This window comes from Mizuhopecten yessoensis, unplaced genomic scaffold, assembly GCF_002113885.1.
Source record: "Mizuhopecten yessoensis strain PY_sf001 unplaced genomic scaffold, ASM211388v2 scaffold9299, whole genome shotgun sequence".
In the NCBI taxonomy this organism is placed as follows: domain Eukaryota; kingdom Metazoa; phylum Mollusca; class Bivalvia; order Pectinida; family Pectinidae; genus Mizuhopecten; species Mizuhopecten yessoensis.
Genome location: NW_018407978.1, coordinates 918,073 through 990,161, shown reverse-complemented (window position 1 = coordinate 990,161; position 72,089 = coordinate 918,073). Strand labels below are relative to the sequence as shown.

At 36.3% G+C, this 72,089-nt stretch overlaps 3 protein-coding genes across 5 annotated transcripts; 2 read left to right on the top strand and 1 right to left on the bottom strand.

Moving 5' to 3' along the window:
- Window positions 1–16,711: 16,711 nt before the first annotated feature.
- On the top strand, window positions 16,712–24,277 carry LOC110457677 (protein unc-93 homolog A-like). The gene is made up of 3 exons (XM_021509038.1): window positions 16,712–17,602; window positions 22,293–22,572; window positions 23,035–24,277. The coding sequence occupies exons 1-3, from the start codon at window positions 16,712–16,714 to the stop codon at window positions 23,271–23,273; spliced, it is 1,410 nt and encodes a 469-aa protein (XP_021364713.1). The 3' UTR covers window positions 23,274–24,277.
- Window positions 24,278–25,804: 1,527 nt separating this feature from the next.
- Window positions 25,805–34,470, top strand: LOC110457697. Of its 3 annotated transcripts, none has more exons than XM_021509063.1 (2): window positions 25,805–25,875; window positions 32,377–34,470. In XM_021509063.1, the coding sequence occupies exon 2, from the start codon at window positions 32,403–32,405 to the stop codon at window positions 34,017–34,019; it is 1,617 nt and encodes a 538-aa protein (XP_021364738.1). In that variant the 5' UTR covers window positions 25,805–25,875; window positions 32,377–32,402; the 3' UTR covers window positions 34,020–34,470. The 3 variants fall into 3 exon arrangements, with proteins under 3 accessions (XP_021364738.1, XP_021364736.1, XP_021364737.1); XM_021509061.1 differs by having other exon boundaries at window positions 25,861–25,979; XM_021509062.1 differs by lacking the exon at window positions 25,805–25,875 and adding an exon at window positions 29,592–29,737.
- A 2,258-nt stretch (window positions 34,471–36,728) lies between these two features.
- Window positions 36,729–50,107, bottom strand: LOC110457687 (leucine-rich repeat-containing protein 47-like). The gene is made up of 5 exons (XM_021509046.1): window positions 49,119–50,107; window positions 47,916–48,032; window positions 44,220–44,338; window positions 42,798–42,900; window positions 36,729–40,750 (listed from the first exon to the last, which is right to left on the bottom strand). Exons 1-5 carry the CDS (start codon window positions 50,100–50,102, stop codon window positions 40,448–40,450), a joined length of 1,626 nt encoding a protein of 541 aa, XP_021364721.1. The 5' UTR covers window positions 50,103–50,107; the 3' UTR covers window positions 36,729–40,447.
- Between the last annotated feature and the right edge of the window lie 21,982 nt (window positions 50,108–72,089).

The window sequence follows — 72,089 nt, the reverse complement described above, 5'->3', positions numbered from 1 at the left end:
GTTTCACTGAGATAGCACTATAAATTCGGCATCAGTTCCGCGCTATATAAAGGAGACAAACACGAACATATCGCAGCCTCCAAAAACACACACTCATACACTACACGCATGCATCTTGCACACAGGGGAGGCCGTCCTTAAATGGCCATAGCCGTTGATAGGACATTAAACAATACTAAAATAAACTAACTCTTGCGAGAGATATCCTTTGAACTCAGTGAAGTGAAAAAATGTTCAGTTGATGTGGTTCTATTTTGTTGAGCGTCATATTAACAGCCAACGTCATTTGAGGATGTGCCTCAATGTAATGTTGTGGATGCGTGTATGTGTGCGAGAGGCAAAGTATGTTGGTTTACTTGCCTCCTTATGAAAACGCGGGTCTGATGGTAATTTATAGTGCAGCCGACTTTAATCTCAACCTTCGGAAGGGGCAAGATACTTAACTATCCTACAATTTCCCCGAAGGTGAGGGTAATATTCTTTGATTTCTCTTCCTGACCTGGACGAACATTCAACATGAAAGCCAAAAGCGAGGTATTGCCAATCAACGCGCTAGTAAAAAAAAGGTAATAAGTAAAACTGTATTTATCCGTAATTTTGCAATGTCAATAGCTGATTTATTTTGGTCGCTTTCGTGTCCTCAATAAAAATTCCCCTAATTTGCAGGGAGAGGGATTTGTTGTTCACACATTATGTTGGTGTATTTGCCTCCTTTTGATAGCGCGGATCTGATGCCGACTTTAAGTGCTATCCCACTTAAATACCATGCCTAAGGCAACCAGCATTCCGCTCTGTCGCATTATGCCGACAACGCAATTCCCCAATTCGGCAGTTGTTCATCCAACATTAGTCACCTCCTTCGATACATGCAGTATGGAACAGCGAGTTTACTTTTTTCTCGATTACCGACCTGGTGGGGTAGTTATTTGTTTGTTTGTTTGTTTGTTTATGTTTAACGTCCCATCGACGGCTGTGGTCATTTAAGGGCCATGGTTATTTTTTTATTTTTTTATTTTTTTAACAAACATGTGAGTAGCGAAGAAAAAATCAGATGAAATGTTCATTTTAAAAGCATTCGCATTGTATGTGTAGATAATAAAAAATTAAAAAGGGGGTAAAAATAATAAAAGAGATAACGAATAGATGATATGGAATATGTGATATACATATAACGTCAAAAAGGGTAAGGTGGGTTAAAAGACATCAGAGTCTATAAAATAGACCGATGTCTTTCAAAAAGTTAAATAATGCCTTCGAGTACACGGAACTGAAAGAGTTTTCATATCCGGGACTCGAAAGTAGTTATCACGAATGTGTTTAAAATCGGAACATTCTATTAAAAAATGTTCCACTGTAAATCGAGTGTCACATGCGTGGCATGAAGGTAGATCTTCTCGTTTTAAAAGGTACGAATTAGTAGGATATGTGTGCCCAGTACGGAGCCGAGCGAGGACAACTTCCTCTCTACGATCTTTCCGACTGGGAATAGATGTTTTAAGTTTCGGTTGTATCTTAAAAAGTTTATTGGTGGTCTCGAGAGACCAGCGTTGCTGCCATTCATTTTGAATGGCTGTATGAATAGTAGGTTTAAAATCTGTGTATGGTAGTTTGATATTTGTTTGTCCGAGATTCAATGCTTTTTTACTTCCCTGTCAGCAAAATCGTTGCCTTTAATTCCGACATGGCTCGGAATCCATAGTAAAGTTATTTTAGACTTTTTAAGACACGAGATATTCCAAGAGCAAGGTTTTGTACGAGTGTGTTTTTAGGATCTCGTAACTGTAAACTCTGTAGGACAGATAGAGAGTCAAATAATTGCCTTTTAATTCGGTGTTCATCGATATGGTCGAGGGCCAAACCAATGGCGCATGCTTCAGCAGAAAAGATGGAGGCGCCGTCTGGTAGTCGGACTGAAGTGCAAGTATTAGCAGTACAGCAGGCTGCTTCCGCTTTCTCACCTTCTTTGGAACCATCGGTGTAAAGTTGTGTATGAGAAGGGTAATTCGAAATGCATTCCCGAAAGGACGATTTGTGTTCTTCGGGCATAACACTTGATTTCCCTCGCTCATGTAATGTAAAGTTAAAATCAGGGGTTTGAATGATCCACGGAGGAACATCAGATATGTTAAATTCAGCTATGTCCGTCAACTTTATATTGAGTTCTTGCAGGAAGTTTGAAATTCGGATATCAAATGTTGGCAGAAGTTTTTGGTTTTGCGTAAATATGTTTTGGTATTTTGGGTTGAATATTTGGTCGGAAGCAGGATTTTTAGGGTTTGATTTTAATTGAGCTGCAAACTGTAATAAAAGTTTGTGATAGAGGAAACTGTACATTCGTTGTCAATAGTTAACATTTATTTTTACGTAGGGCCCCTCGTTTTCATTTTAGAACATATGAGTCGCGCCATGGAGAAAAGTCATGATGGCAAAAAGGGGAATTCCCATAATGACGTCGTAAAGATGACGTTTTTTTACGCACATTTTTTTACGCGTGGTACTGTTCATAAAACTGATGACGATTATAAACAAGGTGCTTTCTGGTTAGATGTGATCCTGTAGAAATGGATCTTTTGCAGGTTTGTTTAATTATCAACCAAGCAAAAACTTTGCATGCATACAAAAAAATGATCAGCAGTAACAGACCTTCAAAAGTACACTTGGAATAGCAGAAATTAAGCCAAAATAAGATTAATATAACGTTACTTGACTAACTATAGCATTTGTAACGTCGTCTGCTAATCTTAGAATCCTCATATGCTACGATCCTGCCATTCCATAAACCCACATGCCATTATTCATAACCTCGAAAGGTATTGTTACTGGTCTATTACAATTTTGCAACTTGCATCCGATAGATTCTACAGTAAATCTAGTACTTTAATTCCGACCCAAGATTGATAAACCTCGGTAACATCTACTATACAGTACATATATACAAGTAAGATATATGAAAATGTCCACACATATAGTTACAAGCAGTTTCAATGCAATATACACTGTTCAAAAGTAGCATACTGCCAACTCCGTGACCGAGCACAACGTACTGTTTACAGGTTACCAAGTAGCTGAAAAGGGACATCACACTGGTCGGATAATTAATGTAGATGGGGGGTACTAAATGCTGTCAATGATCAATCTTTACAACAACTACCGGATAAAACAGAATAAAAAGGAAAGAATGAAAAGAAAAACACACACATACCTTCACACCGTGATATAGACACGTGTATGTCAATTATTGTCGATATATCTTTAGTTTTACGATAACTTCACATTCTAATTTTATCTGATCTGATATGAGATATTCTTATATCCCCCAACATAACAATGTTTAAAGTAAACATGCTAATTATTGATATTTACTCGATTGATAGGAATTAGATTGTCTGAATGACGTCCATTTTGGAGGAGGATTAAAAGCAAGAGAGAAAACATAGTTTTTGCGTTTTTGATATCGAGATATCTTAAAGTTGAGAAAGTAGGGCCGAAGAGACGCTTTCATGCCGCATTCGAAATTATCAGGTAGCGTGTGGAAATAAAATCTTTAATACATACAATCCGCCAGAGCAACATCCCTCTTCTGATGAAGATGTCAGTCTGTCAGACAACATTTTGTCTTGAAAGTGTCAAAAACATTGTCTTGCAAAATACTCCAGTGCATTCATTCAAGGATACGTTTTCAAACTTTGCAAAATGTTGAGAGATAAAAAAAGAATTGATTGTAATAAGTAATTTGAAAGCAAGTGGTATAAATCCTACAACAAAAAGAGGTGAACGCAAGCGGAAACGTTATAGCTACACATTTGAGGATGCTAGTGTGTGTAGGACAGCATTTCAAATTGTATTTGATATTACAGAACGAACACTTTTAAATATTATTGCACATGTTAATCAGCACGGAATAACTCTCCGAAAACATGGAATGACCGGCAGAACACCTTCACATACACTCCAGTTTGCAGAAATTGAATATGCTGTAACTTTTATACGAAATCTCTTTGAAGAAATTGGTATTCCACAGCCTGTGTCCCTTTCTGGAAGGGATAACATATATGCTTACCAGTTTCGGAGACTAAAAGTCTCACTTCATAAGCGCTATAAACTATCGTGCGAGGAAAGGGAAATTATGGCCTCGGGTTTATCGTCCATCACAGATGTTTGGTTGTAATGTGTCCCTGAGATAAAAAAATAAGTACACTTCGTACAGAGGTATGCCTCATTTGCGAGAGAATGATGAAACAGATCACAGATGCTGTAGCAGAAAAAGAAAAGCTAGTTGCCCTCAAGAGTTTCCAGAACGCTGGGAAAGAGAGACAATTGTAGCGCAAACGTGTCCAGGCAGCAACACGGCTTTGAAGATAAGGACAACTACAAACACGAGTATGTTCATTATACTTTTGATTTCGCGCAGCAAGTGTCCATACTTCATCATTCCCGCCAAAAGGGAACCCCTTTACTTTGCATCTGCGAGGAAAATACAAGTTTTCGGCGTCCATGTAGATGGACTTGGACGGCAGTACAACTACCTGATCGATAAGGATCAAACTATAGGTAAATGATACCTAATAGGATCAAATAATGTACAGGCCCATGGGCCTTAACGGTCACCTGATATATTTATACAGAGAGTTGGTTTTGTTTTTAACATGAACAGAAATATTATTCAAAGTGACAAAAAACAATAAAACCACCTTATTCAATATCTAGCATACAGATTTAAGACTGAAAAGTATTTGAAACGAGCACCTCTGATTCTAAACAAGGAAAATGAAGAAATTTTAGCACACTGACTCCTTTGACCCCACTCTACAGCCCTTGGGGGTAGGGCTGGCTCAAAAAGTACCAAACTGTCAACTAAGGGTTATGATTCCAATCAAGTTATTAACATGTAATATTCAAAGTATCAATTGCAATTATAAACCATAATAAATGTTGCCCCTCCTTCCCCAGTAGGTACTGATACTGATAATGCTAACCCACGTTGAATTATTTCCAATGGAAATTAAACAAATGTTGGTCCAAAATGTGATTTCCCTATATAAACTATAGTAAAGTTTACCCCCTCCCCAGGGGTAAACGTGAGACCCCAGGGTCAAGAAATTCACAATTTTGGTAAAGCACCTTAAGACCCTTAAAGGAATTGTTCAAAAATAGTCACTGACTGATGTGACAGTAGTTTAAAATATTGTAAATATCTTGAGTTGTCGAGCACCTGTTTTTATACACAATGTCCATTCAAACGGTATTTACTCTTATTAACTCACCTGCTCCGGAGGACCAATGTGAGCTTATGCCGTACCGTGGCGTCCGTCGTCAGTCCGTACGTTAACAATTTCTTCTTCTTAACCACTGATTGGAATTTGACTGGAAGCATTCCTAGGTAGTGGGGATTAAAAAATGTACAAATTGTGGGGCCAAAAGGGGGCAATTTGGCTATATTGATATAAACGACTTCTTCTGTAGAACCATGCGATATATGTTTATCATATTTGATTGGAAGCATCACTAGGTAGTGGGGATTCAAAATTGTACAAATGGTGGGGCTGACCCCCCAGTGAGCTGAGGGGCTGGGCCAAAAGGGGTCAATTTGGCTATATTACTTTAAGCCACTTCTTCTCTGGAACTGAGAGATTGACATCAACCATATTTGACTGGAAGCATCCCTAGGTAGTGGGGATTCAAAATTGTACAAATGGTGGGGATGACCCCCCAGGGGGCCGAGAAGCGGGGCCAATTTGGCTATAATGCTTTAAGCGACTTCTTCTATGGAACTAAGAGATGGATATCAACCATATTTGACTGGAAGCATCCCTAGGTAGTGAGCATTCAAAATTGAACAAATAGTGAACAACATATTTTACATAGTAATGCAATGTGAAAGGCGAAATAAACACTGAGCAAAGTTGGATTTATTAGGCGAAGGGCGAAAGTTTGAAATTTTACCGGTATCCATTAAGTGATACGATAATTTGTTTTACATTTTACTTTCAATGTGGTGCCAATCTGTCCATTAGTAAAATAGTACCCATACCCTATTAGTAAATGTTGTATTTAAGGTACTAGAAATACTTTCTTACATTTATAACTAATTGAGGCACTGAGATAATTATAAAGAAATATGATCTACTAAAATGTTTACTGGACATGCCCATGACAAACAGTTGCTCTACTAGTAAATATATCTTATTTGCCCCGTTTAGATTTAGAAAAAGTTGATATTCATCTTTTAGATGAGAATAGCAGTAAAAGCTATCATGGAAGGACATGGAGTTTGAATTGATTTGTTACAATCTTAACTGTGCATTCAGCATTGTTTTTTAGTGAGGTAACACTACGAAATGACATTATGATGTGAATATGCCGTTAAAACACAAACTCCTTAATTAAGAGCATTCATTAACGATTGGTCAGCCATACAATAACATATATCTACGTATCTTAGCAAAATTATAATGAATTTATTTTCAGAGATGTAGAATATTTTTTAATAATAGAACGACGTAGACAATGGCTGGTTATTTAACTTTTCTTTTATACAAGGTTCTTTCATTATTGCCTACATCCTTCTGATGCTGGTGTGCGGACTTCCACTATACTTCCTGGAGCTTGCGCTGTCTCAGTATTCCGGCAAAGGACCATGGAGGTTTTGGGACATATGTTCTCTATTGCGGGGTGAGCTGTTTCCTTAGTCTGTGAGGTTTAATTTAAAGTATTCCATTTACAGTGGAACATTTTTAATAGAATGTTCAGATTTCAAACACATTCATGATAATTACTTTCGAGTCCCAGATATGAAAACTCTTATTTAACTATTCTTTAGACTCTGATGTCTTTTAACCCACCTTACCCTCTTCGACGTTATACATACATCACATATTCCTTATAATCTATTCCTTTTTTATCATCATTTTAACACCTTTTTATTTAAATTATTAACACATACAATGCGAATGCTTTAAAAAAATCAGTTTTATCTGATTTTTGTTGTTGTTTAAAAAATGAATAAATAAATCACCATGGCCATAAATGACCACCGTTGTCGGTGGGCCATTACACCCAATCAAACAAACAAATAATGTAATGCCTGTTTTTATTGCTATATTTACCGGAGGTTATTATATTTCACGTTGTCATTGTATGTGTAGTTGTCGGTATATCATTTTAATGGGGTTGACATACTTCTTGTTGACTTGAGGCGTAGCCGAGATCCTTACGCAGTCAAGAGCATATAAATTATAGAAACAGCTTCTGTATGACGTACAAAAACAGGCCATAGTGGCGACCGCGGTGTAACATTGGGTAGGGTGTAAGCATAACCGCCTCTCATTCAATTTTGATTGTTTTTATGACTTTTTCTTCCGTGAAATAACTTATTTTAGTAATTTTACCTCATAAGGTCAGGTTTAAAATAGCATACTCTCATTCCTCATAGCAGTATAAGATAAAGCATAGTAAATGTTTAAGTTAACTCTCGCTAATTATAAAAAAAATGATTCGCAATTTATTGTGAACGAATTAAGTAATTATTATTCTGAAGTATACAGCACATCGATGCACAAAGGTGAATTTTAAGTTTTTTCGTATTACTGCCAAAAACTAAAAACACATCGAAACTGATTTTTCCGGCATAACTATAGCTTTCAAAATCACTACTGAAAAGAAAACTATACTTTGCGGGTTTTTTATGGAAAGTATAAGATAAAAATAAACATTTCTAATCAACAAAAGTGTTTTGAATATAAAAACCAATCTGCGGGGCTAGACGGATTCGAACCCTGGATTTTAATTTGTTATACTATCGCTCTAATAGATTGAGCTAACTTGTCAACTGAATTGTTTTGGCCCAAAAGTGCTGCAGCTACATCTAAAATAAAATTGAAGGGGACATCAATACGTATTGATGACTTCAAAGACAAAATGCAAAATATTTTGAAATAAAAATTTGTCAGTGAAACTATAATACAGAAACTTTTTCAATAGGTTGTGTAACAAGTTTGGGGAGGATATTTAGGTATGTAGGGTTATTTTATATCAGCTACTGTTTATAGAAAATTACATGAATAATGTTAGTGCACTTTTCCATTAAGTGCAAATAACCTATGTAACAGCTAACAAATGTAAAATGAGAAAAACGATATTGTATTTTGCAAAGAAACGTATTAAACACACAATGGCAAAAACGATATTGTGCATGTAAATCTACATAATGACAAAAGGAATCTTAATTTTCCTTTTCGTTGAGTGAAATTTGGATGGAAACTTAAACGTGCAGCTTGCAAAGAAAACGAAGATGATGCTTGCAAAAACCAACTGAGTTAGATATACAACAGTATCATTACCGTCATATCACTTACTGTATATTGTATAGAAAGGAAAAGGCCTGGAACGGTTGAGCTTAGCGTGTGCCAAAAATTTACATCAGCTTATGTGTTACGTGCTGCTACAAATGACCAAATGTAAAATGTATTATGATGTGGCTTTGAAATGCATTTTAAATTTTGAAAACGACGCCGAAGGTAACGTAGCATTCTTGACATTCAAATAACCTTAGCCTTCAACTTTGTATATTTTGGCACAAATATACCTGCTGTTACCCACCGCATGTATCGTAGGATGCGACTAAAGAGGTAAACCCCTACAGGAGTATAAATTTGCTTAGAAGCGCCCATTATAAACCAAAGTCCTTAAAAATGTTAGTTGTTATTCCCTGCTTAACGTTCAGCATTTAGGGGGATGGTTCACCCGTTGTCAGTATAATGTGACCGGGCGGAATGCTGTGCTGGGTTCTTTCGGCATGGTAATTCAGTGCGATAGCACTTTAAAGTCGGCATCATATCCGGACTACCATAAGGAGGCAAGTACATCAACATACCATGTCTCCTGCATACATACACGCATACACTACCCACATGGAGGCACGTCCTTAAATTACCTTAGCTGTTAATAGGACGTTAAACAAAATTCAACCAAACCCAGCTTAACCCATTGCACATAATTTAAAACGTAATAGTATTAATCAATTGTTTACAGGAGTTGGTATCGCTGTAGCTGTCATCAATGGTATTAGTAGCATCAACGCAGCATCATTGAAGCCTGGGCGTTTGAGTATTTCGTGAACTCGTTTAAGACAGTCCTGCCATGGACGAACTGTGACAATGATTGGAACACCCCGGCGTGTTACAGAGATGGTTCCCAAACCGGGGATGGGAACGTATCGGTGTATAACAGTACCAGCAATTACAACATTACGGTAATAATCATACTAGGTGAACGATAACCACGGCTCTCACCATGCATGCTACATATATCCACAGATAGTTTAAATAATTTTGCAAACTTGTAATAGTTTTCTCTTCTAATCAGTTTTATACTTTGCCCTTGCAAATCCCACAGTAACTGAAAAGTTTACATATGTAAACAATAACTGGTTGTCTGGATGTTGTTATATCAACAATTATTACATCCAGACAACCAGGTATTTTTTAAATTTACATTTTTTTCTTTTTTAAGACATATTCCTACAAAAACCATTTGCCCTGCCTCAAAATACATTTCAGGCGGCCATTTTGTTTGTTTACATATTCCTACACCTGAAACAGGCAGTTGTAATTATAGTCGAGCAGTTGTTATCATAGTCTATATAATTACACTTGCCCTCTATCACTGTTGTAATGGGACGGCGCGGGGGCAAATGTAAATATATGTAAGTATTCACGTTAAGGCTCCTTCGTATTTTTGATTAATATCATCTATCACTCCGTTTTTTACCTAGTGAAAGTCCCTTGCTTATGGCGAGTATAGGATTCATCAATACAACTTTTACAGTAGAAACGTTTGTGATACATACAGAGCAATCTCAACTAGAGGGTAAAATCTTTTAGCATTAACACGAAGAAATGTCGAATGTTTATCTTCAAATCTTAAGAAATAATGATAATATTTGCTTGAATTTCCAGTACACTACTTCCTCGCCGGTTGTAATAGGACGTTAAACAAAATAAAACCAAACCAAACATTGCCGGTTGTACTTACCGAAAACAGCACTATTAACCATCCTGTAGATTCGCTTAATGAGTTTTGGTTGTAAGTGTATGTAATAAATATGTGCAGATTTCATATAATTATCATAATTAACTCTTGTCAAATAAGATGTTATAAGAATAAATCATTTGAAAAATGGACTCTTTTAAAATGTAATATTTACCATATGTACTAAACGTGTTTTGATTACGAAGAAGTGTGCATGCACAAACGCCGAGAATCACATTTCCAACCGAATTAATAGTCAATCAATAAATACAATTTGATTAAATACAACAAAGAGGTACGGAAGTCTAGTGATAGGACACTGGGCTCGTGTCCGAAGGGTTTCGGGTTCGAGTCACGTCACGGCACTGTGTTGTATCTTTAAACAAGACACTTTACTTTTGTTTGTTTCAGTCTACTCAGCTGTAAATGAGTACGTGGTTGGGCAGTGCTAGATTTGTTGAATGCTAGCTGTGAGCGCCTAAATGGTAGGTTGGTCACCGTGCTGCTGTATGCTCCCCCAGGGAGGTGAGAATGATATTGGGTGGTTGCAAAAGCCCTATAACCACGGATAATAATTTTGTGAACCGCATGCAGACGACCTACGAACTAGGTTGTGATATAGCGGTACATAAGGACCTCGAATTATTATTATTTAAAAAAAAAATCAATCCATGTAGTCCATTTTTTCGCCTTTGTATTTCATTAGATACCGGATCCTGAGAATATCAGACGGATTTGACCATCTTGGATCTATCAGTTTATTATTTGTTCTCTATCTGTTCGTGACGAGGCTGCTGGCCGCCTTCATTATAATTAAAAGTGTCAAGAGTATAGGAAAGGTATATATTCATAATTATTGAAAATAATGTGTTGTACTTTAAAAATTAATCTCCAGAAATGAACGACTGACAGACAGACACTGTGATTACTATAAAAAAGTATGATACAACACATCTTGACTTTGGTTCCAGATTTTCTGAAATTGTTAAGTCATTTGATGTCAACAAATTAAAGATAAAATGTAGGTTAATTAAAAAGTCTTTTTTCAAGATTATATTTCAGCAGTTTACGTTGAATAACACATTTGTATCAAATAAAATCAAATGAAATTTGCAAGTGTACATTTTTTTTATAAAATTTATTTATAAACGAAAACAATTACAATTACCTGCTGATTCTATGAACTACTTGTTATAGAAAAACAACTTTCTCCGCTCTATCATTATTATATTTCACATCATTTCGTCCTTTTGTATGCAGACAGTAAAAACAGAAATGAACATATCATTCACCATAATTTTGTGGTTTTTGAAGGACTATGAATATCCAATTCATTAATACATATCTGATTAAGAGATAATCATGAAGCATACCTTTCTTCATGGTATACTGCATGAGAGGTAGCACCATTAAGTTGGCATTAGATCCGCGCTTACACAAGGAGGCAAATACACCAGCATACCCTGTTTCCTGCTCATATATACACATCAACGCATACACATCACACATGAAGGCACGTCTTTAAATGACATTAGCTGTTGATAGCTAACATTATCAAACCAAATACAGCACACATTACACACATGCACGGATATACAATGCACATGGAAGCACGTCCTTAAATGAATCTGTTGATAGAATGTGAAACCCAGCGACCAAGCAACAAACTTACCAATTCTGTTGGCTGTATATTTCTATATTATTTTATCAATAAGTAAATATTTCATTTACAGATCATGTATGTAACAGCCCTTCTACCTGTGATCCTGGTCATATCGATCTGGATACGAGCACTGACAGTACCAGAGGCTACCAAAGGGATCCTATATTTCGTATCGACTGACATCACAAGATTAGCCAACTCTCAGGTACAAATACTTTTCGGGTGAAAATATCATATGATTTATCTATAGAATATTTTGAAAAGAAAATTCTCCGGATCTGATTGATCATAAAAAAACCCAAAGAATAATTGCATATGCATATAGGTTTTTTATACATCGACATGGAAGGATTTTTTTCCACACTGTATCAGTGTGGAAAAAAATCCTTCCATGTCGAGAAACATCAGAAATATCAGGAATATCAGAAAATCTACACTGAATGATAATTCCTAAATAAAAGACACGAAATCATCAATGAAGCTTTTTTTCAGTAACATCATAATAGAAACATTCAATTTATCGGTCGAATAAAAGTGCGAATGATAATTGTTACAAGTTGCTCCGAATACTATGATTATGATAGATTTTTACTGCTGGTGAACACACTTACTATGCAGGTAATTGGGAGACTAAGAGCAAGTTTTATGATTGACATCATCATCTCATTTGGAAGTTTGCTGTTTCCCTTTGTGATGAGAAAGTCGATGATTTGATCATTAGTTTGCCTTGTTGTTTTGTTGTACTTCACTGATTTCGCTTTGAGGACGTGAATTATTTGGATTTGAACTAGATCTACATTGTTGATATCATCTATGAAGCAGAAGACGAATTTATTTCAAGAAAATTGTTTTTAATCACGTACATTTTAAATGGCACGTACGTTTAAATGGTCCCATGTTAATATTTCTTTTGTTAATATTTTACCGAGGTTTTCCAGTTTTGAGGTAAAATTACGATTTTGTTGACATTTTGATATCCTCTGGGGCACTGTATTTCATTTGCAGATTATATTACCTGATATTTATTGTTTTGTTCTCTAGTAAGCTTAACTAAAATATGTCTCTAGTAACAGGTCTAAATTAACATCCTGTATGACAGTTTCATTGTGTACTATGAAATTCTATACAATGTATCCGTTTACTACTGATTTTTTTTTGCATATTTAACGTTTTTAACTAGTTTTAGTTTGATGTGCTCCAATTGGCATAAAAATACTTCAATTGTCGATGAATCTATAAAACGAAACGAAACGAAACAAAACATAACTATGTGCAAAAAAGTAGGCATTTTTTCAAAGTGTTAAAAAATACATTTTTCTTTTTCCTTTAACAATATCTAAACATATAAACAATAACAATGAAAGAAGATGGAACAGAGATGTAAGCGATAGCTATGTGATAATAATTAACGAACTTATCAACTCGAATTAATTATTACGCGAATTGAATTGTTGTTTATAAAACATCCTTGTCGATCATTCGAAATTGCCAACAACATTATTGTGTCAGAAAATTATTTTACACATCGTTACAATTGTATATCATGTTCATTTAGGTCTTGTTATTTTATTCGTTTCTAAAGAGGGGGAAAAGATTTGCCATTAAAAGCATAATTAACTAGATAAACAACAGTCAGGTAAACCACGAAAAAATCGTCTTGAATTTTCTTTCAAAAACAAATATTAGAAATACGAAGTAATGAATGGTGGAACCATCAATAGTTTTTTCGGGTTCTTCTTTATTTTCTGTTAGGGACATTGAAGAAGCAAACATTATTCTGCTGCCTCCATTGCAACACTTGGGGGTCTCTTTCTCTACCTAATACCCGAAAAATCGAATGTCGAATAAAAATTCATTATTACTTTTAACAGCTTATTAACACACACATTGTATAGTGTATGTTTTACTCAGTTGTGGATTGAAGCAAGCTTCCAGGCGTTTATGACACTTGGGCCTGGTTTGGGAGGACTGATGATGATTGGAGCACACAGCAAATTTAAGACAAACTGCCTCAGGTGTATATTGTACTTTAAAAATAATTTCTCAAAACACAATCGAAACTTTACCTTCAATACTGATTTATATTTTCCTATTAACCTTTATTATGATAAATCGATAGCATTTTCTACATTAATTTTTATGTTTCATTATTTATAATCGTAAAAAAGCTCATATCAAATGGCAGAACCGGCTGTACGCTCCCAAGGGTTTGGTTTGGTTTAGTATTGCCGACATTATATTGCTACCTCACTGAAACATACTGCCGAAGACACACAACAGGACACCCCACCCGGTCACATTATACTGACAACGACCGAACCAGTCATCCCACTCCTAAATTGCTGAGCGTTAAGCAGGAGGAGAAACTACCATTTATACAGACTCGGGTATGTCTCGGCCAGGGGACAGAACCCAAAGCCTTCCTAACAGGGGCGAACGCTCAACTAAAGGCCAAAAGTGAGGCATTGTCAAGGGAGACATTAGGAAGAAGAAAGATGTTTAGAAAGAAGAGAAAAGATAAGATCCCAAATTTAGTCGCCTCTTACGATCATGCGATGGGGGCAGCAGGTACAATTCTTACGCCCTACCTGCAGGGACAGGAATCTTAAGAGAATTATATAGAGAGGATGATTTATGATGACTCTTGAGTATTCTGTAGACTTGTGAGGAATCCGGTTGAGTAATTTGTAGTGTGTAGAGTAGTTATAATTGAATTAGTCGAATTAGTGTTAACTGCAGTTGTTATTTAGTTTTATTACTTTCAAATGGCATTTCCGGACTTATAGTAAGATTGTCTTAACTATATGTTTTAAAAGGAATATCAGTCGTCTTCATCTTATCCTAAATTGGATTATTTCAAAGTGCGTCCTCTTTGCTTGGGTTATAAAATTTTCTTCTGGATACACTTTTAGGTAACATTATTCACTTGAGCTTTTGGCAAGTACATTGATTAAATTCTTGTAAATAAAACTAGTTAATTTTATGAAAACTTCTTTGTTGTGTTTTTATCTCTTGCATTTTTCAGACCGACTGAACGACAAGATGGTGTCAGAAATGGAAACGTAAGAAATTGGTGTCAGAAGTGGGATGCCTCAAAACGTAAAAATATTTAGATGAGATGGCGGCCATCTTTGGGTCATTCGGGTTATCATGGTGCATTGTTTAACTATATTATCTTACTTTATCTACCGTAATTTGGGTCGCGGGTACGGTGAGTATTATATACAGTTTGGACTTCGTACAGTGTGAGTAGGCATAGACAAAACACAAGCCTGTTGGGTTCAAAGCTGTAAGATTGTTTGGTCGAAATAAAAAAAACGTCACACATACAAAATGCAAATATCTTTCTTAAAAAATATTTTGAAACTTTAAATCGTAAAACTAACGAAGATTTTAACAACCTGGCTATTAACGAGAAACGTATTCGCAATTTTAATATGTACATGATCTCGCTTTGATGGTGTGACTATATCACTATGCGAAAAGCAGGCAATAGAAACTGCGTTGACGGGAATTTATTTTTTAAAAAGTTGGTTAAATCGTAAGTGTAACTTAAAGAACTTTGATTACACGAATATATTTTTTCTTAATGAAAATGGGACGCATGTGACAAAGTGAGCTCTACTAAAAGCTGATTTAATTAATCAATGGGCCTCATTTATCGAAGAGTGGATACACCTCTAAGATTAACATCGTGTGTTAAGTGTTCTTAATGAAAATGGGACGCATGTGACAAAGTGAGCTCTACTAAAAGCTGATTTAATTAATTAATGGGCCTAATTTATCGAAGAGTGGATACACCTCTAAGATTAACACCGTGTGTTAAGTTGAGGTCAGTTACATGTCAGGGCCTAGGGAGAGCATGTAATATTCAAGTTCAGATAGCCCTCTGAGTACGTACCATAGTGTTTTTTATGATAGGTTGATAGATCTAATAATAGACGATGGTTGTAGACAGTGTTGTAATCCTTGTATAGGGAAAGTATATAGTGAGGTACATGTATAGATTCTGGAGTCTGATTGTGGCCAAGAGAAGGGACAAGACAAACCTTTCTCCCAGAGAGATGGTTTTGAGACAACGCTTATGATACTTAACTGTACGTTGGAGACACAACTCTGAAGTTACGAGTTTATATTCACTAAACTTGCAGAATACACGTTAAAAAGAGTACTCTTTGTATACTATAGCACACTACACCTTTGCTAGTATTATTTAAGAAAGAAAAAAGTTAGACATAGTATTCAACTAAATTCAAAAGAACAACTGGTCTTCTCCATGGGCCTAAATACTCATATGTATATAGGTTAACTAAAACCGTAGCAGGGGTGCCTCATACCCTCATTTACTGAAGAATGTCCGTTGTTAATTTGGCCTCTTCCTTTGCATCAGTGTTTCATTCCTTATATATATATATATATGAAATTTAATTTCATTGATCTCGGAATCTTCAAGCCAGATTTAGTCAATATCATTTCCGACGTCCTTGACTCGAACACTTTAAAGAAAAAAATGATAGTTGGACGACGAACGACGCGTCACGAGTGACAGCATCAGCTGAAGTGACCATCGTCCAGTTAAAATAATAAAGAAAGCAAAAGTTTGGCCAATAGGATTTAAATAACACTTAACTGTTTGCCCATACTTTCAGAACAAAAAAATAAAATCAACTGTTTTGAAAAAGAAGTGTAAACTACAAAATTGAACACTGATTTAAAAAGAATGCAGTTATAAAAGAAACGATATTATTTCAAAACAATACTTGGACTAAATAAAAATACCACATGAAATCATCAACAAACACCACTATATATTAATGCTGTTATCTCTCCTTGGTTACATAAGTCAACAGGGCGAGTATATTATGTTATCAATATCACCGTGTATATATGTCCACGTATGTTTATGTAAACAACTATCCAGATAGTGTCCCGACAAACTTGACCACTGTCCACAGTGGATATTTAAAATAAAATAAGTGGTGTAATATCAAGGATTTAAGAACTACAAATATTGTGATCATGGGGGACGTTCGTCTGGACCGCATTACCATGACGACCGATGACAAGGGAGGACTTGTAAATCTTGACGACGATGAAAGTGTCAAATCTAAGAAAGAATGTTACAAAATCCTAACTGTGATAAGTGTTGTATGGATATTTACTTTCACCGCGTACTCGGGACTTCAGAATCTGGAGAGTAGTTTGAACCCGGGAGTGGGAACGTACTCTCTCGCCGCTTTAACAGGGGGTGGTTTCCTATCCTGTCTGTTGGCACCTGCCATATTAAACTACATCGGTCCTAAAGGGGCTCTCGTGACATCATGGGTGTGTCTATGTGTGTTCATAGGTGGGAACTATTACCCGAAAAACTATGTTTTGATCCCTGCTGCAGCATTAGAGGGATTGTCGACTGGGATAATGTGGACTGCTCAAGGCATTTACGTTGCAGATGCCGCCATGCATTTTTCTGAAATAACGGGGGAGCAATTTGAGGTTGTACTTAGTAGGTTTTTTGGAATATTTTGCATGGCTTTCCAGAGTACTCAAATCTGGGGAAATCTCATTTCGTCTGCAGTGCTTCAGTACGGCCACAAACCACCTCCACAATCTAACACTTCTTTGGTTTGTGGGGCAGACGAATGTCCTAAAAGTATGTCAATACCAGCTCTGCCAGAGACTACAATAATATACATCCTCATCAGTATTTACATGGGACTAACCCTCATTGGACTCTTGATTACACTGTTCCTATTAAAGCCACTGAAGAAGAATATGGACCAGGAGAGCATAGGCAAATTGCTGCTGTCAACTGTCAAGCTGCTGGGTACTGACGTCAACATGGCATTTTTAGTCCCCTTCAGTTTCTACACGGGTCTCGAGCAGGTCGTCATGTATGCAGAGTATACAAAGGTAACGTCATATACAAGCTAGGTCTACAAAAGTAACGTTATAAACAGACCATGCATATAAAGGTACAGTCTAGGTCTCAATAGGTAACGTCATATACAGGCTTGGTCTACAAAGGTAACGTTATAAACAGGCCATGTATATAAAGGTAACGTCATATACAGCCTAGGTTTACAAAGGTAACGCCATATACAGGCTTGGTCTACAAAGGTAACGTTATAAACAGGCCATGTATATAAAGGTAACGTCATATACAGCCTAGGTCTACAGAGGTAACGTCATATACAGGCAAGTTCTATAAAGGTAACGTCATAAACAGCCTAGGTCTACAAAGGTAACATCATAATCATTGCTTGGTATACCAAAGTTAACGTCATATACAGGCAAGTTCTATAAAGGAAACGTCATAAATAGCATAGGTCTTCAAAGGTAACATCATAATCATGGCTTGATATACCAAAGGAACGTCATTTACAGGTTAGGTATATAAAGGTAACGTCATATGCAGGCAAAATCTATAAAGGTAACGTTATATACAGGTTAGGTTTACAAATGTTACGTTATATACAGGTTAGGTTTACAAAGTTAACGTCATATACAGGCCGGGTTTATAAAGGTAACGTCATATACAGACTAAGTCTACGAAGGTAACGTCATATACAGGCCATGTCTACAATGGTGACGTCATATACAGGCCAGGTTTATAAAGTTAACGTCATATACAGGCTAAGTCTACGAAGGTAACGTCATATACTGGTTAGGTCTACAAATGTAACTTCAAGAAAGACATTAAAGTGAAAGTTACGCCAGGTAAACAACGGTAACGTTGTGTGGGCCGGTGCGAATGATCAAGGCGTGTGGTCCTAGTACAGAAAAGTAACGTCATGCAAACTGTACATAAAAAGGTGACGTTATTTTAGGCCATACAAAAGTAATGTTAAGTAAGCCTAGTATACAAAAATTAATGTCATATAGGCCAGGTTTTGAAAGGCAACACCATTTAGAACATGTATACAAAATTAAGGAAATATTTGGCTATGTATACTAAAGTAATCTCATGATCATAGACAATGACATACATATAAAGGAACGTCATGTAGGCGATATTTACATAGGTAAGGTAATGATGACATGCTGTACACAGTTATTGCTCTTTTCTAGTCATGTATGTTAGGTATACAAAGTTTACGTCATTTACGCTGGGTTTCATTTCTCCGGATATATAAATATCGCGTTATAAACACTGGGTATAGAAGGGTAACATCATTTACTTCACGTACAAAGCTCAGGTAATGAACCCCGGATATACAAACTTAAAGTCATTTACTCTTTGTTCACAATTGCAAAAGTAAGGTCATGTGCGCCGGTTGCACAACGGTGACGCCATATAGGCTGAGCTTACTACCGTGACGTTATTGACATTAATATACATGTACTTACTAATGTTACACATAGTTTGGTTCATGAGGAAGACAAAAAAGGCCTATCACAAAAAAAATGCAGAACCCTTTCTTAAAAGTCACATTTTGAACATTTAATTTTTCGAGAAACATGGTCCTGATGCAGAAATTGATTTAAGATTTATTTAAGGGAGTCAATGATTAATATACACAAGTCAGCGATTCCTTCAATGACAAATATACCCCAATTTCAACATAATGACAATAACAAATATATAACAACGACAACACACAAGGAAAAGGCAATATTACCAAAACTAATACGCTAGGATATCCTTAACAGTGTCAACAAGTAAGGAGAAAAGGATCCTCAATGATAAAGTTCACTCTAAGTACCTTGTCATGCAGTGGTCAGAAGAGTGATTAAACTGATATTTTTCACTCGTAGACTGGAAACAATGAAAGTACAGAGTAGAAAACCAATTATTGTATTAACCAATCAGAAATCCTCTGATTTTGACGTAATTGAATTGCTTTGACATGAACTGAGGTCTCGCCCCATACCGTAAAGAGATTTTAACATTCTTATGTACTCCCGCGTTTGATTACGCTGTCATTTACCTCGTTTGAATGTTTTCAAATGTAATCGATTGAATATTTAAAAGGTTTTCGTTATAAATAATATATGAATATATTTCACTCGTTTTGTAGAATACATTTTTTTTTACTCTAAAAACATGGAAACCGTTAGATATCCTGTATACATTATTCATTATATACTGTAAAACTCACAAATTTCAGCGTAATATTAAAATATTAAAGTATTTTAACTATTTCATTGTTTCAAATGGTAAAGAGGGGTTCATATGCATGATTATGCTCAAGTCTCACTTATTTATTACATATAACATTTAAGGTACAGTGTCGCTATCTTTCATCCTTTTTCTTATCCCAAGACAAAGCTGGTATTTCTCATTTTCTTACATAGCTAAACCCGTCGTCATATGACTTTGGCATTTGCGAGGACGTTAAGCTCCAAATAAACAAAATAGCAAAAGTCATTACCTTTTCGTTAATACCAAACTGAGGGTGTGAAACGTGTAAAAGATATAAAACAAAAAAGAATTACATTTTATTTTCTTACAGTATTAAGTGCGATAAAGAACTTGATTATTTACATAACACTACGCATGCCCCAATGAGCCTCTTTGAAATAATACTTAATAAGTGAATTATAAAGTCGTTTACATTTGTAAGAGATTTTTATCAATTAAGATGAAAGCTTGTTTATTGTGTAAACATTACCTTTGACCCAGTCGAGCACGTACTTGCCATTCGTTGGATTCTGCTCTCGTTACATCTTGTGCAGTCGCTTATGCATGATAAAAACGTAAACATGACTTCAACAGGGATTCGAACGTCTTTACGTACTAGTAATTGAAATTTGAAATATTTTCATAACCTATATGTTTGCGGCACGGTTACTTAAAATGCACAAAGCGGATAATTAGGGTCAAAAGTATCAGAACAAAATGAGCATCTACATGTATAAATACTACAAAGTTGAACACAGATTCAAAAATTACACTTTTTAATATTGTAATGAGCAATTAAATATGATTAAACAGTACTAAAACAAAACAAAAATAGCCTTAACAATCAGCAAATATTACGATATTTTATAATATTAAGGACGAAAAAAATGAAGAGTTATCTGTTCTGGTTGCATACTTCTAACATAGACGGAAACGCCATGTTATCAATAACAGTAAATCAGCGTTGTGTCTATCCAAACAACTATTCAGATAGTGCAACAACAAACTTGACAAATGATCATAGTGCATATTGTAAAAAGAAAATACAGGATTTATCTTCAAGCAACAAGGGTTTCACCACAACAAATATCTTGATTATGAGGGACGTTCGACTTGACTGCATAAACACAACGACAGATGACAAGGCATGACTTGAAAATGAGGTTGAAAGTGTTCATTCTTAAAGGGAATGTTACAAGACTAGCTGTGATAAGTATAATATGGATATTTACCTTCACAACGTGGTCAGGACTCCAGAATGTGGAGAGTAGTTTGAACTCTGGGTTGGGGACGAATTCTCTTGTCGCTATAAATGGAGGAGCACTCGTGTCCTGTCTGCTTGCACCTGCCATACAAAATTCTACCGGCCCAAAAGGGGATCTGATAACATCATGGATGTGTCTGTGTGTGTTAATAGGTGAGAACTATTACCCCAAAACGTTTGTTTTGATACCTGTTGCAATAATAGAGTGATTATATATGTCGGGATAATGTAGACTGATCTGGGCATTTACGTTGCTGATGCCGCCATGCAATTATCTGAATTAACTAGGGAGCAATTCGATGGTGTACTGAGTGGGATTTTTGGGGTTTTTTGCATGGCTTTTTTGAGTACCCAAATTTGGGGAAATCTCATCTCGTCGACTGTGCTACAGTACGGCAATAAACAATCTCCGCAGTCAAACGTTACTTTGGTTTGTGGGGCAAACGAATGTCCTTAAAGTATGTCAATACCAACGCTGCCAGAGACTACAATAATATACATCCTCATCAGTATATACATGGGACTAACCCTTATTGGACTATTGATAACACTGTTCCTACCTAAGCCATTCAAGAAAAATGTAGGCAAGAACAGCATAGGCAAGTTGCTGCTGTCAACTGTCAAGCCGCTGGGTACTGACCTCAATATGGCATTTTAAGTCCCCTTCAGTTTCTACACAGGTCTCGAGCAGGTAGTGTAAAATGGTCACGTCATGATTGCCATGCATACTAATGTAACGTCATGTAGGCCAGGTATTAAAATAGTAACGTCATGAAGTCCAGCTATAAAAAAGTAATATCATGTATTCCAAGTTTACATGGGTGCTTGTAAGGTCATAAACGACGGGTTAAGATAATATCGAGGTATTCAAAAGAAACGCTCTTATTTAGTCATGCATAATAGAAACACAAAAGCTAACGTCGTCTACGCCGGTTTTCATTTTGTCGAATATATTATAAGTCGAACGTCATGAACGCTGGGTATAGAAGGGTAACGTCATTTAAGCCGGCATACAAAGGTTAAGTCATAAACGCAGGGTATACAAAGTTAAAGTCAGGTACACCAAGACCAAATATACAACCATAGGCCGGTTTGCAAAGGTAGCGTCAAAGGTAACATTTTGTATACTAGGTATACAAAATAATTCCAAAATCATCTTGAATATGTTTTCCCATCTCATTTTGTCCTCATACAAAAGACACCATCTTTTTCAGTCGTTTGTGGCCTGTCGACTAGGAGTAGAGTGGGTAGGGTACACAATGATATGTTTCGGAGTATGCAACACCATAGGCTCCCCGCTGAGTGGAATCCTGACTAAATACGTAGGACGTGGCACGCTGCTGTTTACTGCTTTCCTACTCAACCTTGGCGTCCTGGCTGGCCTTCAGTTCTGGGACCTCCCAGAGCATCCGACAATTAACCAGACATTAGTGTTCTTTGTTTTCCCTGGACTATGGGGACTTGCGGATTCCATATGGCAGACACAAAGTGCAAGTAAGATATTTTCCCCAGCATGTTGGTGCATGTCTAGGACGGCTTATACTAGATATATGTACAAGCTTAATCAACATACAATTATCTGTATCGTGAAAGCTTAACAGGAGCGACTGCCAATTTCCGTAAACGATAAAATACACGTTCTCGTTTACGGAAAATTGCGATAGCTGCCGATTGAAAGGTTACTTATACACCAAAACGGAACGTGTTCATAGGAAGTGATATAAAAAATTCCTGTTTTTATTGAAGATATCTGGGTATTAGGCTTTCCTATGATTACTATTTCTTACGACAACAATTTTCCTCAATTAAAACTATCATAGAAGAACTCGTATGCTATACTGATAAAAACATCATTGCTGTTCATTGTTATAAGAACCTGAATAGAAAAAGTGACTATGTGTTGCGTAGTTCACAATAACGTACATGTACGATGAACACTTTCTTTCTTTATTTTAGCCCTTGTAGGAGTCGCCTTTAAAGACCAGCAGGAACCGGCTTTCGCTAACCTGCGACTGTGGCAGGCATTGGGTTTCACTGTAGCATACTTGTACAGCATACATCTGTGCGAGTACATAAAGCTATATATAGTGGCATCTTTTGCCACATTAGCCATGGTGCTGGTTGCCGTGGTCGAAATCCGGCTCCGCAGGCAGGCCAGCAGCTACAACCTCCAGATGAAATCCCCAGGATACTGAGCATCACGACCGATACACACGAAAGAAGATCACTATCAAAACGACATCTTTATGCTTTCGAAATGATTCAGCATAACGACAATGTGACTTGTCGAAACGTCACTCTACAAAGTTTTCATAAAAGGAGTTTCATCGTTTTGTCTTCTAATTTCTGTTCGTTTATTAAAACAACAAACAACAGTCTCAGCATACGACAAACATATTTTAGCGGTTGTTTTATTTTAGCGGTTGTTTTATTTTAGCGCTTTCTGTGCTGTAAGTATCGAGCTTGTTTATGAATGCATCAATGGAAAGTCTAGTATAGCGTCACTATTGCATATTCGAGAATGCGCTAACATTTTAGTACGCTACAATACGTACATTTATATCGTTCTGTTACATGTACACTGTATATAAACACTGTTTACTGACAGGCTATACTGCTAAATATACAATGTGCTTGAAATCATTTGCAGACAATTAATGTATCGAATGCAATTCTGTTTAAATGTGTATAAAAAATAAACATAGAAAAAGAAGGAAAGAAAATATGGACAACGTACTGAAGAAAATGAAACCAATGTGAACTTCAAAACCCTTGTGAAATCTAAAATTAAAAATCAGTTACTCGAGTGGAATCAGCAAAGTGAATTCTCAAGATAGACAATCCAGGTTGACTCTAATAAAGTCATTACCACAAGATATGATTCTTGCAGCATTAACAGAATCACTAAAATACGGAGAAAGAGTGTACTTATTTGAAATAATGATTGTAGATGCAGATTAATTTTACTGTACGATATGGCCATCCATTTCGTCAATTTGTGACTCGTCAGTGGTTCTAAACATACCATGTCACGGCACACATACACACATACACACATACATAACTCGCAGAGATGCACGTCCTTAAATAAACTCAGCTGTCGGTAGGACCTTAAGCCCTAAAAACAAATGAAGGTCAAAGGAATGAAAACTTTGTCTGAAGTGTCGAAACATGCGTTGTACATAATAAAATACAGATAAAAGGGAAAGTTTGGTTTGGTTTTATTATATTTAACGTCCTATTAACAGCTTATGTCACTTAAGGACGTGCCTCCATGTGTGTTGTATATGCGTGCTTGTGTGTATGTGTGCGAAAGAGATGGTATGTTGGTGTACTTGCCTCATTGTGACAGCGCGGATTTGATGCCTACTTCATAGTGCAATATCACTGAAATACCATGCCGAAGGCACCCAGCACAGCATTCCGCCCGGTCATATACTGACAACGGGTTAACCAGTTGCTGTCATTACCCTTAAGGCTGAACTTTAAGCTGGCAATAACAACTACCATTTTGAAGGACTTTGGTATGTCCCGGCATGGGGACAGATCCCATTGGTTTTCTCACCTGGGTGAACGCTCAATATTAAAGCTAAAAGCGAGGTATTGCCAAGCAAATCGCTAGGAAATAAAAGTTAGATAGAAGTAGGAAGAAAGATAAAGATCAGAATTTCCCTTATAGCATTACTTAAGCGACAGTAAAAGTAAGGAGATTTGTTTACCAGATTGATCTTAATTAATTCAAGGCCGAAAGTAGAATTTACTTAAAACAGTGAATCATTGCTCCTGCACTCATACACCCGCATACATTTCACACGCTGAGACACGTCCTTAAATGGTCTAAGCTTTTAACAGGACGTTTAAGAAAATAAAACCAAAAGAAAGCAAGCTCTACCGCTGAGCTAAAAGGGGGTTCTTTCTAGCCGGAGTTTTTAAGGCGACTTTGACGCTATGTTGAACTGGACCCCCTACAACAATGCGGTTGTTCTCACAAGCTGAGCTACCTGCTCAGCGGTACTTTTCTGACCCAGCTTGACTACACTTGTATCCTTAATGAAATTAAGAGGGGGTTACTGTATGCATGATAAATAACAATGGAACTCTCTAGTGTTTTGTCTGCTGTGGGACAAGGATCCTTCATGTATAAATGAAAAGCATCAATGCCAATGGGAAGTAGCTTTTAAGAAACATATAGGAATATATATATATATATTGAAATAACGTATGCATGTATCAGAATTTCCCGACTAACATTAATTCTCAAACACTTAGAAATTTAGTAATCTAAAATAAAGGTTAATGTTACAATATTAAGAATAAAACAATTGCACGTTTTTTTATTTAGTTTATTTTGGAACTCATATCAGCAAGAACACACTTCAGGTTGGAACTCATATCAGCACACTACAGGTGACATCCCTGTGTCGCAGTAAGACTTTATCGGTTTGATAATCACGAAACAGTCAATAAAACGACGTGATGTGAAGTGTTCAGCCGGAGATTTTATTTAAAATGCAGTTAGATTCCACTGCGTAGCATATTTAATTAGGTACCATAAAAAGCAATATACTGCGTATAAATGGTGATCTATTTAAGCTTTACGTTGGCCTACAACTGTCATAAAATCAATATATGCCTGATAAGAGTTAGTAAATAAATTCTCAAGTGCAATATTCCAACCGTCCTTTTTAAGGTCACCGCATGGGTTCAGATAACAGAACGGAAATACCTCGTCTGCAAGGATACGAATATAAGAAGAGTGCAGACCCAACTCGGAAGTAAAAATTACACATTTACCAGGTGTGAAATAGTGAAGCAGGTATACAGTTGGCCAAATAACAGACAGTATACGGTGTGTATGGATAAATGGGTTAATTGTTATTAACACATATAAGGAACCATTGGTAAGTTGACATGAAAACAATGACAATGATTTTTTTCTTGCAAACCTGTCGCAGAGTTGATAATTATACAAACCTGTCGCAGAGTTGATAATTATACAAACCTGTCGCAGAGTTGATAATTTTACAAACCTGTCGCAGAGTTGATAATTATACAAACCTGTCGCAGAGTTGATAATTATACAAACCTGTCGCAGGGTTGATAATTATACAAACCTGTCGCAAAGTTGATAATTATACAAACCTGTCGCAGAGTTGATAATTATACAAACCTGTCGCAGAGTTGATAATTATACAAACTTGCATCAAAATATTCTACATGTATATACAGTCGTACTAATAAAGAGTGTTAATCCGTTTTACTATATATCTGCGGAATTTGGCAAGTGATATAGCTCATAATTAGTTACAAAGTTGAAGTTTAAATCAGCAGGTATCTCCAAATAATATCTATCATATGAAAATATTTCCATTAAGTGCAATTTGACGGTGGTTTCGTGATATTCACGGATCGTGATATTCATCTACACGTCACGGTGAATGCGAGTAATTTCAATAATAAGTTTAGAAAATGTATAACTTTACACTTAGACACACTGACACAGGACACTAAAGGATAGTCGACCATATACTTAATGTCTAGCACACAGATATGTATTAAAGGAAATTATGGTGTCAAGTTTTAAGTTATATTTCAACATAACTATCGTATAGTTACGTAATACACTCAAATTATTGATCCAAATGATTCCGCTTCCACATCAGGAATTTTTCAAGAAACTTCAAATTCGCTCGAGTAGGCAAAAATATGTATGATAGGTCGATTATGCATTTCCCTGTTTGTTAAAAGACAACACAAAACAATAACAAATATTGTATTATACCTATTAAATACATTTTAGCAATATATTAATATATTTAACAAGTATGTGATAATCAAAAGGCCTGATTGACCCGAAATTGGTTACCTGAACACATTTCTTATTACAAAAATTCATCTGTAAACCATCAGCATCTTAGTGAAAGCTGGTATTATTTAAAAGAAATAGGGGAAATAGGGTCTATAGAGTACATATAGGGTGGGGGACTTTGCCGACAGTCGGGGGGTTACGTCTTTTTTCATCCTTATCAACGTTTATTTAAATGAAATGACAATAAATTTAAAAGCTTCAATAACTTGAAAGAACTACGTTTTATATTATTTAAGAAATTATAGACCAATATCTATCACAGTGATAAATAAGGGATGAATAACTTAATCACTGGACAATAATTGATGAAGGCATTGTTCACTAAAAGCAACGTTTATCGGCAGTAAATAATAAAAAGTAAAAAAATCAAGAAACAATTTCCAACAATCTAATGATAAATAATTACCTTCAAATCACGAAATGGTGCCAGCTGATTTCTTTTTTAGTGTGTGTAATCTAAAGAATTATGAAGAATCAAGAATCAATTTGATGCCCCGATCGCAATGTTTAATCTCAATCTCAACAGTATCTTTTCCGAATTGCCTAATCTTTCTTTTCTCCCATATCATTTTTCGTCATACGATCTTGGTCTTTGCGATGACGGTAAATCCAAAACAAACAAAGCAATGATGTTGACAATGTTGACGTGTTTACTTTGGGAGTGAAATAATCTGTGTGCTTCATGTCGACTTGTCGTTGGTCAAGTGTGATAACAAAGAACACAAGGAATTTAAATGAACTATGAATGAAATACATATAGTGAAAAGAACACGCGAGTTCGCTGCGGATAAAATCCACTATCCTGACGTCCTACTCAGACGCTCTTCCGTGAGGTCGCACTCTAAAGTTGGTATCAGATCCGCGCCATGGCAAGGAGACATATACACCAACATGCCTATCTTCACTAGCCAAGGGTTACGATCCGGTATGTAGACTGCACCATTCCCTGCTTCAGGCACGTATACACAAACATGCATACATTGAATATGTCCTCAAATGACCTAAGCTGTTCAAGTTCAAGTTCTTTATTACTTTAAGTCGGCTGTAAATAGGACGTTAAATCAAAACAAGACGAAGCTCTTTTGCTGAGCTGAAGGAAAATTCCTTCATGTCGAAGCTAGTAAGGCGACTCTGATACTATGTATCACTTGACTAACTGAGCTACCTGATCAGTGGTAGTTTCCGGACCTAACTCAAGTACACTTTTATCCCAAATGAAATCAAGAGAAGGTTTCTGTATGAGGATTATTAAAGTGTTTTGTCTGAAGTGGGACAGGGACCCTTAATGTAGAACTGGTCACGTGTGCCAATGGACAGTAGCCTTTACAATACATATCGGAATCTCGACATACTGCTGGACATAATGTGTACATGTTTCAGAATTTCCCAAATAGCATTACGTAGTTCATCATTTAGAATCCTTCGATATTGTGACCACATAAGTCTTAACAGAAGAGTAAAAGTATCTAACAAATAAAACAATTATCACCCGGATTACACTTATCTTATAAAATTATAGGCGCTATAATTTTGTTTAGTTTTTCCATGTTATCTGATAATCACAAATAGTTACTTTCAGCTTTATCATAGGTTTCATATTTCTTTCATATTGGTCCGTGAATTATGCATAGTTGGTGATATTCGTGATGAATGCAATTTTGCTATATTTGCTGTCACAAAAGACAGCGCAAAATTAATAATCCAGCGAATATCTAGCCATGAGTCATAATCTCCGTAAATATATATTTACACAAAGGGAAAATATCTGCTTACCCATTTTACGGAATTTTGGAGATATAAAATCGAATACAGCCTTTTATTATATTTTCACAGAATATCTGTAAAATAAATCATATAAAGACAAAAGTACTCTCGTGAGCGCGGTATGGTCATCTAGCAATGCTGCCTGAAATTTAACCCTTGCAAACTGTCTTCAATATGATTCCCCAGTTTGGAAATATGTAACATCAAAGTTTTGCTTGATACACAAATAATGTACTTGTTAACAGCTGTTGATAGGACGTTAAAAAATACCAAATCAAACCAAATTGTTAACCGTGTCGCAACGTTTCAAGACCGACTGGTCCCTTTGGCAAGCTATGACTGCGAAGAAGTTTTGATAGGGACAACCGCAGAAGATTAGCATGACGAAATCAAACAACTATACAGTATAAAACAAAAAGGTCGAACGCTTTGACAATTTAATTAGTGACATGCATAGAAACTTACTTTACAAATAATGTTGGAATATATAAAGCCAATCAGATTGCAGTAAACGGTTCCATATACATGTACGTATGATGACAATATTAGATCTTCATATACACATAACTAGATACGGCAGTTCGTCACTTGTGTGTTATATGTATATCCTGAAAGAAGGCGTCTTGTTTATAATTAGGTACGATATATTTCACAACATATTTAAAATACGATTCAAGTTCATTGAAACAATATGCAGCAATTAAAAATGGCGATAATATCAGGATATATCTTGCATACCTCTTGCGTTATTCAACACAATGCTGATAAGAGAAATATTTCTTTAGTCTAATATGTCCACCTGTAAGTTAGGTCACAGCATGGGTTCAGATAAGAATATTGGAAATACCCCGTCTGCACGTGTATACCAATATAAGGAGAGTATAGGCCTAACCGGAAATATACATTACACATGTACCAGGTATGAAACAGTAAAGCAGGTAATCATTAGGCCCGATAACGGACAATATACGGTGTGCATGGATAATAGGTGAATTCTTATCAGACAACACTTATAAGGAACCATTGGTAAGTTGACATAAAGACATCAACAAAGATTTTATTCTCGCAAACTTGTCGCAATATTGATATCTTTTACAAACTTACATCAGCATATTTTATATGAAGTCGTCCTAATTTAGAATATTTATCCGTTCTACTATACATCAGATGAATTTAGCAGCAAGTGAAGTACGTTCATTTTTAGAATCATCGTTGGGTAATGTATTGGATTTAAAAGCAGTTATTTTTTTAATATAGTCCCAAGATATAAAATTCCTCTTATGGTGAGCAGATTGACTCGTTACAATTAAGCGAATAGTGTTATCCATCTACACGTGAAGGTCGTCTCAAGGAGTTCCAATAGCATCTAAACAATGGACACAGAGCATAAAAAATAAAATTCTCACCATCAAAAACGAAAGTAGGTCACTTCAATTTCAATTATCCGTTCTACTATACATCAGATGAATTTAGCAGCAAGTGAAATACGTTCATTTTTAGAATCATCGTTGGGTAATGTATTGGATTTAAAAGCAGTTATTTTTTTTATATAGTCCCAAGATATAAAATACCTCTTATGGTGAGCAGATCGACTCGTTACAATTAAGCGAATAGTGTTATCCATCTACGAGTGAAGGTCGTTTCAAGGAATTCCAATAGCATCTAAACAATGGACACAGAGCATAGAAAATAAAATTCTCACCATCAAAAAACGAAAGTAGGTCACTTCAATTAAAATTAAATAAACAACACAAAAGATGACATATTCATCAAAAACCTCCCCCTGCAAAGTCATATATATAAACCCTTATTAGATATTGGTTTTGTTTAGATATTAAGTTTGAAAGGCCGTGAACGTGGTCTCTTTACAAGCCTATACACAGGAAGTAGCAAACATGTCATGCTCTTATAAAATACGGGCTTTCGCGTGGTGTCGTGATCTTCCAGGTAAGTATTGTAACCGTTGTCTCTCTGTGGGTGTCCAAACCATGTCCTCGCTCCTCGGGTCCAAATCCGTGAGCAACTGATTGTATATTAATTCATCCAGTTCTATAGTGCATCTAACTGCGAGAAGAATTGCCCAACGCCAATATCTACTACTATGTCTAAAATCAATCATAATTTACTTCTGCTACGTACAGTTCACACTATAACCTGAGTGATTTAAAATGTGAATTCCACACGGGTCAAATGTTTGACCTAAACTAAACCTTACTTGTACATATCAGCACTACACATGTTCTAAGAAACGAAAACAATGTTTGGTAATGCTATCTTTTCTAAGGTGGGATTTAGCTTATGTACCGTTTCTTCTGTATACACAGTTCTGTAATAACAATGGCGAACTATAGGGCTGTCAATACTGCCTTGACAACCCGAGAGAAGTTTGGTCCTTACGATTGAACAAGAGCTGATTTATCCATGTTAATCACGACGACAAAAGAATGCACATGATTTGGCGGTGAATCGTAGAGAGAATCAATGTTTATATCAACATTTTGATCTCCCATATTATTCTGTTCTGTAAATGATCCTCCATATTCTAGAAAACAAAATTCGAATTTGCTAGCAAGGAGTTCAATTCTATTAGTTATACTAATATCACACGTCACAAATCAACATAACACCGTACTTCTGATTATGTTTGTTCGGTGTGTAATGTCATCACAACAGGTTCAGTCATATAAAGACGGTGATCACAGATAATATGATTATTTAAAGATCCCCATACCGCTGCTAAAAATTATAACTACGAATTCGAAAGTTCGTTTTTTTCCTTATAAATTATTATAACATTGTTTGATAATTTCTGAAAAGAGAATCATACCTTTATGAAAAAGTTATGACAATGATGAAACTATCAACAGATTGTTCTGAATGTAAAATCCAGTTGGGCTAGATCAGAATTCGAGCACTGTAAAAATGGTTCTACTATTGCTCCAACCGGCCGAGCTATCTGGTCAACGCAAGTGTCCTAACCCAACTGTACTACCGTTGAATCAAAATCAAAATTAATGGGAGGTTACTACATATTCGGTAAACCACAGTGACTTGGGACAGGGATCTTTAATGACCAATTTAAAGAACAATATCACTGAAACATCATAACTTTAAAATATAAATATTACACTCAACGCCGTCGCAACATACCGACAACGGGCTTACCAGTCCTTGTCGACACCTTGAATGTCGTTCTAGAAACGGATCCAGTAAGTTAAATTCTTTACTATATACATCTGTTGTGCAATCATCCTACACGATGAGAGTGTTCAGTTGGAGGCACGGTAGTCTAGTGGTAGGACGCCGGGCTCGTGACCGAAAGGTTGCGGGTTCGAGTCACGGCACGGTACTGTGTTGTATCTTTGAGCAAGATACTTTACTCCGCTTGTTCCAGTCTACTCATCTGTAAATAAGTACGTGGTTGGGCAGTGCTAGAATTGTAGAAATGGCAGCACCGGCTGTATGCTCCCCATGGAGTTGAGAACGATATTGGCTGGTTGCAAAGGCCCTATAACCACGGATACTAATTTGTGAACCGCTTTGAGACGACCTACGTACTAGATTGTGATAAAGCGGTAAATAAGAACCTCGAATTATTATCATTATTAACATCTAGATCAATTTCACGTAAATAAAGTAACAGCATTAGCTTTTGTCCATTTCAGAGATCCAGTAAACGACTTCTATCGGAATGGGGAATACATGTAGTGAGGTACTCACATCAGTTGTGGTTCTACCTATCACGGCGGGGAACTATCGGAGGCGACAGAATGGCTCCCGATACTACGACGGTACCCTATCATCCATTGTTTTCTTCCTCATCTTTCTTGCTGTCATCAGCATATTGACCTTCAGCAAGGATATTGATATTGGCCGACACAGGCGTCTGGGTTTCGTTCTAGTGTTACTAGCCGTGATCATGATCTTTGGAATGGTTGCATGTGCTGTCCTCGGGTGTTTCATAAGAATATACGGACTTGACAGTGTCGTGTTGAGAAGACAAGAGAGAAGCGTTACCAAGCTACAGTTGATCTTCCTGTGGATATTTGGAATAGTTTCCGGCTTGTTTCCAGCTTTTCATGCAGGACAGCAATTCCAATGTCATGTCTTCAGCCCATATATCAACGGAGAGGCTGGATTTTTCTGGGATTCTAGAGTCGTGTTCAATGTTATAATGATGTTTTATTTACTCACGGAAATGGTTTTCGTCACTTATTTTGTTCAGTTTCAACTAAAACATTCTACAACTGCCCGTTACGTGTTATTTACTCTGGCGTGTGCGAATATTTCCGAATGGTTACATAGCATCATCATAGACGACTTCTCTGAAAATATTTTATACAATTATTTCGGCAACAAAAGTGATATACCTGCCTGTATGCAAAACGAAACAATTGGAATGCTTCTCGACAAATCAAAACCAATTTTGGGTCCGTGTTTGCTTGAGTTCTGTTTGTTGTCTACAACGATGCTATTTGAGATGTGGTCTCCAAATACTTTACAGACCTCCTCTGCAGAGACCTTCTCAGGAGACGACTCTCGAACGTATCAGGACAATGTGGAATCTTTAAATGAAACAGAACTGAGTCAGCTCTTAGGAAACACTACTACATATCACGAAACCAGTGTGTCTAGAAACGTCATCACCCGAACAGTATATCATCTCGTTGTCCTTGTTCTAAGTATTGTTATTACAATAGGAAACGTTATTGGTTATGTACTTTGGGTGATGCACCCGGGTAGTTCACAGATGCGACTGGCAATGGAACAATTTAGTTTAGCCGAATATGCTACCACGATTGGAGCAATCTTCATTGGATTTTATTGTCTAGTTCATTATTGTACACCAGATAGGGAACCTAAACCCCTTAAGGTCCGTGAGTACGTTTACCTGTCGTCTGCTTTTGCTTTGATCATGATGGCCGTTAGTGAAATTTTAACAGGTAATCTGTTGTCAGATAGCACTTCGGAGTTGACAATGACTTCGCACATCTTAGGAATCGTACAAGTTTATCTGCAAGTTGTGTTTCTGCTTCATGCCAACAGATGTCAAAAATCAAACCCACATTTACACATCCACGTACTGGATTGTGTGTTGATATTCCTTACAGTTATCAATATTAACTATTGGATCGTAGACAGCTTCATAAATACGTCATTTCCAGACATCAGGAATGTTGAACAGGATGTCCTTGGGAGCACTCTATGGAATCTTCACCATAGAATACTATTACCGGCTGGCGTGTTTTTCAGATTTTCGTCGGTACTTGAGCTGTTTACAACACTTAAGGTCTATAGCACTGTATAAATAGAAAATATACCGCTTTCAATATAATCACAACTTCAGTCCCTGTTTTCACCAAAAATTATATGTAATTGAGAATACACAAGTACATCATATGCCTTTTGCTGAATACCATAGTTACTAAGTTAAATTTATTGTGTTGGGTATACAAGCATGAGGTCTTAGATATGATGTGTATAAATCATTGCTTTTACTTCTAATGATCCTCGTACCCCTGCCAAAAACTGTAACAAAGTGATGGAAAGTTCCAGACCAGAATATAGCTTTGATAAATGATTTCAATAAAGAAACCCATACATTGCGGGATTTGTATGAGAAATAATGAAGATAAAATACACAAATAAACAACAGTGTTCTGAGCTGAACGAATTCAGCATGGCTAGACGTGGGTTTAAACATTGGAATTCAGATTGCTATTTCGTCTTTTCGTATTGCAGAGTTATCTGCTCTTGTGAGCAGGTATTGGTTGTTACGTTATTTGTTTGTGAGAGTAACGTCATTAACTATTGAGAAAACGACGTAATATTTTCTCACACAAACCAATGACGTAACAAGCAATACCTGCTCACAAGAGAAGATAACTCTGCAATACGCAAAGACGGAATGAAGTGTCCTGGCCAAACTGTGCTACAATTATATACAAACTGAAGTTAAAGGCAGGTTGCATTATCTGCGCAAAACCACAATGCAGCAGGACAGGAATTCTTCAGGAAGCACAATAAGTACCAGAGATTAATATTTTAATGCATGCATAATTTGATTTAACACCATACCAAACATTTTAATCATTTATTTAAAAACTTATTTTCTCTAGAATAGTATCGGAAATGCAGAAAAAAAAATGTAGAACAAATTCTCGTGACATCAACGTCGGATTTTATACCAATAAAGTCAATAGAGACATTCACATTCTTTTTTTAATTCTCTTGAAATCTAAATTATATTAGTGGTGCTATTATAATATATCATGCTTTACTTCACTCGAAGCTTGTATTTAACAAATATTATAAACATTGTGTAAATATGAAGAACAAATAACTATAGTCTACATGCTATATTTTGTTTGAGAAACATACATTTCAAATTATATTTCCTTTAAGGGACGCATGTATTATATCATATGGAAATCGTAGTATGAAATAAAATGATGCAGTGGACACGCTATATAAATATTGGCCAACGGATCCTCCAGACCAAATTGGGATGAAATTCCTCAATCCCTATGGTAGAAGAAGGACTTTAAAAGTTTACCTCTATTTCCCATATTCGGTAACCAACCCTTTGCCCCCAGGGGGCCACACCCACCGTTTATACAAAATTGAATCCCCTTGGCCCAAGGATGCTTGAGACTAAATTAGGATAAAATCCTTTTATCCCTACGGTAGAAAAAGGATTTAAAAGTTTTACCTCCATTTCCCCTATTGGGTCCCTCCCTCTGCCCCTAGGGGGGCAACACTCAGCGTTTATACAAAATAGAGTGGCCTTGGCCTAAGGATACTCCAGACCAAATTGGGATGAAATCCCTTAATCCCTATGGCAGAAGAAGGATTTTAAAGGTTTACTTCTATTTCCCCTATTCGGGCCCACCCCTCTGTCCCCAGAGGGGCCAACACCCACTGTTTGTACAAAAATGAGTCCCCTTGGCCTAAGGATGCTCCAGACCAAATTAGGATGAAATCCCTTTACCCCTATGGTAGAAGAAGAATTTTATAAGTTTACCTCTATTTCTGCCTTTGGGCAGGTGAGCTAAAAAAACAAACATGTAGAAACTAAGAAGACATCCAATGCAAACGGAAGTACATATTGTAAGTCTAAGTGGCGAACGCATTGGGTTCTGTCCCCTTGCCAGGACATACCAAAGCCTTTCAAAATGGAAGTCGTTATTCCCTGCTAAACGTCAATTTTTTCAGGTAATCACTTCTGCTGACTAACCCACTGTCAGTATAATGTGACCGGTAGGGATACTGTGCTGGGTACTTTAATATCCAGCTAAGGTAATTTAAGGACGTAAATGTACAATTTAGCACACACATATGGAATCAGATCTGTGCTATTGCAAAGGGTTGAATACACGCATTCAATAAACACATACAGGTACATGTACGTCCTTAAATGACCCGAGCTGTCAACAGGACGCTATAACTCAACAAAACCTAACCAAACATCATTGACCCTTCTAAAGCTCATTTTGAGTTATTAAAGGTTGAGCATTTTTTATCGTCCATACATTTAGACACTGTCTTTATGTCTTAAGATCTAAGCCCTGTAGATGCAACTTCCAAACAGACAAAAACATAAACATCATTTGTCATTATGTTTTCATGGTGAAATAAGACACGATGATTCATTGACCTTATTTCCAGCTTTACAATTTCATTGTGTTGGTTAAAAAAAAGTATTCAGTGCGTCTTAGTTCATGTTTACCTTCATCATTTCTTGGTGTTTTTTATGAAGACATCATAATAAATAACATTTGTTGTCTGTATGGGTTTTGCACCACAATAAGTAAGATCATATGAATGCAAGATGAGGGGCCCACTCAACATTTACTTTGCAGGAGACATTTCACCTGATTTCGCGTCACGTTTCATAGAGTTGTTGATGTACTTTTTGGTTTGGTCCCTTAGTTCCTTCGGTATTTAATTGTTCTTTTTATTGCGAATCGATTTTGTTCTTGTTTATCGACGTTGCAGTTTAATTTTTCCTTAATTAATGTTTTAAGAAGGTTCCCTAGTTGTTCTTTAATATCGTACCGACACAAAGCAACAGGCAATCATTGTCGAAGTTTGTTCTGGAGAATGAAGACTATTTCATCCAATACAAAACACATTAGGCACCGCAAGTTCGTAAGCGTCAGAAGTCCATACTCAAATAGCACGTATTAGTTCCTTTCATTATTTGCTTTGCTGTTAAGGGGAGACATTTTTCAAGAATGACACAAAGAGCAAAGACAACTTGAATATTTATTTTGAAAATATTGAATTTTTTGTATGACAAATGCACTATATTAAAAAAAGGACATAAATAATTTTGATAATGAAGAATCTGTTACTTAATTGCTGTGGATACATTATATCAAAGATGTCTGATGCTTGGCAAGGACAGATTGTTTTCATCCAACATTGCTTATAGTATATACCAAACATTGAACTGAGAATAAATCACTGCACACAGAGTTTCTTTAAATTCTGTAAAAGAAATGCTCCATCTCAACCATAATACAGTATGAAGCATTTATGGCATTTAACAAAAAGGCTGCGGGCTAGGAATTGATTTTTGGTACATTGTTTGGTATTAAAAAAAAGTGATTTTATCATTCTGATCTTAACTTCTGTCCTGGTTTAAGCTTCCCGCCCTTTCAATTCTACACTATCAAATTATGTTTACTTCAAATTCTATACGGAGAACAACATAACCAGGCTATGTAGTAACGAAAAGCTCAATTATAATCAGGATTTAAGAAGTACTCATATCATGCAGGTATTATAATAAAAACTCAATTAATTACCAGAATTTATCATGTACTCATATCATGCAGGTATGCACTTCACATAATACATTTTGAATTGGTTATATCTTGTGGTACTTTTGTGTAATTTTATATGCTTTAGTGATCACAAAATATGAACATGAATTATGGTATCTCAGTACATAATGCATCAACTGAAATATTCTCAAAATTTCAAAATTATTGTTTGTTGTTTCAACTTTATTTCTATTTTCCATAACTAAACCCCAAAGAACCACCTTTTATTATCCTGTGACTCCCCAACAAATAATACTACAGTAAGACAGGTCAATGAATCAAGCGCCTGCACTATCTGAAATGAATTTATATATTCTGTCATGTTAAAAGGGAGATAATCCAGGAATAATACAGGAGATGCATATACGCTATTCAAAATCAGTTTAGTTTTTGCAACAACAAAATTCAAAGCCTTAGAAAAAGAAAAAAAAAGAAAAAAAACCCATTTATAATTGGATACATTTGACACACAACTGATAAAAGATCAAATTCAACGGTCCGAATTTAACTGATTCTTATTCTGTTTCTGAGATATTACAACAAGGAAAGTTGATTGGTTCTATGAATAAAATAAATGTTGTGATAGTAGTATCATTATACGATGGCCTTACTTAAAATTGATATCTACATTTTTAATTAAAATTAAGATTTCAAATGCAAGAATTACATTTTTATACATAATAACTTTTAAATCCAAACTCAATATTTGAAAAATAATTCATGACCAAAATCATTTACAGCATCTTCACAAAATTCGGTCCAAACTCCTAACCAAACAAAAAAATATATAGCATGCAGTACTACAAGATATATCTTTTAATATACAAGTTCTCCTGTCCCTTATTTGTTTTTAATTTGATACCAGTCTGGCATAAAGATGTTCTTTTATCTTGGTTTGACAAACATGAAGACAGGGTGTCATCATCAATACTGCTTGATTAAGCCAACCTGTCTGCTTACGAAATACAACCAATTATTTTCAATATAGCAGTATCAACATTAACTCATTCACCCCTGAAGACACAATTGATCTCTTTAGGTTTAAAGGTTGGAATAGTTCATTATGAAATATCAGGGTGAACAAGTTAAAATACCATACAATTGACTGTTCACAATTTGAGAAAAATACATGATTGGGAAAATTAGGCACTGTTCAATTTTCAAACATATGAAATGTTTTTTTTTTGAATATGTTACTCTTCATAAATACTTCAAAGTTTAACGACAAAGAAATTAAAACCATACTACAAAAGGTATGGGTAGCTTTTTCTGTATTTTCGAAGGGGGGTAATTGACTGATGAGATTTGATATCCTTATAAGCGTTTTCAACAGTTGTCTGCATTAGATGTCATCATAATTTTGTATTCCCGTGTAAGATGTGATAGTTGAAATGTGATCTTTTTTGGTCATGCCAAACTGAAACAAGTCTTGAATATACATGTGTTGATATTTTAATAGCACTTTAACACAAAACAAACTGTGAACTACACCTTTACATGTTAAACAAGAAAATCCATCCTCTTTTACATGTAGACTAATATATTATAAACATTCCAAGGAGATTTTTAACAATGATCATGCTATGAAATTATTAAAATGAACCCAAATATTTAATAATAATCAACCAAAATTTTATTAACTTAAATAACAAAAATATTTAAATAACAGGTAGTTAAACCGTTATATTTGCTTTATCTCTTATTTGATATTCAAGTGTTGTACACAAGTATGGTCTTTTCCATGCACTTAAACAAGTTTGCAATTTTACATTAAAAACGAAACCTGGCTTATATAATTAGCTTATAAAGCATAGATAACTCATTACTTCGTATATTGTTATTGTATTCCATTGATACCTAGTGGACAAAAAACCTGTTTTCAATGAAATGCGTTCTTGCTAAATATAATATATATTCCCAAAATCATCTTCATTAGTGTGCTTTTCAAACTGTGTTGACTCAAATAACATTCAACCCTTGCTCGGTACACAACATCGGAAATCAAATAACAAAAAAAATCATATTATGAAGGGCCCAACATCCTAATGCCAACACTTTCCTTTAGATATAGGCAGTGATCAATCTACAATTTATTGTCATAGGTCCTTTTCAACTGTTTTGCTAAAAACAATGGGCCCCCAGTGTTGAATTTAAGTATTACCAGAAATTCTATGAATTCAATTAAAATTCTACGAGAATAGGACTCTGAACTCGTATGTAGATTTATCACTCTATAGGCAAACATTTCAAGAGAAAATGGTCAAAACTTATTATCTCGCACTTGAGAAACTTCAGACATATAATCCTGATTTCTCTATATTATTTCTGGAGTCCTGTTTCTCCACTTTCTTTATATGCACTAGTTTAAACGGCTTAGTAGCTGAAACTCTCATAGTTACTTGAGACAATTGCCATACAGATTTTAAGTAAATGATTACCTCATTGTGATTCGCTACTACAACTAACACTGATCCTCTAGTCCGGGACTAGTAGATTTCAGCAAGAACTAGGGAATCACTTATCTAACTTGTCCTTTGGACTTGTGAAAAGATATATTACCACAATATCACTTGATAGATCTATAGATAATAAAACAAGAATATTCCTTTAAGATTTTTTTTTTAAAACACAAATATAATGCATAATATTTGTCTAAATTTTAGTAAAACTAGCCCTGTGGAGTACCAAGAAAAACAAATGGCAAGTTGGTGTCTAACCCTGTAAAGATATGAAAATATTTTGCTTCTGAACACATTGAACACTTTATTGCGCACCAGAAATTACTTTAAACTTCATCCAGCTCATTGACTGCTCAAATAACAAAATTTGACTCCAAAACAGAAATTCATAACAGATTGACTTTGTGAATTGTTTAGATTGTAGTTCCCTGGAAGCACGGCTGCCTTCAGTCATCATAGCTTCTGATAACATCTACAGCATCATATGGGAGGTCAGTACGAGATGGGTACACCACTTTCATGGTCCCTTCATAGTCCAATATACGGACTTGTTCAACTACAAGTCGTTTGGGGGTGCTGTTGTCAGGCTCAGGCCCAGCACTTGCTTCATCACCACTTCCCTTTCTGGCCCTAGCTCCACATCCCATCTCCAGCATCTTGAATAGCAGTTCATCCATCGCTTTCTTACACACGTCTAAGCTAGTGGAACTGGTCACCTCTATAAACAACCCAGTTGTTTCTTTGGAAATCTAAACAAAAGATAAAAGAAACTGTAAAACATACAACAAATAAAAGACAAAGTTTGCTGTTTAAGAAAATACTGTTTTTTCTCCATACGCTACTACAGCAAGAATATGAACCTCAATGCTGAATGCAATGGCTAATGTACTTACAATGTCAATGTGACACAAGAGTAACAAAAGAACGGGTGTTATAATGATGTTTTTGAGCCCTGCCATTTCAAGATTTGTTAATATTCAAATAATGTGTCAATACTTTGCCTTCTATAAATACAAGTGTATCTAAATCTGATTGAAGACCTCTGTCTATAAATATTATCTGACTTTGAAGGATGCCTGTCTATGACTATTATCTTATTATAAAGATAGATCTACAAGAATCGCCTCACTGGGGAAGGTGCCTGTCTATAAATATTATCTGACTTGCGAAGACGCCTGTCTTGTAACAATAACAATCTATAAATACTGTTCTACCCAATTTAGGTGACCATGGGTGTCTGTCCAAAAGCCAAAGGTTGATTTTTCTGGTTTTAGAGGGTCTGAGTATCGTAAGGGATAAACTAATAAAACTTTTTTCTTACAATAATGTTAAAATGCATTAGATAGATCAATAGATCATATTTTACGAGGATAAGTTCAAAAAAGAGGCCCTCTGGGCCTGTATTGCTCACCTGGATAATAAAGCATTCATGGAAAATTATTGGCCCTGCCCCTCTGCATCCAGAGACTTACCCTACGTTTATGCAAAATTGTGTCCCCTTTACCAAGGGATGGTCAAGACTAAATTTGGATAAAACAGTAAAGAAGAGAGATTTTAGAGATTTAAACCTCAAATTCCCCTATTGGGCCCTGCCCCTCTGCACCCAGAGGAGCCACAGCCTCTTTTAAAAAAAAAATTGTGTCCCCTTTGCCTACAGATGCTCCAGGCCAAATTCGGATAAAATACCTCCAAAAGTACAGAAAAAGGATTTTAAATGTTTACACCTCAAATTCCCCTATTGGGCCCCGCCTCTCTGCACTCAGAGGAGCCACACCCTCTGTTGATACAAAATTGAGTCCTCTTTGCCCAAGTATGCTCAAGGCCAAATTTGGATAAATACCTCCAATAGTACAGAAGAAAGATTTTAAATGTTTAAACCTCAAATCCCCCTATTGAGCCCCATCCCTCAGCCCCCTGAATAGCCACACCCTTCGTTTATACAAAATTGAGTCCCCTTTGCCCAAGGACGCTTCAGCCCAAATTTGGTCAGAATCAATATAGCTGTTCAGGACTAGCATGGTTTTAAATGAAAAGTTGACAGACGGACAGACGATGGACCAGGTGAGCTAATAAACAATCATATCTGAAACAATTAATTTGTACTTTCTTAAGAGGACATACAGGAATAAGGGGTCATGCTGGTCTTTTCTATCACGAAAACATTTTCATTTTTCAAATAACTGCATGAATAACAGAGGAATGTCTTCAATACCTTAGCTGTCCAGAGACTATAATTTTCAAGGCATATTTTGTTGTGATGTTTATTAGCATATTTAACATTTTGACAATCACTTTTTTGAAATGCTTGTAGCCTGTATAGGATGCAAGAAACTTTATTTAGATTCACATACATGTACATATAAACAAGAAACATAACCTCTTGTGAGCTATTAGTGCAACAAACAATGGAAAACAACAAAACATTATAATATCACATGAAACAGGGGTAATCACGGATAGCTTATTCATATAGCTTTAAATCTTATCTCAATGTTAGAAAAAGTATCATATCTAAGGTTTCTAAGTGTCAAAAACAAAAATCCCCTAGGAATCCCCTAACTACAGAGGCTTCCAAAGACATGACACTTTCGGGACATTAAAAATTAATAAGAACAGAGTTATGATATGAAATTAATATTAAAATAAAACAAAACAGCATGATGTGGTAACATTAAAAATAAGACACTCAAAGAAGACATAATTTAAAAGTTACCACTTGCATATCACACAAGTATTACTTCTGACTATAAAGGCCTGTTACCCATGCAAGATAGACTTAGGTGCATTTAACATTACCTTGGTCTTATCACTGTTTGTAATGGGTGGAAATGAGATGACATCACCATCACTGTCTAACAAACACGGATATTGCACTTTGTCTTTCAGTAAATCCAGATACCTGAAAACCAAGAATTTCAAATTATGTTCGGTAAACCTACAGATATATAATTTTTAGATAAAGTATTTTGATTATAATTATGTATCTGCGGTAAGAACTTTCATCAGACTCCAGATAGTTCACCAATGAGCTTTGTCTTACAGCTTAAGTTTACTGTAGCTGAGGCTTACAATGTTACAAGTGTTTATATATACAGTGTCACTGGCATCCAATATCTATCAGACTGGTATATCATACAATTACATTTTGTTAGTTGAAAAAAAACAAGAAAAAAACGAAAAAAAACACATTTGGTTTATTTACTGACCCTTAAACATTTAATCCAATCTCATAAAAAGTATGCTAAAAGTCAAAATCCCTTTTCAATAAACTTTCAAAAGTTATTTAAATTAACATATTTCCATGTAATTTGTATATGCGATTTAAAGTAAAACATAGAGAACACACAATTTATCTATATAACAGGGCTTCAGATTGTTGGTGCACCTACATCGTTACAAAGAATATTGAAAATGATACGCATGTTTTTAAACCCATGGGCCCTCTTGGCGTGGTTTAATTGTTTGAGTGATTTATTCAAAGCTATTCATTATGAAAATTAAAGAAGCCTACCACCCAAGAGACACGATGACAATGACAACATGCTTGGGGTAGTGACGTTAAAGATCAACCAATCAACAAACTGTACTGATCTGGACCAAAAACATCATTCTCATTTGTTGATTAGTCACTCCTGTGTAACTTACAAAATGGTGTTGCTCAGGTGGGGAATTTTGAACGATTGAAAATTGAGGACTCTACTGACAAAATGTAGCAGATGTTGGTGATAATAAAGTTTTTGAAAGTTTTCGATCAATAAATATCCCATTTTTCAATGTATGAGGTGTATTGTGTCATAGTAGGATCTTGCTGTCAGTTTCTCAAAACTCTCCGATACCAAATGGTGTCGGAGAATTCCACATTTTCCATGAAGTGCATTTTTGCCCCACATCAGACATCTATTAAAATTTTTAAAGTCTAGTGTCACGGCCAGAAAAAATTCCGGCTAATGAAAATGATGACACAAAGTTGCGTAATAATTGAAAATTGTCTAAAATGGTTTTATTTCAAGTGTGATTTAATTTAAATTCCATTTGAAAAGAAACGGTAAAAAATATATACCAGGTAAAACAAATTACATTTTTATCAATTTCAAATTTGACACAGATACTTTCAATGTATATACATACAAAACATCATTTTAAATTTTCAGTTTCATGGGTCATATGGCCAACTGTATAAAGAACAATCTGAAGCTCTGGTACACATGTAAGCCTTACTGATGAATCCCAGACAGTGCGTTTCGTTTCTTCTCTCTCCTGTAGTCCTCAGCCTCCTTCCGCAGATCTGCCACAAGTTTTTCTCCTGATGACTCCTTCTTCTTGAACAGAGGCACAATCTGACAACACAAAAAGAAACAACATGTATTATAAAGATAAAAAAGGAAAGCAAGAATGTACAAACAGTTTAATTAAAATTTGTCCATATTTGCCTGCAGAGTTAATCACCTCAAATTTCCATTGAACTTCTGGAAATGTTCATTTTTTTAGTTCTACCAGTATCATATTGGTACCAACCGAATGAAAATAATTATAATCCTGACACTACACTAGTAACATTGTGGTGAAATTTAAATATATAAGGTGTATTGATGAAGATGATAACAACGCATTCTGCAATGTTTACGGCATTTTATATCAACAATAGAGCAGAATTGATCAGTCTTTCATGAGATACCTTCACAGAGACGTGAAATGTTACCTAAACAAAATCCATTCAAGTGATTGGAAACTGTCAGGTTGTGCAAGTATTTAAAGGCACAACTAATGTGCAGTACACCATGTTTACGAATTTGAAAATACTGCAAAGGAAAGTACTCTGATACCTTGGTCCTGCTTTTTAAAATTTCCTCATATATGTATGAAATGTAAAATTGATAGATTCAAAAATGAGCTGTTAGTATTTTAGCTTTACTTTGCTGTATCCAGAGCTTACAATGTTATAAGTGTTTAAACAGTGTCGCTGGCATCCAGATTTTGTTGAGATCAAACAGACTGGTATCATAAAATAAAGTTAAACAAAACAAGAAACTGCCAATGGCGATATGGCTGGACTGCTACAGTACATTTTTTCATGCAAAGCATCACATGTGATAAGCATCCTAGTTGATGTAGGACAAGAAGTTACTTGGTAAGTGACCTAAACCAATCTTCTTAACCATAGTGCAGATGGGGCCTGACCTCAACCGAACTTCTAAACTTGGTCAGTCAAGTGGAAAATGTAGGTCAAAAGCAGCATCCTTAGCATTGCATGTGATTAGCATCATTAAATACATAAGCCATGCAAACTATTCACTTGGAAACTGAGCTTAACCATTCCTCTTAACCTTAGTGCAGACAGAGGGAAAGACATACAGACAGACGGATGGGAATCCCCAATCTATTTATAAGCCCTGATTGCGTTTCACATTAAAAACAGCTTGCACATTTGGTTTATACTCTTACTAATTGATTACCTTGCATACTCTAAGGTATCAAGTCAAAGGGTAAAGAATACACACATCTACCACTGTATATAAACCGGTACTTGCTCTCTTTTACCACAAACTTTGAAATAATAGTGATACATGGACCACAATCTAACTGGTCTATAATACAAACAATTCCTGGTTAGGTTGTTTGGTTTGTTTGTGCTTCACATCCTTTGAACAGCTATGGTCATTTATGGACATGCCAGGTTTTGTTGACGGAGGATAACCGGATTACACATAGAACAAGAAGCCCAGAGGGCCTGTATCGCTCTCCTGGATATCTAAGCAATCATGGCAAAATATTCTCCAAATGACATCCAAGGGAATATGCCAGACCCCAATGCCTATTCATGTAGTATGTCTGTATTAGATTTTTCATGCCCAGCAATTTAATGGATGGTTATGGGATGGGGATCTCAACTGCTTCCAAGCTGTATCTCAGAAACTAGGTCCCTAGGGTTGTGGCCAGACCCCAGGATCAATTCTAATATCATGACTGCATTCGTCTCTTTATGCTCAGCATTTGTATATATAGTTTTGGGGTGGGGATCTCAACCATTTCAAAGTTATGAACCAGGGACTATGTCTCCAAGGGTGCGGCCAAACCCTAGGGCCATCCTTGAAGCAAGTGTGCATTCTTCTCTTTATACTCAGCCAATGTATATATGGTTATACGGTGGGGATCTTAACCATTTCCAAGTAATAAACTGTTTTGGGCCCCACCCCTTAGGCGGGGGGGTTAGCCCCACCATTTCTACAATTTTGAATCCCTGCCTCCCATGAATGCTTCCGACCAAATTTGATTGGTATCCATGGCATAGTTCTACAGAACAAATCGTTTATAGCAATATAGCCAAATTGCCCCCTTTTGGCCACGCCCCTCAGCCCCCTGGGGGGTCAGCCACACCATTTGTACAATTTTGAATCCCTGCCTCCAATGAATGCTTCCGACCAAATTTGATTGATATCCATGGCATAGTTCTACAGAAGAAATCGTTTATAGCAATATAGCCAAATTGCCCCCTTTTGGCCACGCCCCTCAGCCCCCTGGGGGGTCAGCCACACCATTTGTACAATTTTGAATCCCTGCCTCCCATGAATACTTTTGATCAAATATGATTGATATCCAGTACAGTACTCTCCTAACAAGTATTTCTGTCAAATATGAGCAAACTCCATAGAAAACATTGGAAGGTATGGCCTATTTTGTATATTTCCTATATAAACTATACTAAATTGCACCCCCTCACCAGGGGCAACCCCCCCGGGGGGCCTAGGAGACATGAAAATCACAAATTTTATAAACCACCCAAACGCTTTTATATCTATGGGTAGTATTTGTTCCTCGCATTTTTGTAACTTAAGAATTAGATTTTTGAAATTTTCCTAAATTCCCCCTTTTCGGCCCTGATCCCCTAGGGGGTCAGGCTCATAATTTTTTTACCTGCAGACCCCCTCCCCCTAACAAGTATTTCTATCAAATATGAACAACTTCCGTTCAAAACAAGGTAGATATGGCCTATTATGTTTATTTCCTATATAAACTATACTAAATTTCACCCCCTCACCAGGGGCAAACCCCCCGGGGGGCCTAGTAGACATGAAAATCACAAATTTTATAAACCACCCAAACGCTTTTATATCTATGGGTAGTATTTGTTCCTCGCATTTTTGTAACTTAAGAATTAGATTTTTGAAATTTTCCTAAATTCCCCCTTTTCGGCCCTGATCCCCTAGGGGGTCAGGCTCATAATTTTTTTACCTGCAGACCCCCTCCCCCTAACAAGTATTTCTATCAAATATGAACAACTTCCGTTCAAACCAAGGTAGATATGGCCTATTATGTTTATTTCCTATATAAACTATACTAAACTTCACCCCCTCCCCAGGAACAAACAGGGGGGGGGGGGGCTAGGAGACATGAAAATCGCAATTTTTATAAACCACCCAAAGGCCTTTACAACTATGAGTAGTATTTGGTTTTAGCATTTCTGGAAATGGAGAAGTTTTTTTTAATCTTTTCTTAATTTTCCCCTTTTTGGCCCCTTACTCAGCCCCCTAGGGGGCCACACCCATATTTCATAAATGTATTGAGCCCCTGGTCCCAAGGACGCTTCATATCAAATTTAGTTCAAATCCAATCAGTCGTTCAGGAGATAAAGGCTTTTAAAGGGAAGAGTTGACCCAGGACGCTGCAATACGGCATAAGCTCACTTGTCCTTCGGACAGGTGAGCTAAAAACCACTGACCTGCAGCCAGTACCTTGCAACTGACCCACGAAGGCCTCAAACTTGCGACCCAGTGGTGGAGGGTTAGTGATCGTAAGATAGTCAGACACCTTAACCACTCGGCCACTGTGTCCCCCTGGTTAATTGTGTGGTTGCAGCTTGGGAAGGGAGGTCATCTGGTAGTTTCCTGTAATACTACAGTACATCAATTTGTTTACCTTCAAATTAGGTGGGAACATGGCATCATAGGTCAGGGGTTGTTTGACACTCTTCAGGTCATGTGTAGCAATGGTTGCAGCCTGCCTCTTCTGACATACTCCATCATGAAGTTTCGTCTGGAAACATTGAAGATTATGCCAAAAATGTACATGCATGTTTGAGTTAATATTTTTAACTGAAACATGGTAAACATCCAGTTATAATGTTTGTTCTAAAAAAAAACGCCTTGCTGTTCATCTAATAAACTTAACAGGCCATTCACACTCGGCCTTATTCAAAAAGCTGAGAAAATTCAGTGATATTCCAAATGATTTTTTTCCCAAATCTTTAATACACACCCTTACAAATTATGGTAGTTGTCCATTATGGATATAATTAAAAGCATAATTATTAGTTACTAAATTTGAATTATTTTTAATCTAGCCAGAATATAAAAAAGGAGTTAAAAAAATCAAACGTGAAATTACACTAATGAAACAAACATCTGTAACTAGGTTTAGACTTTGACACTGACTGATCTTTTACCCTTAAATTTGTGGCCTGCTGGGCCCCAGTTTTTGTTTGCCTTTATATGTCTGATGTTTAGAAATTCAAGATATAAGCAGCGATTTCGGCAATTCAATTTTTTTTCTATAAATGGTGCCAGTGAATGAAAAATTGAATCAAATGGCTTTAAAAACTGTCAACTTGTAATACTAGTAGCTAAACAATACACTGGAACTGATCAGAATCTGCGATAGAGCTTCTAGATTTCATTTTTTTCCCAGGGAAGCATACATGTAGCTATACCGCAGGAAGAATATCATGTTCATCAATTCATAATCAGCTCTCCCTGACCATTCAGAAGGGCCTGGTGGCCCCCAAATTTCTTTTTTTAGTAAGCCCATACACATGCATATATCTCCCTATAGGTAACAAAGTTAAAGTCTGTAACCACATTTTGCATATAAAATATTACCTATGTTTTAAATAATATCTGAAGATGAAATTGAAAGCATTCATGTCGCACAACCCTCTGTTCCTCTTAGCTTATTGACATTTTCTTTATATATATAACAGGAAAAAGAGAAATACAACAACCAGCCCAAGGTTCAAACTCCGAAATCTAGACAGAGGCTCTAACCAATCAAGCTACCTGGTCGCCGAAGATCGACCAAGTCCAGTTTCGCCATATATTCATGTGTACAAAAAATTGTCATTACCTGTAAAGTTATGAAGTTTTTGAACATGTTCACCGACTGCTGGAAATCAAGCTCTCGGACAATACAGCAAACAATGTATTGCCTAACTGACATAACTGCTGGTTTCAACTGCACTGTACATCCTGCCTCGGCTGCTTCGGCAAAATGTAGAATGTTTATCATGTTTTTTATGATGTCCTGGACCTCTGTCTGTTCCTTTTTCCCACCTTTCTTTTTCTTTCCTTTCCCCTTCTTTCCAGCTTGTTCCTGTTCTTTCTTTAACTGTGTTGCTAGGTAATCTAAGACAGATTTGGTCCCACACTGATCAACCATTTTTCCAAATCTCCTATCTTTAAATTTATTTCCTTTCAAATTAAGTTCTTTGAGTTTTGCACATTCACTCATTTCTGACGGGACCTCTAGTAACTTGTTGTCTGACAAATCTAGTGTATTCAAATGGGGCAAATCAACTATATCTGCAGACAATTCAGTGATGCCGTTGTCGTTTCCTACAATCTTGCTCAAGTGTACAAGACTTGAAGAGAAAATTCCTTCTGGCAGTTCCTCTAGCTGGTTGTGTGAGATATTGAATATGTGTAAAGCCCCTAGAGCTCCAACAGCTGGAAACTCGGATAACTTATTCATTGATACATTCAATGTTTGCAAATTTGTAAGGGGAGAAATATCACCTGGAAAAGAAGTGATCTGATTGTTTGAAACATCCAGAAGTTTAAGCAATGTCAGGTTCGTAATTTCATTTGGTACAGATGTTAGGCTGTTGTTGTGCAATACCAAATCTGTGAGATTGGTCAGGAGGCCGACACCACTTCCAACGTCTGAAAGGCATGTTTTTGAGATTTTTAGAAAATTTAACAAAGATAATTTGAAAAGATCTTCATCAATACCACCATCCTGGATCCTGCGACTGATTTCCTGTCCGTGAAGAGTGAGTTCTCGACGATTTTCAGAGGCTGCCAGCTGAACCTCTGGCCATGTGGTAGCCATTGCAATTTTTTAATTTTCTAAAGCTTCCGGGTGATCAAGATGCGACTTGTATAACATTTGAGTCGGATCGCAACAATAATCCGGAATATATCAGAGAGACCAAAATCTGTGCTGAGACTTTTATTTTAAGTAAAAAACCAGGATACCTAAACTAACCAGACTTGTTTTATTCATCACTTTTTAGAGTTCGCTCTCTTTAGGGGATGAAATTGTAGCAACTTTGCTTTTTCCAAGATAAACAAAAATACCTCTTTTAAATTGGATATCATGCAGTTATCTATATTTTCCCGGTTTTTCTCCTTCTAAAATATGTTTAAATTCACATATATTAAAATGTATGTTAAATGGTTATAGTGTTAAAAAAATATCAATGTGAACATTATGTAAAATATGTATGCAAAATTGAAAGTAAATATACCTGAAATCGTTTACGACCGGCAAGAAAATACATACAGGAAACGACAATTCACATGTTTTGTGTATAATACCATTTGATCAAAACTGAATGATAAAGCCGTTGACAATTTTTGCTAACTTTTTTAGTCCAGTCAGGTATTCTTAAAATTCTTGCATAGTTATTCGTGATTCAGCTAGTTATCAACCTGAGAAAAGGGCATTTTGAATGTGGACGAAATACCAGCCCCCCCCCCCCCCCCCCCCTGTTTAAGAGTGGTTCCGGGGTAATTACAGTTGTAGAAATCCATGTTTTAATGCATATCACTTTTTCTATGAATGTCAACATCAAAATGATATGAGGCGCTTTTCCGAAATAATAAAATATTTTTGTTTTATCACTCTGCACCAACAGGGGACATATTTAGGTACGTGCATCTATACGACGTTACGCGCGATGTTGGTCGCCAACCTTGTGTAACGTAAAATGACGTCGTTTTAATCATATATGACGTTGCTTTTTAGATGTTTTATTATATTTTGCATTCTTTTGTGTGACTCCCATGTACGCTTTCGTGCGGAAAAAAGGAATGATCAACATGAGCCTCATAAACTAGATTATAAACCATTAAAATCAAAAGATCGCGTATTTTACCTTCAGAAAAAATACTTTTGTAAGGAAAGCCAAGTAAAAAATGGAAACACCGGGATGCATACTATGTATATTAATAATGTAATAAGGATTTATTTAGCAAGAACGGTTAAACGACGCCAGTTTCCAGAGTAAACAGCGTCCGGATCAGATAGGAGTGGAGTGCTAGAATTCACCAGAGGAAAACCAATACTAAAGGTCAAATCCGCTATACAATGTTCGGATAAGACAGCGGCCGGTATAGACAGATTATACGGAAGTAACAAGGTAAAAGAGGACAAACTAAATGTAGGTTATTTATTGTTTAAATTTCGGAGCTGTTTGATAAACCCTCATTTGTAGCAACGGTTTGCGTAGGAAACATTATAGTCAAATCATCAAATGAAAGTATATACCCACCGCCCTCAGTGACTTTTGACCTTGTGACAAACACATATTGTATGACGTCATGATGTAAATTTATGAAGCTTTCTGTAACGTCACATACTAGTTGCGAAACCATACTTGCGGAGAGGATCAGTCTCTCCCCCTACTATTTATTTCTCTGATTAAGTCTTGGATTGCCACAATGAATCAGGTTATTCTTCATTTCTTGATATACGTGGTAATGGTGAGTGCCATGCAGTAAGGTCCTGCTGTATATCGGGGACTTACGTGGTAAGTTTGGACACTGTTTTACTCAACTGGGGGGTTGAGACCCAACGTCACTGCAACGAAGTCAGTTCCATAGTGGCGATAGGGATCCTGGGGTGGATATATATACATGTACCTTAATGGTATTCAACAGTGGTCATCAGGGAAAGCAGAGCAAATGCAAATAGAAATGATGAGTAACAACACCACTGAATCCGGTACAGTTTGTTTTGTACATAGTGTACCAGATTCAGTGGTGTTGTTGCTCATCATTTCTATTTCCATTTTTTTTACTCGTAAATAATATATATCTTTTAGATACAAAAGCAGGTTATTGCCGTTTAACACCAGATTTATAGTCGATACAACCATTTAAAGTCAAATACTTCATTATAGGTTGCCATCATCTTCCATTTTTCGGGCTATACATTCAATGCAACATATACAAATGTACTTAGTTAACTTAGTTTATTCTGAACGCAGGCACATTTGCTTCAATATTCAGATTATACTCCATTTAAGATATAATAGAGTTTATAGACAAATGGTCGACATTGACTTTCAAATATCTGTTTTTTCGTAGCTTGAATATGTACATGTACACGACTTTCCTCTGTTGTAACAAACACGTCTGTTTGTATAGGTTCTTCCCTCTGCCGTCACTGCGGAACTGTCCCGTGTCAAGTCAAAAGGAGATGCTTATGGAAGCCATCCGGATCTCGGAAGAGGGACAAAGCTAATTTCGCGGAGCGGTCAAAGGCCATGATGTTGTTCAATTATGGACTAGCGTTGTCCGTGGAACTGACCAAGGAGCTGCCACGGGATGACCTGTACTGGGAAAGGAGATTCTGTGATCGATTTGAGGAGAAGCATATGGTTCTGTTCCCACTGTGCATCCAGCGTCAGATCAACTACTGGTACCCCGTCCCTCGCCAGGTATGTGTTATTTCGAGAAAAATCATCAGTCTTTGCACAAAATAATCCGTTTTAATAAGCTAACTTAAAGCAAAACAAAATATTAATTTGGCCGTTTTTGAGACTGAGATTGGAGATGTTGCAGATTGACAATTTTTCGACATTTATTTAAAATCTCGAACTAAAATAAACATCTCTTATAGTAGTCTTTATAATAACAATTAATTGATTTGGTGCAATAAGAAAATAGTATACATAATCGGTCATTTTCAAATTTAGTACGTAAAGCATGTATATCAAATAGTGAGACCCACCATTATGTTTGCCAGCACAGTATGGGCAATGGGACCCTCATACAGCCGATAAGATCAAGAAGCTGTAAATGGTGCAGAGGCGCTCAGCCAGATTCATCTTTGGCGACTACCATACCACCAGCAGCGCCTCATACATGATATCCCAACTAAACTGGCCCACCCTACAGGAAAGACGTGCCCAGGCTAAGGTAGTGATGATGTGCCGTATCGTACATGGCCTAGTGGAAGTGTCAACTACATACCTGATTCCATCTGCCGAGACGGCACCATCTCAAATTCCTGGTGCCCTTCTCACGTACAAAGACCTCCAGACAGGTTTTTATAAACCAAAAAATAGAGAGACAGCGACATACACAGATACACAGATTTATTAAACAAAATACATACAATTGGTACAGCATATACAATCCTTTGACAGTCAGCTCGTACTTTAAAGATGCATGGTTTGAAGTTGTAGTTGCATAGTTCATAGCTGAATGTTTGCGTTCACTACCTTTGGCGGGAGGTTGTTGCACATGCCAACAGTTCTTTGTATGAACGAATATTTTCGAATATTTAACCTCGAATACTCTTTATATATTTTAAGGGTGTGACCTCGTGTATTTAAGCATTCTTTAATTGTAAGTACGTCTGCGACTCGTGTGTCATATTTGTCATCTTACCCTATCATTAACTATTGGTACGGTAACTAAAGAGTAAGCGTGATAAAGCTGACAAAGAGGTTAGGGTAGGGTTTAGTTCGCCGTTAGATTTAGACTCTCTCTATTAGACAAATAGACAGAGTTATTAAAATTTTGCGGTTTACTTTTTTGATCCGAACCAACGCAGTACTATCGGTATGGGAAATGCACAGATTGTATCGACTTTTGGCCCATTACTATATACGGCTAATGTTATTTGTGCTTTATTTATAGAAGGACCGACAAAGCAATCGTCTTTTGTTATAGTAATACAATTGTTTCATTTCTTTGTAAAGGACCAAAAATGTAATTGATTATCCCATAATGTTCCATTTAAAGGTATGCCCTAGATTACTTAACAAGTACATTGTACACGTACTTAAGTATATGTCAAACGCCAAGCACACTGGTATATTGTATAAAACGCCCATCACAGCGGAGTCGCTTATGGATCCCGTTGAGGCAAGCGTGATCAATTTTTATTTTCAACAATTTTTATTCTAACGTCTGCTAAATATCGATGATTTGAATATTATGAACACACTTGTCGATACAGAGCTTGGTCGTTCTGTTTTTGTTGTCGCTCGCCATGTCTCTGAACCATAGAAAAGTACTGATTTCACTTTGCTATTCAATATTACTATTTTCATAATTCTGAATATTTACCGTGACCTAACAACCGATAATGAGTGAAATGAAGGCTGTCTTGTTTTTTTTTTGTATATCCTTACTACGATATCTGGATTCGTCCCATCAATTCTACCCTCTATACTTCAAGTATACGTCAAGCAAATATACTTTTTTTTCTTCTTCTATTTCTTCAGTGCTTTGCTTGATATTGTTCTCGTTCCATGAATTCACTCCTCTATTTGCAGCTGTTTCTTCCAAACCCGTTGTTTTTATTTATTGCATTTGTACGTATCTGTTTTAAGTCAAAGCCCCAACCCACGGACATCCAAGGCCTAATTGTTTCACGGGAGGTCACTAAATCCATTACTCTTTCGATTGGCTATCTTTTTCATCATTCAGTCAATAACTTATATCCCTTCCTTATTCCGATCTGACCTTTGCACCGTTCTGTGATGTCCCATGTTAACAATACTTACAAGCCATTATTTGGTCACGAATAAAATACTTCAGGTGAAAGTAATGTATATTTATGACATGCCGCTATGTCTCATTAACTTCCACAGTGTCTCTCTGTCTCGATTATTGGATGCCTCCTCAAGGTCGATAATGTTAATGGATTTGTTCAATTTAGTCAACTACAATTGTACAGTGAATGACAATAATTTTGTAAATTTTTTAATTAATTTACAAGAAATGTCTTTTCAGAGAGAAAAATATCAACAGAATACCGAAGTGTCAACAAACCATAATTTGAAAGACCAATTTAAGCTTAAAACCGATAAAACAAGAGCAAAACATGAACAAAAGAAATATTCACAAGGAGACCATTGAAAACGGTACAATGAGAATAAGACCAGGTGTTTCGGAGAGGTAAGCGTTTTCTGTTTCATCGACAACATCCACCGTACAAATCTAAGTCAAATCCAAGTAAGTTCACGTCATCAGAGTGAATTCGGGTAGTGACAACAAAACCACAAGACACTCTATAAATTATATACATCTTATGAGTAACATAATAAACATGAACCAACATATCATACAAAGAAACTGCAAACATCCCTATTTCACCGTTGTTTGTTTTATCAAATTCATTGTTTATAGACTATTATAACTGACATGACAGTGTTACCTATCCATAACATCAGTGTTGTGCTAAATATTTCGGTAGAGTTTAGACTTCGAGAAAATTTAGTCAAAACACGCATATAACGACCCCCTTTCCCCACAACGTGTAACCTGTTTACATTGTCTAGATCATTTCCGTTAAAATACATATCTTATTCAAAGTTCTGTCCCTAACGATCTTCAGCTTTTTTACAAAAGTAACTACTCACGACAATCATCAAGTGCGTTATTGATTTATTTTTGCATGCGTGTTACAGTTATTGTTCATGGTCTATACGGACCTTACCTGGATAGGAACCACCTTAATTTCCATCTACAGGAGTAACCTTTTGTAAAGGTGCGTTGCCATGTGTGCGTTATGTATTTTTAAGATACAAGGTGGGTAGACTCTGCTGGTGGATTTCTTATTCCCCGAGGTTTGCCGTAAATTTAATGTATTTTGTATAGTGGCACGGTTCATAATATACACTATTTATTCATTATGTAATTTGAAATTCAGCAGTGTCTTTTTGTAATTTTGAAATTAATTAAATAAGTTTTTTTTTACTGCGTTTCCCATTCTGTTTCAGCAGTAGTTTAGAACTATTACAATGTCCAACATTATGACCCCTAGCATCACGGATGAGTCCTTGGCATATCGTATCTATTACCAATTGTTACTATAAAGATGCGATATATAATAGGATATTTGGTACAATGTAACTACAGCTGAATATCGACTGAAAATTTCAACGATAACTGAATTACGTCTATACGGCCCTCAAGAAGAAATGATGATTTTAGAACAAAAAATGAGAAAACGTATTTACATACTGTTTTCGTCATTTCACATCGACAAATGTTAAAGTTTGGTATACAATAACAAACAACTAAGTTTCAAAATTCAATTCAAACAACGGAATGAAAAATATAAATAAAATTATAGCAAAAAAAAAAAAAAAAAAAAAAAAAAAAAAAAAAAGGAAAAAAAAAAAAAAAAAAAAAAAAAAAAAAAAAAAAAGAAGAAAAGAACGAAGGAAAAGAAGGAGAAAAACTCGTAGTTATAGCTCACTAACTCTCTTGCTATATTAAAGTATATTTTCAGTGACAATGATTTTAAAAGACGTTGTCATAATAAAACTCTTACAAGAAAGCATCTTGACGAAATTACCCTACTTAATAGTCATGAATGACGCTCTGAATCCTCACGACCAAATACATTTTTGATTGTGTTATTTATCACATGACTGATTAACAGTGATAAACTAAAGTATCCCAGGACAAAAACTTCCCTTAAAGTCGGTAAACCATACATATTTGATGCGTTTGACACACATTGCTGCTAAATTAGGCCGCTGATGCTGTATAAACCTCTTTTTCTCACGGTTGCTATTAGAGGAAATAGTCCAAAATAGTGAGGCTAAGCAAGGGGGGAAAGCCGTATCAGAAACAAAAACTGAAAGAAAATGATAAAGACTTAGTTTGAACACAAGCAGGAATTGAAAACTTATTTTGCAAACGTCTGTTTCCTTTATCAACCAAAGAGTGTATATCAAAATAAGTTTTTGATTTCTGCTTGGGTTCAAAACAAACTTAGCCTTTATTACCCAAACCAAACAGATGATTTGTTTGTTTGTTTGTTTGATTTTGTTTAACGTCCTATTAACAGCTAAGGTCATTTAAGGACGGCCTCCCCTGTGTGCAAGATGCATGCGTGTAGTGTATGTGTGTGTATTTTGGGAGGCTGCAATATGTTCGTGTTTGTCTTCTTGTAATAGCGCGGAACTGATGCCGGCTTTATAGTGCTACCTCACTGAAACATACTGCCGAAGACACCCAGCAGGACGCCCCACCCGGTCACATTATACTGACAACGGGCGAACCAGTCGTCCCACTCCTTATTTGCTGAGCGTTAAGCCGGAGTAGAAACTGCCATTTTTAAAGACTTTGGTATGTCTCGGCCAGGGGACAGAACCCAAAGCCTTCCTCACAGGGGCGAACGCTCAACAAATGGCCAAAAGTGAGGCATTGTCAAGGGAGACATTAGGAAAAAGAAAGTTATTTAGAAAGGAGAGAAGAAATAAGGTCCCAAATTTAGTCGCCTCTTACGATCATGCAATTGGGGGCAGCAGGTACAATTCTTACGCCCTACCTGCAGGGCAGCCAAACAGATGAATCTTATTCCGAATTAAAGAAAATGAATAAATAAATTAATCAATAAATATCAAATATAAACAATGTATTCCTTCCCTGTTCAGTGTCGAATTCCTTTGTGTGTGGTTCGGTATCATCAGTCACCTATTAAGGACCCCCGTACCACTGCCAACAACTTTTAACTGTAAATTCTTAGACAATATTGATATATATTTTTTCCGAACCTCCCGTCGTTGAATCACATCAGCTGTTGCATAGATGGAAAACCTTTAACAAATCTGGAGTGTCAAGCATAACATAGTTTTATAATTAATGTAACTGGCTCAAAGAAAACTTGTATATGTGATATAAATATAAGTTATTTTTGAAACGAAAATTGAAGAAACAGAAATAGAAAGTAATGGAAAAAAAATCGGCTTGGGCAAGTATATGTTAGTTCTCTCCATTCGACAAGACCCACTCGACTGTCTAAACTCACTTCACATGTACTTCAAAGGCATCCAGGCGCCTTGAATCTGAATGACCGCATTTATAATTCATTATGTCATTTCACACATAAATAGTTACAAGAAATCTGAACATATTTATTGCATGTATCTGGTACACAGATAAAGAGCGGAAACGAATACTCGTTAATATTGTATATTTGTTCTAGCATGCGTATAACCAGTAATCTAATCATTTACCTCTGTATCTTCATACAACACAGAGTAATACCCGTTATGTATATTGATATTTTAGAAAGATTGTACATATTGATCTGTATCACTTAGGCACAAATATCTCAAGCACTCGGGAAGATCCATGTTGCTTTTCTAGATAAAGCGTTATTTTAATTACAGAGATGACTTATATACATGTATATCCTTTGCTTTCGGGCAAACTTAACTGTTACTACTATTATCACTTCACCTATAATGATGTCTCCTTTTCTCTATTACATCTAACGGTTTTGTTCACAATTCGATATGCACACGTTTTTGTTTTCTTCTGCCATACAAACGTGACATTTCGAAAAAAACGTATTAATGCGAAGTATTGAGAAAATTCATTTACGCAATAGGCATCGACTATTCTGCTTCAAAACGTTTGTCTGATACTTTTTGCTAATCTAAAGTCATTTATTGATAGGGGATGCGTTTAGGTCTGATCATCCGCTATTCAATCTACCGTGTCATTCCTGATGAACCAATATAATCATTCACCCGTGACAAAACATCAGGAGATCTCGCGTGATTTGGCATGTCTCTGTACAGTAATAATAACACCGACTCCTAATTGCAAACAATTTTTTCTAGACCTTCACATAATGTATTCTGGTAATTTGTCGGTAACCAATGACACGTGAAAACACGCCATCACAAATAGGAATTGTAAGCAAGTACGTCCCACAGTAGAAATATCTCCTTCGTCGTATACGGAACTCAACACCCTTTGTGACAAACGCAGTGAAGCTGTCTGTCTGGGACTATTGATGTTGGTGACGAGTTTTCGATTGAAGCAAATATTCAGTATAAAGTGAATGTACTCTATCTTATGCGGGAAACTGAAATTATATTCCTGGTATAGATTGCTAAATTGATTTGATGGAATGGTAAATATTTTATTAGAACACATTGGAGAAATTTGAAGGTACATCTCGAACATAAGAAGAAAGCTGGGTTGCAGAACTAATGAGAAGAGGCCAATTGCTGCACGTACGATACAAGTGTGCTCACAGTTACAGTGAAAATCAGTCCTCACATCGTCCCCTGTAACTATAACGGGATCATTTCTCTTGTCCGACGTTATCACAAAAACTCCAAATCGCCAGAATGTGCCCGTATATGACGTCAATATTTTTGGCAGTTCTTACGATATTCCCATGGTTACAGACAGTATCCTGTTCCGCCGCTAACAATACCCGACTTCTGACAGACCTTCTGAAGGATTACCAAAAGTTTTCCCGACCTGGTGTTAATTATTCTGTTCCTACTTCCGTCAGTATTGAATTCGAACTGCTAGCGATACGGGATTTCGTTGAATTAACAAACAGATTTGCAATCTCCGGAGTATTTGAATTGTCTTGGATTGACGAGAGAATGTCATGGGATCCAGATAACTATGGTGGGATAGAAGAAGTTCATATACCTCAAAACTTGGCCTGGAAACCGGAACTTATCAATACGAAACCCTTCTCAGCCGTTAAGGCCATTGGGATACCAACTTTTGGCATTATTTATCACTTCTCTGGCGAAGCAAGCTGGAACCCCGGTGATAACTACGATACCCCATGCGAGGCTGATGTCACATATTATCCATTTGACTCTCAAGTTTGTAGCTTAAGATTCGCAGACTGGACGCAGATATCAGGAACTACTAAGTTTGTATCTAGCTCTAGCGAGCTAGGCCTGGGCTTATACGTGACCAATCCTGTGTGGGACATCTCTCGCACCGTCATGACGATGGACCATGACGAATTTGGACATTTTGTGTTTTTTGACATACATTTTAAGCGCCTTCATGGATTTTATGTTCTGAATTTGATTTTACCTATATGTTTGATTAGCCTTGTAAACATATTTGTTTTCGTTCTGCCGGCAGAATCAGGAGAGCGGATAGGGTTTTCCATTACAGTGTTTTTGGCTCTCTCCGTTCTTCTCACCATTATGTCAGAACATCTGCCTAAAGCCTCTCGCCCAAGAATTGCAATTGTATGCTACCTCATATTCTTCCAGACAACGATAAGCATATTTGTTCTGTTAGCAACCATCGTGAGTCTTCGTTTTTTCTTCACTCCTAAATATGTGGAAGTCCCAAGATTCTGGCAAAGATTTGTACAAATAGTAAGTCTAAAATCTGCGTGTAGAAGAACAAAACGACAGATTTCAAATACAAAAGGTGAAACAAAACAGATACCGTTCAACAAAGAAATGCTGACTATGGACTTGGAAGATAGCAAAGAGTCCAACGACAAGAACAATATCAGAAAGGAGACCGAACAACAGGCTTTCACAGAACGTCAAACCGCCAACACGTCGGAGAGAGTAACATGGGCACAAGTTGGACTGGCATTTGATAAAATATGCATGCTAGTGTTTTTATTGGTGAACGTTATAAACATAGCAATATATTTTTTGATAATGTATACAAATGGTAAATTATAGTCGACATCAAGGTTGTGAAAACAAATGGTTTGTCATCCGTGTATATGCCATGTCAAAGTAGAAATCTTGTTAGTAGATATAAAACTTATATATAATACTCTTAGTAGTGACACGGGTATGAATTCGTGATAAAATTAGTGTTTATCTAATATGGGAATCAAGAAATTAAGATGTCAGCGTGGTCATTTGTTGGTTGTATTGTACAGTAGTATCTAACTTAAGAGCTAATGTTCAGCTTTTTGCTGATGTGATGTTTGTAATAAAAAAAATCTGAATAATGTTAACTTTTACCAAAAACTTGGCGTAAGTAAACAGTCAAAAACAAACAAAATATTTTAGTATTAAAGGAGGAATAGCCGAATGTTAGGACTAATTTTGAGATGTACATTGTACAATTTTATTTTTTTGAGAGGGAAATATATGCTGTAGAATGCACAATTGTGTAAAAGACGTTTAGAAATATTAATTAAAGATTTTTTTCTTGACGTTTATTGGAGTGAAACCTACCTTTTTTGTTGTGAACGTTAGTAGCCAAAAAGTAAAATACAATAAAATAAAAAATAACTAAATTATCAATTTTACATAAACCATTCCAATCAAAACCGTGTATAATATATCGTTTATATAGAAGCCCAGTTAGATGTGTAAATATAATATCTTACATCTAAGTTCTCATTTCATATGAGATTTATGAATCGAATAAAAGAATGTTATGTTTTAGCGATATTCTGGCGAGCTATAAAGAGCAATTCAAGACGAGTGTCAGAAAGGAAAACAAATTTAACTATATTCTTTATCATGTGATAATTAGGATTTTTCTGCAATTATTTCGAAAGTATGGTTGTCCATAGCATTCTTGAAGTTTTGAATCAGCATCTCAATTCTATATATATATTGCATCCATTGAGAAATCATAACATATTTTGAAAATCTTTCACGTCTTTTCATTGCTATTGAATGACGTGACATATCTAATTACTTAAGTCTAAATGCAAAAATATCACAATTTTTCCTGAATTACACGTCAATCGTGTGATCAAATGTAGTCCAGGGAAACATACTGTTATCGCGCATAATAGTTATAAGCTTTTATAATAGTTCATGAATTCAACGGTTTTAATTTTGTTTTACGTCCTATTAACAGCTAAGGTCATTTAAGGACGTGCCTCCGTGTGTGTAGTGTATGCGTGCTTGCATGTGTGTATGCAGGAGCCAGGGAATGTTGGTATGCTTGCCTCCTTGTGATAGCGCGGGTCTGATCCCGACTTTATAGTGCGAACTCACTGAAATACCATGCCGAAGGCGCCCAGCATAGCGTTCCGCCCTGTCACATTATACTGACAACTGATGAACCAGTTGTTGCCATTCCCCTAAATGCTGAACGTTAAGCTTGGAATAACAACTACCATTTTAAGGACTACAATGGGTGCAGCAGATTTATTATGGTCGCTTTTGTGTCCCCAAATAGTGGACACGAAAGCGAATCCCCAATTCTGCAGTGTTTCACTCATGACTCGCCTCCTACGAAACGTGCAGTGGGTAACAGCAAGTGTATTCTTTTCCCGATCCCCCACCTGCAAGCGTGTAATTTAATGATTAATTATGATTAGCAATCATTATCATTACATAGTAAACTAGTTAGCTCGTTATCTCTTAAAAAATACTAATTATGTACTTATATACCGAATCCAATAGATTACAGAGCCATCCATGAAAAATATTCATCTTGCTCGTTTGATGTTTTCATCCTAATACATGACCAAAATACAAAATTATTCATTATAGTTAAGTTACTGTAAAATGTTATTATTAAATCTTTTAAGAATCAAATATAATCCGTCAATCACCGATTTCACGCGAGTAGTCAATCTTTGCTGTGCCTATTACCAACAGGTACTATCACCTGTGTGTATTTGTGTAACGTTCATCTATCGACGGTTTCAGTAAGTAAGTAAGATGAGAGCAACTTCCTTTGTAATTTGTTCTTTGTCTTCGCTTTCCTGGGTACAAAACAAGACATATTTGTCGATTTTTAAAATATTTTATTACGTTACGTAAAGAGTTAGATTCAGAGTTTACTAATTTGGTAATGTTTACGTATTTGGAAATACACTAAATGTAGTCCCGGGTTTCTATCTTCATGGCTTACTGTCTTTTCGCCTTGAGGAACTGTGGTTATAAGATCTTAATGAAGTAGATGGCACTATAGACAGTACTATCCTAAACATCACATTATCAGATTATATACTAATTTATTCGACGTTGTTTTTCTACTCACAATCGATCAAATAATATATGTGGCAACGTCACTTATACACTTTGATGAATTCCTTCAACTGTATTTAAACAAGTTTTATGCTATTGAATGTGCTTGCATTTAGAACATACCTACATAACCCCGACATATATATTTATCAATCATGGACAATTGTTCGGGCGTATGTGTTGTAATATGGACCTGAGAGAGTTATATTAACCAATATGAAGTCGAGGTCAATATTACCACCTTAATTGTTATATCATATGCTGAATAATGTTTTAATTATTAAATAAGGTAACACATATGGAAATTGTACGGAGAAAAGTGGTATATTTAGCAGGGATCATAGTGACATTACAATTAAACTGACGCCATAAAGTGAATATTAACATGTCGTTTCTAAAAATAGTAACAACGAGTCAATAACTCATCACCGACCTCCACGTGATTATGATCCGACCAATGAGGATGTAAGAACACTGCGTTATCCAATATAACCTGTTATGAAACATAAGCATATAATGATGTCATTGGTTTCAATTAAAGCATATATAAATTTAATAATTGACCTTTGTTTTTATCATGTATCTTAACGGATGGATAACAAGACTATGTACTGACATACTGACCTGTCTAAAACAGACCCTTACTAATCCGGATCCCTACCTAACCAGTTTTCCAGCTTTGATATACGGTTCTGGTATATCCTCTTTTATAACAGCCTGTCAGCTTTATCTAACCAGACCCTTGTTTTCCCTGGAAATCGACATTGTTTTGCCTTAACCTGCTTTATTATATGCCTAGTGCTAGTTCCAAACTTTGATTTGAGGAGCTACGTCGTGTTCTAAGAAGAGAAACAAGTGCTACAGACCGTTACTAAAATAGGGTAGGGTTCCGGAATAAGATCCATCAGTTTGATATGAATAATATAGGCTAAGGGGTAAAATGGTCACACATGTTACCCGTCCCCCTGTCTGCCTGTAGCACATTTGGGAAAAATGTACCTATGATTTTTGACAGGTGATTTTTTTTTATTCGGCACACTGGGCTGAGTGAGCTGTTTTCAGCGGTTTAGAGTAGACACTGGTCGTTTGCACCTTTTGCTAGACAAAGGAAACATACGTTTTCGAAAACACGCAAAATAAGTTTTTAGTTCCTGTTTGTGTTCAAAACAAAGCCTTAATAGGCTAGGGTACTTTTAGTTTCCAGGTAAAACCAAATGTGCACACAGGTTTGCCACAGGTACCAAGCACAAGCCTGATAATTTGTTCAATTTGTACAACTGCAGGTATTTCCCCCCACATTAATCATGCGTATACCTGTACGATTGATTCCTGTTATGTAACAATATTTTTTTTTATGCGATGTAGCTGTAAACTTTTAAGATGTATCAATGTGATTGTGATAAACGACACTCAAATAAACAACATTGACATGACTTAACATGACCTGTACCATTCTCTGTCCCATATCTTACATGCCTACGTTATGTTTTGCTTGTACAATATACTGTAAAACATGAAATGTTCGTTGTGTATAAAAATTCGTGGTTGCTATGGAACCACGAACATAAATACAACGAATTTGAATGATACAGGTGTGTTGTAGAGTAGGTTACTGACAAACTCATCATTACTAGATTACGGAAAATCTCATATTGACGCACTGAACATGCCAGTTTAAAGTCACAACATATTATCAGTAACGACGAAGAATAAACTATTCAAATAACTCTATATACAGTACTGTTTATTTGTGGTTAACGTCCTCGCAACAGCCAGGGTCATATTATGACTGTTGCCTAGGGAGACACCCCCTGAAACAGAAAGAAGATAGCACGAAAGAAGACGGGAAAGACAAGAAACGCAATTGGGGCAGCAGATCAACTTTGGTCTCTACCATTTCCTCTTCGTATAAGACATGGAAGAAAATCCCCGATTCTGCAGGGGGCTTTTACGATGCACATGTACAATGTAGTTGGACACATCAGTTCAACGTGTCCGCTCGAATTGCCACTTTTACAGTAGCTGATCTTTCTTCTGATACATGTATGTTGTTTCCCCTTCGTCGAACTACTCGCGAAAATCAATCAAAATATCATTTACAAAATTATCGCTAGGAATGGCTTCTTGATACTGATGTCAATATCATCGGAACTGTCAGTATAATGTATCTGGGTGGAATGCTGAGCCTGGTGTCGTCTTCGGCATGGTATTACAGTGATGTAGCACTATAAAGACGGCATTAAATCCGCGCTATCACAAGAAGGCAACTACATCAACATATCGCCTCCAACACACATACAGATATACCCATACACAACACCCGTGAAAGTACGTCCTTAAATGACTTCGGCTGTTGATAGGACGCTACATCATATGCATCCAACCATGACATAGAACCGGAGTACCAAGAGTTTTATCTGCATTAAAGACAATGCTTTATATCAATGGAGAGCTATATATACTCTATTTTTTCATGCGTGATATTGTCACTATAATAATTGATAGTATTCAGATCAGCCACACGAATCAATACATCAACATTCCGTATAGAATTAAATACATGATACGGTTAACAAGAGTAAACATTAACCGACCGTAACGGTCAACATTTAACTGTTTGATTTTATCATGGATAATCGATGATCTTTACATCTCTTGGGAGCAATTCCATATTGTCGAGTTGATTTAACGAGTTGCTATATAAAAGATGAAAGGAAATATAGCAAAACCATCGATTATTAACATGCGTAAATATCCAAACAATAACGCGCCCACAGAAGATTTGGATAATAATAATATAATATTGTGACTAATTGAAAGTAAGCTTATTGAACTTCTAATACTATAACATTATTTACCGTTATTTTTTCAGACCCCCCCCCCCCCCCCCCCCNCCCCCCCCCCCCTTTCAACGACAACCAGCAAATGAAATGTAACGGATCGAAATTGGCATAATATTAAATTACTGGAAAAATATTTAAAAAGAAAATATACAGTATCTTCTTACACGCCTACTTTGATGGCTACAATTAATTTTTGTTGTCTGTGTATAGATGCTACAAGTGTTTCCATTTCAAGGAAGTGTAATGAAACGAAAATAGACGTTTCTTATCGAAACACGGACGATTTATATAAAAACTGGCTCTACTGAGAATCCCGAAGGCACGAAAAAGGTTTTTGACTAGATTTCATGAGAGCATGAAAACCCTTTCGACAAGATTTCCAGAAAGTGTGATTAAATTTTGACAGGATTTTCTCATGATTAAACAAAATAGTTTAACGAGATTTCCAGAATGGAAAAGGATTGCTACTGAAAAAAAACAATTTAGACGGCACGAAGAAATACTTTCACCAAATACAGAGGGCATGATAGCATACATAGCTATGGCTTATGAGCAGACTGAATTTTCTATATTGTATTCAGAGGGCATGACGACATGGATATGGCTCCTGAGAGGATTTATGGTAGGTGTCTGACATCATATCAAGAGAGTATGATGGCATGGATATAGCTTCTGAGGAGATTGATGATGTGTTTTACATTATATCCCGAGGGCATGATGACATGAATATACTGTAGCTTCTGAGAAGATTTTCAAAGGGCATTAAGAATGCTTCTGATAAGATTTCTAGAGAGCATGATCGTTGCTTCTGATCAAATTTTAGAGGGCATACACTAGGGAAATGAAAAAATATTTCCAGAAGGACACAAGGCTGTGGTGTAATCATTTTGACATAATCTTACTATGAACCTGTTTGTTAAGACGACATTAATATCACAAGACTTTAAAAGTCTAAATAAGATGTTTATTCTCAACGCACATTGTAAACGTTATTAAGCCGATTCAGTGCGGAGAGATAGTGCAAACAGGCAATGTATGGATAGTGCGTGGAGAAGCCATTGCACGTGTTGAAGGGGGTCAGTGCGCAGAATCAAAACCGGTTAGACAGCGCCGTGGCAGATACAGTTTCCAGGTGTTCCTATCACTTAACATATAGTCGCTTCCCTAATTATTGAGACTAATTTTCAGAATTATTTTGACATTATAAGTATCTCAATATCCCAGGTGCATTTTTAATAGAACCTAGACGGTAATGTGAGTGGTTCACGCAACAATACCACTCAATGAAAAATTGATATATATACTTACATCTCGTAGAACTTATTGTAATGGTTTGTTTATCTATCACAATGAGAGAATTTTGGCATTACTCAATTAAACTACGTTATATTGATTTTTCTTATGATTATTTTTACATGACGGGATTAAAACCTCTTTCTTACATGTGGTATGAACAAAACTATTCTATTCGAAGACGTTAATGTATTCACAAACATTTAGTTATCCTTAAAAGATCAATTGATAACCTAATGTCTTCATGTTGTTGATATACCATTGAACGTCTTTGATGTAAATTGTAATGAATAAATAAAAATACTAAATAAATAGATAGATAAAATAAGTCGTTCATGGAAGAAAAAAAGACACTGATATAAGACTATAAAAAAGTTCTCTTGTAAACACATTATTTTGATTTCCATTAGGCATGAAATGAAACATGACATGGTTCATGAAACATATTGTACGAGAAATATTCAATAATTAAAATCAGATTTAGGAGACCATAATTTAACATGTATCTTTATGTGTCTCACCACTAAATTGCTGAGCGTTAAGCAGGAGTAGAAACTACCATTTTTACAGACTCTGGTATGTCTCGGCCAAGGGACAGAACCCAAAGCCTTCCTCACAGGGGCGAACGCTCAACTAAAGCCCAAAAGTGAGACATCGTCAAGGAAGACATTAGGAAGAAGAAAGTTGTTAAAGGTAAGATCGTCTCTTACGATCATGCAATGGGGGCGGCAGGTACAATTCTTACGCCCAACCTACAGGGACATGTCTTGGGACGCAGCTAATATTAATACCGAAAATATACAGATATTAAAAAAAAAATATGTTTAACAAATTACTGCCGAATATCGGAGATAAAATACCAATTCAATATCGTATTTTACGTTATTTTGATAAATTACGTCCAATCATCTCTATACGAACGTAACCTCGTTAGCTGTTTTTTTTTTTAAACTTGGTAATGTTGCCCTCAATTGAATAACCGCTTACTAGTTTTGATAGGGACATCCGCGAAATATAAGCAATGCGATATTTAAACAACTATGCAGCATTATAATAGCAGGAAAAGACCCGTCTTTAGAATAGCATGACTATACATTGTATACATGCTTATGTATCCCACAGCATGTCATTTAGAGGCGACTAAAGTGTAAATGCCTGCAGCATCGGGGCTTTTTATCGGTTTCTTCTGCTAAGAGGACACTAAAATTGATCTGCGGTCCCCATGATAACACATGGGGTGTATCTGTTCACTCCATCCCGCACTTCCCTTTTGATGGTGTCTCCATATGTATCCCTATGACCTTAGCTAAAGCGATTTAAAACGTTAAACCAAAAACAAACAAAAAATGTCAATTCTCAACCACGACATTTTTATATTGAGTTAGATCGGAAAATTTAATTGAAATCATAACACTACTCTATCATTAAAGCAATCATTACTTCGTATTACGCGGAAGTAAATCCTTGTCAGATTTATCATGTCGCGTTTTAAAAAAATACCAGTGGAAATTTTACGACAATATTTAATATTTTCCAATGAAGTCTCCGAACATTTGACTCCTAAAATTTAAAATGTGGTTTTCTCGATGAACGTCGGACTTGTTAATTTTACATTAAACATATGTCTCAATGTACTAAATAAAATGTCAAAGATAGCGATACAGCTGAACTATCTACCGAAGATTTTGGATATAATGCACTAAAATGAATGTGTAAGAATCTTTATGGCGTTTAAATGTTCTGGAAATGCCAACATACAGATCCCTGTCCCGCGACATAAAAAAAAAAAAAATTCCACTGTATTTCTTCTTCGTCCATACAGTAACCGCCAATTGTAGGACACCTAAAGTTGCGGCAACTGCATTCATATCTATGAGATGTGCCGCAGTAAATGGAAGAAAAAGAAACATATTTCGTTTAGAATATAACTGTGTGGTGACTGGCACATGATACATCTGTTGACCTTGCAGCTCAGGTGGTCAGCGCGACAATAAAATTAGTTGAGGTCCAGACTTTGTACGGCCACTTTCCTTTTTGTTTTTTGTTTGCTCATACCATCCTGCCATCTAATGTCACCGGATCTCACATAGGAAATAATGACGCGCGGTACATTCCATCTCTGTTATTCCGTTTCCTGGGTAGTATGCTATGCAGGATCCAGGAGCGTATGTCGATTCATACCAGTTGAAAAACGTAATTGGTGTGCCATCATCGAACACCCAATTTTCGTCCATGTTGGCATCAAATCCTTCGAGGTAGTACAACCCCCCTGGAAAATTGTAGGATATTGATACTTCTATAAATACTTTCTGAATTATATGGTAAGTCACCTTGACATTTATTAAAGGCGCAATGTTGATCCTGTATACTGGTATCATAACAGATATATTACATTACACATGATTTCTAATATATATATAATAGAATAGAATATATAGTCTCTTTCATGTACCATTTCTTTATCGATACAATACATGAGCTAACTCATGTTTAAAGTATATATGCTATTTTATTAATTTCTTATATCTATTATGTCATGTATCATAGAATGTATTTAATATACTATCTCAAGGTACCTTATGTACTACAGCAGACATCAAAATACAGGATCAACATAAATGCCATTTTGGCTTGCAATAGAGAACTATCTTACAATTAAGCTATACGATTATGTTGGTTGAATATCGAAAGCGAAAATTAATTATGTAATTTCATTTGGGGAAGACTTCCACAGCATAAAGCTGAAAAATATTATACTTTTTAATTTATAAATTGAAATGAATATAATTACAAAATTCACATTTTTAAAGAACCAGATATTTGATAACGTTAACTACTATATAGCGCTTAACATTCGCCAGGTCAATATTTCGCGGTTACGTATTCAGTAATATTCGCGGGGGTTAAATTTCTCTGTGCACCCGAATCCTACGTGTCGTGCAAAGTATCTTGTGTGTCATTATTTAAGGGTAACTAAATACAGATAAACCGTATGAAAACACTGATCCCGAGCGTCGTTATCCGCCAGTTACTTCATTAGAAAGAATATCAAATGTGTATGTACCCTTATAGGAGTAAACTGTAATCAATTAATCACCTGCTGTGTACACATAAATATGTTCTGGCCACTTACATGTAAGTGTTATTTTAAGATGGACTGCCCAGATGTCTGATAATCTGGTTTGAGTTCCTTTAAGCTTACATAACAGCGTTGGGTTATAAGTATTTGTGATAAGGTCCGTAAAAGTGGTGACACTTTCGATAATTTCGCTGGTGTTTAGAATTCGTGGATAATATTCAAAGCGCAAATATAGCGAAATTAAAACCCCAGCGAAATATAACCGCTATACAGTGTTAGATAGTATCATATATGGCTGTCCAGTCACGTAATAAATCACTAGCTATAGTTTGCTATGTTGCAGGTAACCGACGTGGTTGCCATGTCACGTGATATTACGTTTTAATATAAAAAACGGTGTAAGGAGAATATGCCTGAAACAAATTGGTATATGTGCTATGCACCAGTATAACTTACCACTTCCCACCTCGGTCACCATGGCGTCGTACTTAGCCTGAGAGTTAATGCGCGCAAGAGTCGCCCCCTCCTGTTGACAGTACGCCAGAGCCACTGACTGTTCATTTCTCATTCTTACCGCGTGGAAACAACCCTCGGGGTATGACACGTACCCAATCGACGTGTTACAAACCGGCTCTAAAAAAAAGCAGAAAAACTGTATATGTACATTTAAATATCCGAGTAGGTTTCGTTCGTTTGTATGTATGAGTTTAACGTTCGTGCAACAGCCATGATTATATGAAGACAGATACTGAGAATTGGGCAGGCACCACCAAAACGAAATAGTGGATAAGGAGAGAAAAAAAGGCAGATCCAAAGTATCACAATGGAACAGAAGGTCATCGGTTGTTTTTTCGAAAACACTTGAAGAAACACCCCGATTCTGCAGGAGGCCCCGATTTGGTCGCCCCTTTTGTTTGGTTTTAGTTTGTTTAACGTCCTATTAGCAGGTACCATCCATGTACCCAAAACGGGACACTTATGGGAGAACGGCCCAAGAAACTGTCATTCAATGCAATTATTTATGCCTACGGTATTCATTTGATAGTACTTTTATGACAACTTAACTATATATAAGCTTAATTGGCTGCTGATTATAGTAACATGCATATGGACAATGTAAATATAAGAATAATGATCAAAACAATACGTTCCCAATTTACGTGCCGTGCGACACTATTTATTTGGATATCATTTTCAAAAGTCTATTTTATCGGAACCCTGTTTGATTCTGAAATATTTGAAATATGTCTGATATTGATTGTTTATCCCCCGAAATTAGCCAAAATACCGGCAGTGTTCCTTTCAGGGTACAGTTACGCCGGTCCAAGGGCCTGCGTAACCCTTCTAAATGGTACTGACCAACTTCAACAATTTGAAGATAATATTTCGCATTCTATTTATAGAACCACGCGCCCGAAATATCAACTTGTAATAGGAAGAAAAGTGGAAAACATTTATTTATGAAAAATAAACAAACGTTTTTGGAACCGATAGCATGGTATATAAGGACATTGAAATTTATCTAAAAAGTGTCCCGATTTGGGTACAGTGACGGTATTGTTATTTAAGGGTGTGCCTCAATGTGTGTTGTGTACGCATGCTTGCGTGTGTGTTTGTAGGAGGCAGTGTATGCCGGTGTGTTTACCTCCTTGTAATCGCGTAGATCAGATTCCCGACTTTATAGTGCTATATGACTGAAATACCGTGCCGAAGACACCCAGCACATCATTCCAACCGGTCACATGATACTGACAACGAGTGCAACAGTTGTTGCCATCTCCTAAATTCTGTACGTTAAGTAGGGAGGGAACAACAACTATCATTTTTAACACGTTGATATGTTCTGCCTTCCTAACCTGGGCGAACGTTCGACATTAAAGCATAAC

Excerpts from the sequence above, each read along its gene's own strand:
- LOC110457677 (XM_021509038.1), top strand. The coding sequence starts at position 16,712 with ATGGGGGACGTTCGTCTGGACCGCATTACCATGACGACCGATGACAAG. Across the intron at positions 17,603-22,292 it reads TGTATGCAGAGTATACAAAG|TCGTTTGTGGCCTGTCGACT; the intron begins GTAACGTCATAT and ends CATCTTTTTCAG. Across the intron at positions 22,573-23,034 it reads ATGGCAGACACAAAGTGCAA|CCCTTGTAGGAGTCGCCTTT; the intron begins GTAAGATATTTT and ends TCTTTATTTTAG.
- LOC110457697 (XM_021509063.1), top strand. The coding sequence starts at position 32,403 with ATGGGGAATACATGTAGTGAGGTACTCACATCAGTTGTGGTTCTACCT.
- LOC110457687 (XM_021509046.1), bottom strand. The coding sequence starts at position 50,102 with ATGGCTACCACATGGCCAGAGGTTCAGCTGGCAGCCTCTGAAAATCGT. Across the intron at positions 48,033-49,118 it reads AAAACTTCATAACTTTACAG|ACGAAACTTCATGATGGAGT; the intron begins GTAATGACAATT and ends CAATGTTTCCAG. Across the intron at positions 40,751-42,797 it reads CAAACAGTGATAAGACCAAG|ATTTCCAAAGAAACAACTGG; the intron begins GTAATGTTAAAT and ends TCTTTTGTTTAG.